The sequence below is a fragment of the Streptopelia decaocto genome (genome assembly GCF_964273445.1).
Source record: "Streptopelia decaocto genome assembly, chromosome: 1".
NCBI lineage: Eukaryota > Metazoa > Chordata > Aves > Columbiformes > Columbidae > Streptopelia > Streptopelia decaocto.
Window position 1 is genome coordinate 121,242,568 of NC_138663.1, and position 72,089 is coordinate 121,314,656.

The 72,089-nt window shown below is 42.2% G+C and overlaps 2 protein-coding genes across 2 annotated transcripts; both read right to left on the minus strand.

The window, feature by feature from the left end:
* Positions 1-11,493: 11,493 nt before the first annotated feature.
* Positions 11,494-59,270, minus strand: MRPS6 (mitochondrial ribosomal protein S6). The gene is made up of 3 exons (XM_082055260.1): positions 59,136-59,270; positions 24,672-24,811; positions 11,494-12,129 (listed from the first exon to the last, which is right to left on the minus strand). The coding sequence occupies exons 1-3, from the start codon at positions 59,178-59,180 to the stop codon at positions 11,949-11,951; spliced, it is 366 nt and encodes a 121-aa protein (XP_081911386.1). The 5' UTR covers positions 59,181-59,270; the 3' UTR covers positions 11,494-11,948.
* On the minus strand, positions 39,806-59,269 carry SLC5A3 (solute carrier family 5 member 3). The gene is made up of 2 exons (XM_082055131.1): positions 59,136-59,269; positions 39,806-45,436 (listed from the first exon to the last, which is right to left on the minus strand). Exon 2 carries the CDS (start codon positions 45,132-45,134, stop codon positions 42,993-42,995), a length of 2,142 nt encoding a protein of 713 aa, XP_081911257.1. The 5' UTR covers positions 45,135-45,436; positions 59,136-59,269; the 3' UTR covers positions 39,806-42,992.
* Positions 59,271-72,089: the final 12,819 nt, after the last annotated feature.

A 72,089-nucleotide genomic window follows, 5' to 3' on the forward strand; every position in this document is an offset into this window, starting at 1 on the left:
GAGGAGGAGACTAAGGGATGACCTTATTAATGTTTATAAATATATAAAAGGTGAGTGTCACGAGCCAGGCTCTTCTCGGTGACAACCAATGGTAGGACAAGGGGGAATGGATTCAAACTGGAACACAAGAGGTTCCACTTAAATTTGAGAAGAAACTTCTTCTCAGTGAGGGTGACAGACACTGGACCAGGCTGCCCAGGGAGGTTGTGGAGTCTCCTTCTCTGGAGACATTCAAAACCCGCCTGGACGCCTTCCTGTGTAGCCTCATCTAGGTGTTCCTGCTCTGGCAGGGGGATTGGACTGGATGATCTTTCAAGGTCCCTTTCAATCTCTAACATTCTGTGATTCTCTGATTCAGGTTCTTGCCATTAGGCCTTGCTCTGTGTTCTTACCTTCTCTAGTCCAGCCTGCAGCAGCCCCACCTGTAGAAGACTGGGATTTTCTTGGCCACACCAGTCTAATACAGACCCAAGGGCTGACAAAGTTCTTTGCTGGCAAACTGGAAGGGGTGGGCCACCCAAGGGCCACCTTAGTCCAGTAGATCTCTCAGCTGTAGCAATAAATATTCATCTCTGGTACCCTTGACTTTGTCCACACTGTCAAAGTGGCTGGCCTGGAGTCCAGACCTGAGCTTGGAGATGTAAGTAGTGAGAACTGGTAGTAACAAAAGTGCTCACTGGAGTAGAGCTTGAGTATAAGCTGGTCCCCTCCTACACCTAACTCATTCCTGCCTAGAGAGCAAACTGCTGCACTCCAGGTAAGGGCCACAGAAAACCAACACAGAGGGAACATGAACAGAGACTTCAGGCTGAAGCGTGAACATAGGGTCTAAAGTAACAGGACAGTAGACATACATTTTCTGTATTTATACCTTTTGATCTCAATTTATGGACAACTTAGGAAATCAAATGTAAAAGTGATGAAGGTCATAACTTGGATCATTTATGTCTATAATTAATTTCTTCCCTCACTTTCTCTTGAAATTTATTCTTCCTGATTAGACCACTTGGGTTTTTTAGTCAAGTGTTTTCTCAATCTACTTCATTATTTTCCTTTGCTTCAAGTCTCCTGCTTTTTTTTACTGAAAAATATCAAGGTTGCCATCCCTCTTTCCCTTACTCCAGGTCTGGTACCTTTTATTTCCCTACATTCTATCCCTTTTTCTGTTGTTAAATGAGATATCTTGCCTCCTACTGATCCTCCAGGGAAAGGCTCTCGGAATGAATAGGCTGGTAATATACACAAAGCTACAAATAAACATAAGAGCTATATAAATACAGATGACTTTTCCTGCAAAGTGTCTCATAAGACTGTTCCTACTAATGGGAAGCTGTATATCAGAGAAATATAGTCATCAGCAGTATAAGACTTAGAAACAAGTCTTCTTACAAACCCAGCTTGACAGAAGCTTCTGAAGCTGACAGGCAGCTGTGCCACCTTTGTTCTGAGCTTACACCTTCCACTTTGTGCTTCTTTCACTCTTACAGCAGTGGAGGATGCAGAGAAGCTTGTCTACCAAAGCAACATCAGAGGTGGCATGAACAGTGGCAAAGACAGTGGGCAGATTTGGAAAAGCCCTACATCTAAAAAGCACTGCCTTAACAATATTTGACATTAAAAGAGATAAGTTGGTTTTATCATGTCATTGTTGGGAGAGTGGAAAACCAGAGATCTCATCCTCCATTTTAATTTTTTTTGAGACAAGGAAAAGATGCATTTCAAAAACTAAATCCATGGATTTCTCCAACACAAAAGTGGGAACCTGCCTCTCTCAAACAGCAAGTTGTAGGACTCCAAGTAGAAACAACATTCGTATTTTACAGTGAGAGCAATTAACCAGTGGAAGAGGCTCTCCAGAGGAGGGACTAAATGAGCTTTCACTTGAAATCTCCATTTGAATTTTGGCTACTTCTTAGAGAGAAAATCTATGCCAAACCAAACTTGTTGTGCCCAACTCAAAACATGGAGTATGGCAATAAGTAGAGTCTGTGGCTGTGGTAGCCAGTAAATTAAACTAAATGATGTAAGGCACCTTCTGGCCCTTAAGGTGTGCATGACTCTATGTAGCCAGGAGGGTGCAGTTCTAAAAAAATGCTTTGAGACTTGTAGTATGCATCACCTGATCTCCTCCATAATCTTTGCAGAGGACATGACAGAAAGTTCCTCAAACTCAGTGGCCACGGACAATCATAGAAGTGTTCAATTAGAAGAACTCAAAAGTGAATAAATTGATTCAGGAATGCATTGAAGAAGAGATGAGAGAAGTATAGAAGAATATGTGAAAATCTAATTATAGAAAGACACATGACACATCTTGAAAGTCAAGTAAGTGCAAGTACCTCTGAATTGTAGGGTTTCCTACTATAGAAAGAGGATTGATATATCCTGTTTGAAATGGTTTGTTTCTGGACAATGAGGCTTACGTTAAAAAATAAAAATGAACTTCCTTATAGTAAAAAGTACTGTAGAAAACCTAGAAGGAACTGGACAAGGGAAAAAAAGAGGATTCAGGCATTTCCATTGAAATTCTGTCCAACCTCCAACGAAGGGACAAAACTTTGAAAGATGTCAGAAACAAATGGCATGTTTATCTGAAGTCAGATAGACTCTTTATCTTTCCCTAAAGATGCCACACAAGGCTGGAGAAGGCAGCAGGCTTTCCATAAACTCCAGGAGGCTCTCAGCTGAACACTACAACGTATCTTCAAATAAAGCACAGACAGAGCAAAGAGGAGAAAACCCCTTGAAGTTAATTGGTCCACCTAGAGAGCCTTGTCTCTGCCAAGAGTTGCTTTTTCTTTTATTTTTTTTTCTCTTTTTAAGAACTCTGTTGTTAGCACTGATCAAAGCCAAAACACTCAAATTCTTAGTAAATCTTCCAAAATTGTTACTTTCACTCAGGTCAAAGGAAAAAAAAGACGTCCGAATCAGGAAATAACCAGTACCTGGGTAACCTGCTAGACTTAATTTTCAGGATTTAAAACAACAACAACAACAACAACAAAACAAAAACAAAAAACCACCCTATTATTTTCAAAGAATGTTTGTTAAAAATATTTTAGGAGAACTCTGCAGAAAGCTCTGGTTTTTGGACCTAGATAACATCAAGCAAGTTGTTGATCCTGTAAATTTTCAGGTATGTGCTTGGCTTTGTGCAAGTAAGCAGCCAGATTGAAATCAACAGGGCAAGCTAAAGTAAATACACATTCTCAGGAGTGTAACAAAGCTGGTGAGGGGTCTGGAGCACAAGTCTGATGAGGAGCAGCTGAGAGAACTGGGGCTGTTCAGCCTGAGAAAAGGAGGCTGAGGGGAAACCTTATCACTGTCTACAACTACCTGAAAGGAGGTTGTAGCATGGAGGGTGTTGGTCTCTTCTCCCACGTAGCAAGTGATAAGACAAGAGAAAATGGCCTCAAGTTGTGCCAGGGGAGGTTCAGATTGGATATTAGGAAACATTTCTTCATGGAAGGTGTTGTCAGGCACTGGAACAGGCTGCCCAGGGAAGTGGTGGAGTCACCATCCCTGAAGGTGTTTAAAATATGTGTAGATGAGGTTCTTAGGGACATGGTTTAGTGCTAGAGTTAGATTATAGTTGGATTCGATGACCTTGAGGGCGTCTTCCAACAAAAAAGACTCTATGATTCTCCACCAGATCCAAGGAGAAATCAGTGACATAGGAATAATACAAAGTATGTGCATTTGTTTCCAGGAATGAGGTACCTTGCTGACCATCTGGACTTCTTAATTTCATCCTTGCAGAAATATCTTAGCAAATACTTTTGGTAAAACCATCTACCATGGACTCCAACTGGCTTCAGTGGGTTTACCACATTTACCATTAAAAGAACCCATAATATTTCTGTGGATTTTCACATGAGGAAGACCACTATTGTACTTTCTTAAATGCCAGCATTTAAGGACCATGTAATTCAAATCATAACAACACTCAGAGGGGGTTCTTGCTCTTCACAGTGCAATTAAGTGATGGTTTTAGACCACAGCTGTTTTTAGAATTCCCATGGGTCAAGAGGAATGTCACGTGCAAGGAGCAATTATAATGCTGTGATTTACAATGCTCTTCACAGTCATCAGCCCCACTTGTCCCTGAGCGATTACTCAGTGTCAGCAGAGGCTGTGGAGAAGCCGGCAGCACAGACCTACAGAAGAAGAAGTGCCGTGCTTCTCAGTAGTGATTCACCCACCGAGCACAAAAAGCCTTCAGAGAAACCTGATGCAGCCTTCTTCAACTGGAAAGATGGGCTGCATCTACTCTGCCTTTTTGACGTGCTGCCCAGCACCCTTTTCATGACCCTCTGTGCTGCCCTGGTCTCAGACTGCCTGCGGGGATGCCGCTGGAGCCCCTCATTTGGTATGACGGGCTGGGAACCTCGTGAGTGGCTTTCCCAGAGCTGCCCAAACCACTTACACACCTGCAGGATGACACAGTGCTGGCCAAACCACCGCACACCCAAACTGCTGCCTGCCCCGCCACACACATCATGTCTCCTCTGAGGTCGCACATCACCCGGTGCACCAGTGCAGGGGGACCACAGCAAGATCTGGCACCAGGGGCAAGTTCCACTTGCTATTGACCATGCCACCAGGCCCCCGGGCTTCCCCGACCCATGCAGAGCCTGGGCAGCACCAGTCAGCACAGCAAGCCTCTCCGGGCACAGCAATGCGTGCATGGGCTTGACACCGTTTTGCCACATGCAAGGTTATCACTCCCCATCCTCCCTGTCTCAGCCAAGTCCCCTCCATTCACCCCAGAACCTAAGCTGCAAAGCCAGGGTACTGCGGAGGGACAAGCCCACCCTGTGCTGTTTCCAACTCAGGCAGGCACCTGTGATGGACTGCACCTTCTGGCACGTAGCAGCAGCAGACAGGAGACCCCAGGCAATGTAGCTCATCCCCTGAGGACAGAGAAGGAGGCGCTTACGAGGATCCATGAAGTGGCTCTGGCCTACCCATTTACCAGCTGTGATACCACTGGTCTCTATCATAGGCCACCTCCCCACACCTCATTCTGGCTTACCACCAGCATTTAAGCCCAGGTCTCCTGAGAAGTTCAGATGGCTGAGCTGGCAATCTCTGGGCAGGGGTAGCAGAGGATGGTGCGGGAGTGCTTCTCAGTTGGTAACTAAGGCAGGAGAGGAGGAGGGAGAAAGACAAGTGCAGGACCAGCACCTGCTGGCCATGTCTCTGTGCACTCTATAATGCCTATGGCACACCCAAGGACCACCAAATGGACATTATGATCAGCTTTGTCAATCACAGGTGACTCCCTGTGGACTGGTGTTCAAAGCACAGCCCGAGACACAGTAACATCTCAGGACAACTGCAAGCATTTAAGTGTACATCAAACAAATACACACTATCTTTTAAAGCAAATCTTGGGCCCATCAGTTGACAATGCACAGCCCTTTCACAGTCCTCTAATCAGAGAATAAAGTTTCCTTCAGATGCATTGCAAATACCTCCCAGCAGCTCTTCCAGTGGATCCAGCCCAGGGAGTGAAACCCTTGACAGCTCTGTCTCTTGATCCACTAAATCACTTTTCAGCAAAGATTAACAAGGATGTCAGTGAAAGCCAGTAGCGATTTCTCAATGCACACGGAGCGTGGAAGAGCCACCATATCGAAGTAGGGGAAATCACTACTGACCTGAAGGTCAGTGTAGGAACCCCAGGGTGAAAGTTCCCATGAATTAATAGCTGACCATAACCGAACATACTAATCGCCCACCTTCAGCTCAGCCTGCATCCTGACAAACAAAACCTTGGGGTCTGGAGTTTCTTGAAAATGACTTTTGCAGCCCAAGATTATGCAGATTTTCCTTCCTGATGATAGTCCTCCTTTCTCTGGCGGGAATCCTAAGCTCTTCTAATGCGGCTCAAATGAATCTGACCAGCATCACGAGTGCACTGGTTGATTTTTTCTTTCATTTATTTTTTCCCTTTGGCTGGGTGCAGTTGTTACGTAATTTTTTTCATCAATATGGGGAGGGCATTATTTATAGGGGATTACAGGGATTACTAAAGCAAACCATTTGCACTTTCCAGTGGCTGGTACAACTTGCAGTATCCTACCCTGCCTCGTAGTTAGCAAATTGGAGGATCAAACAATTTTGGTTTGATTCTCCTCCAGCATGCTGACGCAGCACAAGTCTTGTGTCTACACTTTGAGCATGCTGGGCACAGACCCATACCCATCAGCTGCTTCCAGTACTCCTCTGTGCAAAGATACACGTTGCTTCAGGGCAAGAGGGAGGGATGTGCTTTGTTTTTTCCTCCCCAACATTCTTACATGCCTCTACAGCCTCTGCTTAGTGTGAGTCCCTTCAGCTTCTCCACACAGACCCTTTACTCCTTTGACACCCTTCTCCATCACACTTTTCACCCAGTGTGGTCCATTATAACCATGGCTGCAGCCACTTATTGTTGAACAAGCTGCTCAGCCCCGATCACCCCTCCACCATAGTGCTATGGATCCCAGCACTTCTAAGGTGCCTACCTCCTTGACATTTAAGGAGTGAGTGTATTTCTTCCATGACATTCCCACTCACTGAGCAAGAGAATGGGAATAATGCCCATAAACATCCTGCTCTTTAAATTTTCCTCAGTCATATATCTCCCAGGTAGCAATGCATACAGATGGAACAGATTATATATGACATTTTCATTCTGTCTGTCACATAAAAAAAAATGGTGGTGCACGCAGCCTGCGAGAACACTGACTATGCAACAAGCCTTCTCCACCCTGCCTCACCCCACTGCTGCTTTCAAGGTGAACTGTGAAGGGAAACTCAAAATTGAATCCTTTTTCGCCCTGCATGCAACTTTCACACCAGCCCTCAGCAGAGAACTGAGCTGAACTTACCTCATTACCACAATCAGAAGGTCCACAAGAGCCTGGCATGGGTTAGCCTTTCCTCAAGGTGCATCAACCAGCCTCTGTGTGGAAGCGTCATGTGAATCTTCATCAACAAAAGTTCAGAGGTCTGCTAACCCTGCTAAAGGATGGCCGTTGGGAGAAAGTACATCCTAGTGCTAGGGTACATGTGCTCCTACAGAACTCAGCCAGAAGCCTCTTACTGATTCAGCAGAGCTGCACTATCCCCCCCCAAACCATCCCCAACATAAAATATTGAAGATTTTAATAAGCCAGCTTTTCTGTGTGCCAGCATTCTCCAAACAGGGGTGACCTGGCAGCCTAAGCACAATGAAAAAATAACAGAGATGAAAACCCTCACAGGTTTACAGTGAGCATTAACTGCCATTAAAATGCTTTTAGAAGGCAACCTTGAATACTCCAGAACTGGAATCTGTCAATGCATCACTCCCCCACTTAACCAGCATTCAATAAGCGGTAACTCTCCCACTCCTCCACAGTACTGCACAAATAGCTGTGCAAAGAGGAGCAGCATTAGCCTAAGGTAGTCTACCAGTTGCAGCCTGTGTGTTTTTAAAGGTCTGTTGAAGCAGCACTAAGAAAGCAACACATTACATAGGTCACAGAGAATAACACATTTTTAATCTTCCCTTTGTGCAGCAGTTGGGAAAATGTATGTTTTGGCTTCATATCAATTCCCACTTTCATCCTATCTGAACCTCAGAATTCTAGGAAAGGACACAATAATGATTCTCTTTTAAATTTATCTTTAATCGCAACACTCCCAGCAAATTCTCAAGTATCTCATTTGCTATAGCTCATGTTTTTCTGAGAGCTTCTCAGTCAGATGTTATGTGAAAATCATGCCAGCAACAAAGTTTGAAAAAAGTGAATCATAAAATGTAAAAGGCCGATAAAAAGAACCTCACATTTTAAACAAGAATCACGATTTTTAAGCCCGTGATTACGTGCCACACGTTCAAAGTATCTGGGGGGTTTGCCTTAATGATTCTTAAAGGTTTACACTGGAGACACTGGCAGTGCTGGACAGATCCTAAAAGCTTCTCCGAGCAGAAATACCGTGTGACAGACAGACTGGTCATGTCTTAAGCAACATTTCTATGACTCTAACGGACTGCTTTAAATTTCCAAGTCTTCCTTCATAACAGAGTGTAGCAGCTTACTGAACAGAAACTGATGTCATTAAGCAACAGGTGATGTGTTTCAGTGATCAAAGCCTAGATTCAACAGCAGGAGCCCATGAGTCACGTTGACTGTTGCTGTTCTAACCGCTCCTTGGGTGATTTCCAAAGCAACACATCCTTGTGCGCATGTTGTACCCAGCTCAGCCCTGTAGCTCCAATAGTTTACTCCCGAGTAGAAATCCAGCTGAAAAATTATTTTCAGAATGCCACTAAAACATTTACTGACAGAAATATTCCGCTGACACTGAGGATCCTGAAATTCTTTAAGCTCAGACTATAAACAAATAGCATTCTGATGGACTAGTCTGATGTACGAAGATGCACTCTCGCTCCATGGGAGAAAACCCCTCCACGCACAAGCCTCCTGGGGTCAAGCCAGTGGCCACAGCGAGTGCTTTTCAAGTAATGATGAGTATTTTGACAGTGCAGAGACCTCAGTCTGCTGAAGAAACCTCCAGAGTGCAAGATTAAGCTGAGAGAAAGAGAAAAATCAGGAAATAGGAGTGACTGAAGACATACCTAAGATCTTCACCATAAAACCACTTGTGCTCATTTGTTTGCTGAAGGTTAAGATGGAGAAAACATTCCTGAGCCAGGAAAACTGCCAGATGTTATTTTAATACTTACCCAACTCAGTGTTTGTCCACAATCCACAAACAAGAAAACCAGAGTATCTAGGAGCATAAAACTACTTATTTTATATACTTTGGAACTTAATCTAAGGAAGGGTCGAAGAGCTACACTGTTGGATTCTTCAGTAAACAAAATTTAGAATACTTGTATTCAAACTGCTCAGGCCTTTGGGAATACCAATGCAGTTTGACATTTTAGGTATCTGGCCATGGTTTGGCTCCACAGACTCTTCTGGCTTTCCAGAGACACCACATAGCATCCTGAAATTTTATTCTTGGAGATCACGAGTTGCTTACGACCCAGTGGGACAAACCACCTATCGGCAATCAAAAAGGCAACCGCATCGGAAAGATGTGCCAAGGTTTCCCTTCCTCTGTAGGAAGAATTTATGACCACTCAGGGTACAGTTACTCAGTTTCTTCCATGGCACAACTCAAGACTGTTTGCGCAAACCCAGAATTGATCAAATCTTGTGATAAACTCCAGCGTCTGTTCCTGCATTTACAGCTACTGCGAGAGAAGGCACACACTGTTATGCATTAGTTTCCCAAAATAGCTAACTACCAGTCTGGGTGGCTGACTGGGCTAAACAAATTGCAACCCAAGGCTCCCTCCTTAGCTTCCCCCACCCCACCCCCTATTAAAAAGAAAAATAAAAAATGTTCATATTAGAAACTAACAATTATGAAGAAAATAGTATATCCAGTTGAGAGCCAGCTATTCAGCAGACTTTTTATAAATAAATCCTGCTGCTGAGAAAGCACCAGTGCTTGTGTAACCACGTACCAGGTCCAGCAAGCACAGCTCTGCTTGCGGCCACTGGTTTCAGCGGTCAGTGTTTTGATCCCAAAGGCAAAGACAACTTTCAGTACTTTGGAAGACAGTAACACAGGCCTGGTAACATCTCCTTATGCCTGGTCTTGTGGTCTCCCAGAGACCACTTTCCCTCAGAACCAGCACTGCTGCATTTCAGCTGTGGCCCCGAGAGACACGCTACTGCTGATCAGCTCTTGGGATGAGCTGGGCTCAGGAGCCCAAGTCTTCTGCTCTTGACATCCATCGGTCTTCTGATAAGATCAGAAATGGACCCTGCAGAAAACAAGGGCATGAATGCCTACTGAATGCAGGCATCAACCTAGAAACTGAAACAAATTGAATGCAAAATTTAATACCACACTAAAGGAAATTGAATAAAGACAAACATACAACATTTATATGTGTACAGCCCCTGTTGACAACCTTCTTCATTTTGTGAAGTTGAAAGCTTATATATTTTCCTTTCTACTTAAATAATATCTTGGGCCCAAAGTCCCAGCCAGAAGCAAAGTGACATTAAACTACAGGCTTTCTGTTCACTTTCTATTTGAGAAAAGCTTCTGAGAAAGTTTTAAGACACAGTTTTTGAAGCATTCCATATTTCCCTACTTGTAGTTCACGCTTTCTACACTACAAATCTGAAATTTCAGCAGCCCACCAGAAAGGGCAGCTCAGGGAGTCAAACCCATAACATAGACTTCCAAACCTATAGCTCCTCCTGACTGAGCTCACACCTGCATGAAAGGAAGTTCAGTCCCACAAGCAAAAACTATTGGTAAGAAAAGCTCTGCCAGAAGCAGGCACCAGAGCAGACAGCAACCACACAATTGAAACTGTCAGTAACTACAAAAATAAAAGCACATCTAATATAGATCCCGCTTCACTAAGTGTGTAGTGCATCCCTTCTATTTTTCCAACATTTTTTCCAGGAAAGAAGAGACAAAATGTGGCAGCCCACTTTTAAAAGAAGAGCAGATTTAAAAACAGGAAAACAAACAAACAACCAGACAAACAAACACCAACACAACACAAAAAACACACCACACATTCATTTATGGCTCCTAAACAAAGAGACAGAAAGAAAATTTCCTCTTTCATTTCTCTAATGCACTTTTGCCTTTAAAAAAAGAAGATACTCAGAAGAAACACTGGCTTCTTCTTGCCCCGAAGTTCTGCATCCAAGGAAAAACAAAAAAATAAAAAATCAGCATCTTCCCCCAAAGATGACCCAGCTACCTCTGTGAAAGAGAGGAAAAAAAACCAAAAGAACACCTCGTGATGAAATAACATGCTAGAAAGTAGTCACACCAATGAAAGCTGTCACAGGTCTCTCTGGGAATCTGACCTCGGCCTCCGGACTGGCTCTCCCTTCGGCAACGCACAACGCTGCAGCATCAGAGGAGGCAGCTTCTGGACAAAGCTCCTTCAGGTAAAGAATAACCTCTTTGCAAAATAACATGTCACTGTCAATTTACTTTCTTCTACAGAAATATCTATACACACAGAGTCCTTCAGAAGGAGAAACAGCCAGTGCATTCTTTCAGTAGCACAGGGAGATCCTCTGGGAACTACTGAATTTATATCAGACCAGCAGGAGGTTATACACTACATTAATGTCACCTTTTGTGTGCATGGCTTTTTCTCCCGTTTTCCCAAGAGCAAAAGAGAGACAAAATATACATTAAGACCTTTGTCCTGACGTTTTTCCCAGTTTCAAATGTCCACCTGGGTCTAGCTAAAGGTAAAACAAAGCATCTTTTATTCTTCTGTTCACAAATAAGCATGGTTATTCTCTAACCTGCTACCTGGAAGTTTCTGGCCTTTTCTATAGAGAATAATTTTTTACCTGTACTTTGAACAGAGTTATTACCTTAAAGAAAGTATGACGTGTCTTTTAGCAAAGTTATTTTTTCCTTGTACCTTTTTGGCTTTTAAGAAAATGAGTCAAGTTTTATTTTTAATCATACTTTTATTACCTTTTTCCAAAAACAAGCAAAAAAACCCCTCCAACAAATCACATCCTATACTGCTACATTTACACTGTAGACCTCTTAATCTCTTATGTAAATACACATATTCTGAAATAATCTGTCTTTGGAAAAGAATGCTATTTTTACCATTCTGATGATGGATAAATCTTCATTATCAATGTAATGCTCTGAGAGAAGAGAAAAATCAATTTTCAGAGTTGTCAAATATCAAGATAAGCATACAGATTAAGTCTATTCAAATTATTTTAAACAAAAAGAAACCTCAAATGTTACAATAACTTAAGATAGTGTACTATACCACACACATAACATGGCCAAAACTGATTATTTTTGATGGACACGAGTTATCACAATTGTTTTCGATAGCAGGAAGAAAAAAATTTTTAGAAGGTTTCAAACGTTATTTGGAATATTCACTTCTTCTTGCCCATTAGTTTATCTTCATGGTTGACTGGGATTATGCCACTGCATTCTTCTGTCTTTGATACAGGATGCTTTACAAAAGCACGTCTAATTACATCAATATCACGTCCTAAATGATCCATCATGGCTGATACAATCGAAGGTGGGCCCTCTAAGTCTATCAAAAAATACCTGCAATGAGAAACATACACACAATAAAAAAAAATACCCATACTGCAACAAGATTAATTCAAGTAACTGTTCTGCGGGATTTCTTAAATGAAGCTTTCTAATTTTTTCTTACGTCTTGGTATCAGAACTGTTCGAAATAAAAGCTCAGTATTATCTTGATTTCAAATAAGAAAAGTTCAATTGAAGGAGGCTCAGCCTGAACTTTGTTGCGCAGCACTGCCTACCCAAGGAGATTAAAGAGAGCTCACTCTTGTACCTGTTCTATTCATTTCCACACTTTGATTTGAAGAGCCTTAAAAAAGAAAAAAAAAGGTAGGGTGGCACATTCATTTCAGTTACAACATGCATCCTCCTTCCTCAAATTCATGCCATTGTTTCTTTGGGGACAGATGCCGGTGTGAAACATTTCAAGCTTATATACATACAGGCACATTTCTTCCTTTGAAGTCCTATGTTGGAGTTGAATAGAAATTAAAAAAAAAAAAAAGGCAAGCAAAAGAAACCCAAGGGGATGGACTTCTCCCAAATTAGGCACATCTCTGATGTGAACACACCTTAAATTTTCAGTCCGAGGGTGGGAGCTGAAGCCACATACACACAATGATCAGTTGCGCAGTTGGTACTTGCGTATAATGTCGTGCTGACATTGGCAGGACTGAAGTGTCTTACTTCCACACAATCACAGCACGTCTAAAACACACTGCTCTAGGTAAGCACTTTGTGTCCACCACATAGCTATCTTTGACATCTACAAAGAAAAAGCCGACCGCCTTCCTACAGAATAGGGAACATTGCTCCCCAATAATATCTTGGGTCATCAAGGTTGTTTCTGCAATAAACTTCTTTGCTGAAGAACTGCACCTTCTTCAGGAGCTCAACTATAATTTCGTAAGAGGTTTTTAAAACTCCAGTACACCCAAACAAGCAAAGAAGTGTTCCGCACTTCACGAACCCCATTTCAGACAAGGGACACAACTACACGCTGCACACTAATTTAATCTCAGGTATGCAAATTCAGATCCCATCTCTTAACATTAAATGTACCTTAATTCAGTAGGAACATTATGTCTGCTTTTCCTGCAAGTTATGAGCAATCTGGTGTTAAACATTATACTAGTGACAAAAAAAAAAAAAGTAAGCTATGTCACTGGCCACCCCTCCTCCGTTGGAACGCTGTGAAGGAACCAGCCTTGTCAATGGAGCTGTAACCAGAACACTTTTTAATCGTTTTGCCTGCATTTGGCATGGTACTATCTACAGTACAGTAAAAAGACACTGCAACTGTCTCAGAAATCCTTCTGAAGATAACTAACCACCCACCACATTTCAAAGACTATCAGTAATTTAAAGGCTACATGTACAGCACAGCACTTCGCACCTAGCTATTTCATTTCAATCTTCATGCACCCTCTCACTAAAGCTCCCCTGTCCACCTAGTCCACTCAAGCACACCTCCCCGTGAAGCATCAGTATAACTTGAAAGTGATATCCCTGAGATGAAGTCATTTTACCTGAGCAGGATCAAGCATCCCGGGCTGATTTTAAAACTGTACCTACTAGAGAGGACTTTATCCTGCAAGAGGTCTGGATTCTCACTAAGTCAGCTATAGTGTGAGCATCACACTTCACAGTCCAACTTCATAAAGGTGATCTTGAACAGCAAGTCCACAAGACTAGAAGCTGAACTGGGGAGCGTGGCCAGGAAATACAGGAGATGGGGGCATGAACAATGGACACATTTGTGTTCTTCATGCCACACAGAGTTAAGTTCCATCCAACTAAATGTGTTACGTCAAAAATATTATGCACAGAGTAGACTTGTTGGGCCAGAAATGACTCAAGCAGCGTGTGCTGGATTACAGCACAGGGGTGGAAACCACCCAGGGAAAACACAGTGAAGAAGCTTCTCCTTAGCCAGACATCCTAATTCTGAAAAACTTAATAGCCACAATGCTGCTATGAAGTATTTTTCAAAAAGACCAGACTGAAGCACCGAATTCTCTTATGTGAGGGGTCTTATGACAAAAAGAAGTCTCTCTCTGCAGCCCATACTGAAGCAAAGAGTCCTCCAGAAGAGATGCCCAGCTGGTGTGGGCTGCAGCAGAACGTCACTGAAGCCAAGGGATCAGTGCCAGGTCACGTCAGCGAAGGTGCTGCTCCTCTGACAGCAACAAGGCTGACTGAGAGCTACAGGAACAATGTGCCTCAAGAAGCAACAATAATGTGCAACAAAGCTCTGGTGGGTTTGGTGCTCCTCGCAACTCCTCATAGGCTTCAACTGGGGAACAGGATTCAGCTTAATACATGTGGAAAACAGAACTGCCTAACGTTTTCCTGTATCCAGAAGTAAGAGATGCCACCCAACTAAAAGTTCGGGGACAAAAACAATTTTTAAGCTTGTAAAATTCATTAGAAATAATCCACAGCAACATCTGAAAGATGTACACCCCTTAAAAAGGGAAAGTAGTATTTTCTGTTAAAGACATTGGTAAATTTAACAGATGACTCTTAACTCTTCTCCTTGGGAAGAAGCCTTCCAAATCCTCTCGCAGTTGCACCTAACAGAAAGGAGGATGGGGGAAGAAATTCTAGCTGGTGATGCACCTCCACTTTCAGGCCCCCTTCCCTTGGCAAGACCATTCATCCATATTTCAAATCGTGCTCTTTGCTGCACCATTTTAGTCTCACAATTTCTCAAGAATTTAATCTTGTTTCTGCTTGCAAGACATATGCTGCTTTTCATTATGCTCCTAAAAAGGCAAGTGTGTGTTTTATTTTTTTTTTTCCTCCAAAGGCTGCTTTGCAACTTTGTGCTTTCTCTCACATTAGCAAAGGGTGGAAATTTCCACTGACGCACTGTTGATAACTGAAGGAGAAGGGGGGGATGGGAGGATGAGCTTTTACAGCATATCTTTATGACTCCTCGCAGAATAGGTATTTTATCTGAGGACACAAAACTGCAGTAACTGGGGACAATGTGAGTTTTCAAAAACAACCACCACTCTTCAATGTTATCAAGCAACGATTGCTTTCCTGTACCAAAAAAAGACAGAAGGAAAAGAGGGCCAGCATGAAATATATATCTATTCCTTTATTAAAGAAACAGAAGAAACTAATGGTTGCAAAAGCAATAACCAAACACAATTGACAATGCAATCCTTGAGGAGATCTGAAACCCCTTCCCCACCAAATATAAACATTTAAATCAGGCATCACAAGGCCAGGGTTTTTTTTTAACTCGCTCACTCACAATGCAGCAACCTTAATTTGAGGCAGTGATCTATGACCTAATACGCAGTGCTGTAGCTACTCTTTCTGTAGTAAACAAACACAAATCCCAGAGAGGCTTAAAGATAGGGAAAAATACAGGATTGCAAGAGGGATACCACCTCATTCTTGCAAGCAAAAATGCAAAAGCATTTAGGCTCTCTAGTAGTCGGCCGAGTCACCAGGGGAGAAATGCAGGAAAATTCCACTGATTCACTATGAGACCAGAGTTATTTTTGTCAGCCTGCTCAACTGTAAATAGAAGGATGATTTAAATACAGGAGAGCAGACTGAAACATACTAAAACAATGCATGAACCGGGAAAAAAAAAAATAATCACACAGTCTCAAAGGAGAACATACCTTCGCATATGAAGGGAAAAAAAAAAGCATTTTATCTTTTTTAACATACTCAAGCCAGAAATTGTTTGAGCCTTGAGCCTTAAGGATACTCAAATATTTTGCTTTCAAATGAACAGTCTTGGACTTCGAAAAACCCTGAAAAGCACCTGGATCAAAACTCACGTTTAAACCCTCCTAGAACAGGACTCTGTCAGCTTGGGGACCTGAGAACAGAGCACAGGTATGGAGGACTTGGAAGAGGATGTGTGGTCCCATGGTTGTGCCAAAAAAATGTCTGTACGCTTAAATTTCTCCTCTACACAGTGGCGCTTAGTTTATGTAAGCTTCCTCAGTGGAGAGGTAGAAGATAAAAAGGAAGGAAAACACTGTGACAAACAGGTAGAGGTGAAGCATTGGGCAGGGCAACAGCTTGCCTGGAGGAAAACAAGCTGAGCCACTCGCATGAGAGCAGCTGGACACTCGTTTTCAGAAAGGTAATCCTACATAAATGAAATTGGTTTGCTGCCTCAGTGATCCCTTTATCTTCGGGACCGCTGCCTTGCTCTGAAGAGAGGTAGTTTGCTTTTCTTCTCAACTCTGGTCATCGCTACCCTTCCTTAGCAGAGCAGGCAGGCAAGTTCCTGCTCAGAAGGACTCTAATTTTGTACCTGGAAGGACTAGTATACGTGTTACTTTTAGCTTTTAAAAAAACACATATGGAATAGATGGACGTCCGTTGAAAATGACAAGAACAGCAATGGGGAAGTACAGTTCAAAAGCTGGTACCTTAGTAACTAGACTGTGTCACAGCAACAATGCAAATAATTCGTAACGAGCAAGTACTCTGGGGAAAAAGACATTTTACCATCCAGTCTTCAGGAACTTCATTTGCCAAATGCTATACATAGACACCTGTTATTTAGCTAACTAAATAATGGAAATACATCTTATAGCATATAAGCATATAGCATATAAGCCTAACATATTTGGAGTATTAGAGAAGTTATGTTCACTGGGCAGCATTTGAAAATGTTATGAGTGGGCCTGAAGTTAACACAGCGAATATTCATTCTGCTTGTGCCGCTTCTCTGCTTTCTGTATAATTCACAGCTTAAAAACCACCAAAACGGCGACTGATTGCCATCCCACCAAGCCCACTTTTTAAGAGCAGTCATTGCACTTAACCAACACGCTTGCGCAAGGTCGCTACAGAATATAGCGCATCAGAAAATGATACTGGTGCCTCAACATCACCAAGTATTGCACTGTGCGATTTCTTCTAAAAAGCACCAAAATTGCAAATTGCAATCCAAATAAGAGAAGGTGAGGGGAAATTTTTTTAAAAAAACAAAAAACAACCCACACACCAACATTTCAGTATTCTGACACCTGAGGCACATGCACACTTACATACATGTACATGTGGATTTTAAGGAAAAGTAATGGTTCAATTCATCAATGAAGAAAGCCCCATCTAGTGGAAGAAGACAATCAATTTAGCAGAAAATACTACAAATGTGCACAATACTCAAATATTCAAACTGGTTTTGATCTCATCCAAGTCCATTAGAGACCCAGACCTCCTTTTTGCTGAAAAAGATCAAGATGTTCTAAAATCCGAACAGAAACAAACAGCACAGGTTGTGCATTAGCTATAAATTTAGTTCAGTGGCATTAAGAAAAGAAGTCTTGCAATCCCTTTCATCTGTTTTTCTTTCCTCCTCTTTGGTCTTCAACCACCATGAAGATCTACCTGAGTGAAGCTAAACAGGTCAGTACATTTATCTGCAGGATGCAGTCCTTTCTGCAATAGTTTGTATTTTCCTAGGGGGTGGGGACAAGAAAAGGTTGTTAAAACTTGTAAACACTCCAGAGAACAATTCTGATGAATAACTGTAATTTTACTCTTACAAATAAAACAAATAAAATTTTATCCAGACAGTGGTGGTTATTGGAAGGCACTTCAGCATCTCCTGTCCACACAGAATACCATTCTGCAAGAAGCCGCTTGTTTAAAAATAAGTTGTGTAAGTACAGTTCCTAAGCTCAGATACTTTATGGAAAAGGGAGAAGTTTGAACATGTAACGTAATTTACATGGACACGTTTCCAAAATATTCAAATCTCTTAACATGATGCACAATTACTGAAATACTCCTCTTCATAATTAACTATTTCTAGTGCACTGGGCCACCAAGACACGATGAAATGAGAGTCATGCTCCCTTGCCTGAGCACCTACTTTGGCAAAAAATGTTACGTCATGCACCACATAATGAAGGCAAAACACAAGGTGATGCCAAAGGAGGACCGACTGCTTCAGCCCCTAAACCACCCAGAGCATGTGGGAGTGATTTGTGGGAAGGCCAGGGTGGCCTCCCAGCCTTCCCCACCATAGCAGAGAGGAAGCCAGTACTGAAGTGCTTCTAGCTCCTGGGCAGCAATGGCAGCTCTGCAGGGCCTGGAAGCCAAATTGAGTTAATCATGCTGCGTTCTTGCCTCCTTACCTTGTCGTTTTCATAGAATCATTTAGGTTGGAAGAGACCCTTAAGGTCATTGAGTCTAACCATAACCTAACTCTGGCACTAAACCATGTCCCTAAGAACCTTCTCTACATGCCTTTTAAACACCTCCAGGGATGGTGACTCCACCACTTCCCTGGGCAGCCTGTTCCAATGCTTCAAAACCCTTTCAATGAAGAAATTTTTCCTATCCAATCTGAACCTGCCCTGGTGCAACTTGAGGCCCTTTCCTCTCATCCTAACACTTGCTACTTGGGAAAAGAGACCAACACCCTCCATGCTACAAACTCCTTTCAGGTAGCTGTAGACAGCGATAACGTCTCCCCTCAGCCTCCTTTTCTCCAGGATAAACAGCCCCAGCTCCCTCAGCTGCTCCTCAGACTCATTTTCCCCCATCACACAGACAAGTCCACAGCACAACTAACGTTGCAACCTGGATTTTCTGACTCCTGAATGCATCAGATGCTATCTGTATATACCCTGTGCTCCTCAGTGGGTCCTGGCAACCACCAGGGTCCCTGCACATATCCTTCAGAAAATTCCCCCTGCATGCGTGAAGATAAGCTCCCAAAATACAATTCAGCATGAACAAAAGTAAGACCTGAGTTTGCTATTTCAGAGAACAAGTGGGCTGATGAGATATCTGGGAATGAACAGCCAAACAAAAAGATTAAGAGACAAGCAAGCAAATAACAAAAGAAAATTGCCATTTTTCTAAGTCAGATTTGCAAGGGAAAAAAAAAAAACAAGGCAACGAAAAACTGGCAAATAGAACATGGAAATTGTTATGATAATCAGAATTACACGCGGTTTAGCTGGAGAACTCACAAATAAGCTAAATGAAATAATAAAAACATGGGGAGAAAGGTCTAAAAACATTACTGTATTACAGGTAGATTTAATAGGGGAAAGCACGTACACACACAAAATGAAGGGGAAGGCCACGGTGGTCTATCAGTTTACAAAACCATACTAAATCTGAGCACTGACCAGGCTGTTGCACATAATCTGTTCTACGACGGAGATAACAACAATAAGAATGGAAGCAATGTTGTGGGGCAGGAAGAAGGGAATAAAATCACTAGTGACAAATCTCTAGGGGATAGCAAGATACACACTATCCAAAACCCACTTACACCCCGGGCACTTTCTACTCCTGAAAGCCTCTGTGTCATCACTCCTTCCAGTTTAACCAATTCCTGATCTGCAAAAAGTTTGAGCCAACACCTTCCCAAAGGAGTGTCTGGATCTTATTTTCTTAAAGATCTGTTTTGGAGCCATTCTTGTACCATCTCCCCTGAAGTAAAAATAACCTACATACCAACCACATCCCCCAAACCACCTCCTTTATCTGATGCCCTGAAGCATGAAGTGTCACTAGCATATGATTAAGGGGTAGCCTGGCAAGGCCAAAGAAAACAGGTATGCCACAAAGTGCAAACCCACAGACTGTGCCACGGAGATCTATCATTTTACACGCAGTTGCAGTATTCTCCAGTTTAGCGCTGACCAAATTCACACAATAGCTCTGCAATGGCATCACCCAGCCCCAGTCTGGATGCTTTATTTGAAAGCTTCTGAATCATCTTAAGCAGCAAACAAAATCCATGGTTCAACATTCCTCGAATTCAAATATTGATACACACCTTATTTAAATCAGTTCACTTTTGCTTGTTCCAGAAATAAGCACCTCTGGACAAATGTAATACAGTATTTTAAAAACATACACCATGTTAAAAGCAATTTAAATACAACTCATTAAAAATTATAAACAAGTAGTGGCTAGTAAACAAATACTTGGCACAAATCTATTGCCCATTAGGAGATAACAGCTAGGAATCTTTCTTTACTTTCTTCCACTGTTTATTCTGAGACATGGTGGCCACGGGCAAGTCACTCAGGCTCAATGCCTCAACTAAACTTACATACCTAAACCATACTGGAATCAATGTGCCCTTGTCACATTTTATTCAGTGATAAAGTGAATAGTATTTATTACAATTTTGTGAGATGTTACTTGAATCAAACTCTTAAATACTTTAAAAGAAAAGTTCTACTATGGCAATTAATACCGTAAAGGTCAATTACTAGCTAATTCAACTTTAGTTTAAAATATCAGTAAACTAGTGATGCAAAAGTTTGATTCTTCAGACATATCCACATAGTTCCCAAAACATACTATTTTCATAATTACTTAAATGCAAAAGCTGTCAATACTAAGTCTCTAAAAAAAGTAGGGTGTTTTCTGCCAAAAGAGATGCATTTAAAAAAAAAAATCTAAATTTGTTTTAATATACCCTCTATGCACATACACCACCTGTTCAGTGAATATAATTTCCTGAGAAGAAACAAGTCAATTATGTGTATGATCTGAAGTCTTCAAAGCTGCCTGGGAGAGTAAAACTGCTCATTCCAGTGACAGCTGTGGGCCACAATCCCCTACAGCAGGCTTTGAAAAGAATCTGAGCTTTGCAGATCAATTGCAGTAAAATTCTCTTTCTCTGTGAAGTCTCCTGGATATTCTTAAATTTATAATGTGCCTATATTGCAGTATATCCAGGACAGATGATGCTGAAGCACTACAGAACTCAGAGGGACAAAATGCTTTATTAAGTAGAGAACTATCCTCCCTACTGACCTATGAATATGTATTTTCCAGTTTAATTCATTACTGTTCACTAAAGACACCACCAAAACCTGCCGAAGTCCAGCAGTAGCTTTGCTGTGCACATCACACTTCATGTGTCTTTTCACTGTATATAAAGACTTGAATTGCAGTTTAAAATGGCATTAACTAAATGGGAGAAGGATGACTACCAGGAGCACATCTTGGTTGGCCTGTGAATACCTGGCACCACCTTATCGATGGCCCTCAAGGTAAGAGACACAGCCTGCATGGCTCTGGGAGTTTTACATGGCAGCAAAACCAGGTCCCTGTGCTGGTCAGAAAGGTTGTTTTATTCTTCAGGCAAACACACCACACAGGTGTGGGGATCCCATGCCATTCTGAGTGACAGGAAGATGGCTCATGCAGCCGTCACTAGGACAAGAGCTGTTGCTAAGAGATGCTATTAAGCTGTGACCCGTGCTACGGCTATTGCATTTCACTAATTTTCATATCATTTACCAGCCAGCAGGTCCAAGTAACTAATGCATTCAGCATACATCATAAGTCTCCAACCATCTACATACTATTAGAAAATAAACTAGCTGAAGCTCTGCTAAGAATCACCTTTTTTTTAAAAAAAAAAAAAGGAAAGAAAAAAAAAAAGGCAAACAAATCTCCCCCAAAATTCGAAGCTTTGAAAGATTCAACACTCTCCCCCCAAGAGACATAGTATATTATTTGCAGTCTCACAGAAGCCCTTTCAGTTACTTCAGAAAAAGCCCAGACTAAGGAAAAGGTGACACACTCTGTACTACTTAATACATCACTGTACATCAACTTGATAAGAAAGGGAACATAGAATTAAAAATTGGCTATGAAGGAGAAAAGACCTTAGGATTTCTTAGTAAGGAACAAGTTTAATTCAGCTTAATGAGGTATCTTGAAAAGCCTTTTTTTTTTCTTTTTAACTTTGTCCTGTTAAAAAAAAAATGATTTCTTTTTACAGATGCTGAGAAGTAGAAATGACTGATTTTATAAGGTGGATCAAGAACTGACTTTTCACTTCCTATTCCTAGATTATGTTTAATATCCTGAGTAACTTATTCTCCAGCCCATATAAAATACTGGATGGTATACCAGGAAGGCAGCATACCCTGAACTGCAATCTCCCCAGCAAATTCTACAGAAATACAATTCCCCCACATTACCAGATACTGAAACTGGCTGCTGCTTCCCCTTGTAATATCTCGTTTCTCCTGAATTTGAGTTCTCCAATTAAAAGCACACAAAACAACTATTTCCTGTAGTAGCCTCTTTCAATCACTTCTCCCTTTCAAGAAGCCAAGCAGTTTAGGGGAAGGAACTGTCACATTCAAATAGAGAGAAACCAAATCCAGCGCAAGCAGAACAACTGCTGAGCATTTAGAAACACTTGAACTGGGAGGTGAAGGAGGAACAGCGACAGTGACATAAATCTGATGGCTTCCTGCCCATGTTTCAAGACACAATCGCAATCATTTGCTGCTGAAACCTTGCCTCATTCAGAACACAAAATAGATCTGCTCTGAGGACTATACAGAGAACAGATCCCCTTGTCCTGCTTATTAAGTAGCTAATCTGCTACAGTAAATGAGCTAAGATAGTTTACATGTCTGAAAGATCCCCTGGAGAAACACTTTCTATTCATCTCTGCTACACGGTTCTTGTGATGCTGGTTACTGTCTTATCCTGTCCTGGTTCCCCCATTGAAGAACCCAAGAGCTGATCTGCAGAAGCACTGCCACCCAATCCAAACAAAAACTGTCATGTGAAGTGGTGAAATGTTAGAGCGTGCTATGTACTCTAGAGAAAAAAATCTAGAATCTAAAAGTCTCAACTTCAGCATCCAAAACTAGCGGAACTTTGTTCCTCTGTCTTAGCTACCCACCTGTACAACAAGAGTAGCATCAGCTCCTTGTTCTGCTGAAGCAATTGCACAAGATTTTAAAGTTCATAAAAATGCTTATACTCCAAAAGAAGGACAAGGTAATTAGTAATTCTGTCTTGAGATAAGGCTTTGATTAGCTCCTGTGTGTAGGCAGCAGGACTTCATCATAAAACGCAAAACTGGCAGGATCAAGCCATGGTTTTGTGCTGGTTTTGGCTGGTATAGAGTTAATTTTCTTCATAGTAGCTAGTATGGGGCCATGTTTTAGATCCATGCTGGATACAGTGTTGATAACACAGGGATGCTTTAGTTATCACTGAGCAGCGCTCACACAGAGCCAAAGCCTTTTCTGCTTCTCACACCACCCCACCAGCAAGTGGGCTGGGGGTGCACAACAAGCTGGGAGGGGACACAACTGGGACAGCTGTCCCCAGCTGACCAAAGGGATATTCCACACCATATGACATCATGTTCAGCATATAAAGTTGGGGGAAGGAGGAACATTCACAGTGATGACATTTGTTTTCCCAAGTAACTGTTTCCCATGGTGAAGCCAGGCTTTCCTAGAGATGGCTGAACACCTGCCGGCCCACAGGAAGTGGTAAATGAATCCCTTGTTTTGCTTTGCTTTTGTGTGCACAGAGGGTTTTTTTAACTATTAAACTGTCTTTATCTCAACCCACAAGTTTTCTCACTTTTACTCTTCCAATTATCTCCCCCATCTCACCAGGGGAGAGTGAGCAAGCAGCTGTTTAGGGCTTAGTTGCTGGCTGGGGTTTAACCACAACGGTTTTGAATGACACCATAGAGCAGGAGTGCAAGACAGTGATGGCCACACCACCATTGCTTTCAGTTAAGTAACAGGCACATGGTGGAGATTTCCTCCCCTACCCTTTCTGTCAGCCTGCTGTAACTGGCAGCTGTCACCACTCCCACTTTGCAGGAGAATTAAGAGGTCCTCAAAAGAGGGAGTTAAAGCATGAGTCACCCCCAAGGAAATGATTCAAGAAGGGCTTCATAGAAGTTACACCTCTAGAATCACCTTCCTTTCCCCAGTGCCAAATGCCTCTCAAGGAAGACAGCAGGTAAGCAGGTTGGCCAACCATCCGATTACACACAGTTGCATTACAGGGATTAGGGGGAACGTGTCGCTAATTGTTACTTTGATTACCGCAGGCAGCCCCAGCACAGCGCAGGTTGCTTAGCAACACTTCTCAGCCCTTGTGAGAGCCAGCATCCATTTCGGTGGTAGCCTCGAGGAGCAACACCACACCGGCATCAGCGAGTGGGGGGCGCAACCCACAGCACCTTCCTCCAGCACCGCAGAGGAAGCCTGACATCCAAAATGCCAATTCACAGCTTCATTTACATTTATCATGCTTCCCATAAACCACACGGTCATCTTTAACATCCTTAATAAAAACTGTTATCAGAAACACAAGCAAGTCTTAGAGGGTACACATGGCAATTAACATTTAGTTCAGATGCATTAGAGAAAAAGAATCAATCCTGCCAATTAGCAACCAGCAGATTAAGTACAACTGTTATCAGTAAACTGATTGACTGGCTTGGAAAACGGTTACGTAAAAATGACTGAACAAAATAACATTGTTCATGTTGGGGAAAGTAGTTCTGCAGGCCTGGACTAAGGCTACTCATAACACAACAACTAAACACAAACAAAAAGCCAACACCACACAGAATAAAAGACACAAAACACTTGAAGGAGAACGCACGCATGCACGCATAGCCACACACCACCTCACTGGGATCACAGACATCACAAGTGGGCACAAGGAAGACCAAACAATGAGAGTTACATATGTACATTTATAAAGAAGCACCTAAAGGATTTTAAGTAAAAACTTATCCTACATACCCTCCTCTTCTGTGGCGCTCCTTGTGCTTGGAGATTTTGTAAGGTAGAGACTTTTCTCCCAGGTTTTCTAGGTTCCTCACAACAGCTCCTCTCTCCATAAGAGCCTCAACAGTGCGCTTCAGCACAGCTGCAGTTTCAGGCTTTAAAAGAAAACAAAAATAAAAAAAAAGAGAAAGCAGGCAATGTACACAAATCTGGTTATTCTTATTATGTGATTAGAAGGGAGACCTTTACTTGCACAGCTCAGCACTGGAAGAGATCGCTCTGTAACCCAGGAGGGCAAAGAAGAAGCAGACCTCCTCCTATGGAAGACCATTTTTAAGAACAAACAGCCAGTTCCCCTGTGAATTATGGCAGCAGCAAAGATTTCAAAGTCAGCCCCCAATAACAACAGGAAAAAGGAAATACTCAATGGATTTAACTCACCTGGTATCACTTTGGCTGACCCTTGAACAGGTGTATGTGGCAGAGAGCAATTATGAACTGCAACAGTTTTAAGTTTCCTGGACCATCAAGGCTCATTAATATTGTTAACTGTAATATTTAAAGTGAACAGTGTGGGGGAACACTAATCCATGGCTTGCTACAGAGACAACAAATAGCACCACATTAATTTTATGTGGTCATTTCAACTGCATGTGCTTAATAGATATTTGGACCCTTGGCTACATGATTGCACATCTCATTACTTTTGTACAGCCAACATCCAAGCCCTTTTAAGAGTTAAGGAACTGACACACAGTAATTAGTCTAACACACAGAGATTTCACACCTTAAAAAACAAGTTTGAGGGACAGGCAGCCAAAAAACAGTAGGTAAAACAGATGCAACTGTTCTTGCTCATTGCGTATCAGAGCTCTTTAGAGTGCTGAATCATTTCTGTAACGACGCACAACAATTTCTATGAAAATGTTAATAAAGTTCAAATCAGAATGTTTTGAAAACAACTGCAAACTTGTACACTCTCAGCAACAAGAAGTATTCTAAGAAACAGATCTCCTACAGAAAAAAATAAACTAAATGGATGTCCAAGTGAATACAAACGAGACTGTACAGCTTTATCTCCCAACTCTTGCAACATTTCACAATAAAATATATTCCCAAGTCTACCTGTCCACTGAGACAGCAACAGATGTAAATGGAAAAGTAATGAAAGAGCTGATTTTCAGTTTTATTCAGATTTTATTTTGTTAAATCTGACAACCATAATATTTTCACTGTCTCTTCTGAGCCAGAAGAGAACTTGTGAAATCCATCAAGCACCTTATGTGTGACTGAAAGTTAATTTCTTAATTCTAAGGTAGAGATGAACAACATAGCTAAGAAAATGTCCAGACCCCTAAATGGAAATTGGTGAAAAAGGTGGTACCAGAACTTCACAACATGAAATGCAGCTCATACTCTGGCATGTGAAATTTCTCTTTCATTTTCCTGAGGATACAAGGTGATATGAGAGAGCCTCCAAACGCAGAGCAAATTCAACGTACATTTGGCAACGTTGACTTCTCTTTCAAAGACCTGAAGTACAGATGGCGTGAAACGTTTTCTCGTTTCCACAGGCTAACTGCCCTGTGGCAGTCGAGACTCAGTCACAGGTTCACACTCATTGCTCCTCACTATTAATCAGAAATTTCATCTCCCCCTCTCCAGCAGCATAAACTATTTGGGAAATTTATTTTCAACACAAAGAGCCTAAACAGTTATAAGGTCAGCAAAAATGCCTGGACTCTTTTTTATAAACATATATTTAGACTGTATTGTAAAACAATTATGAGGACCACTGTCAAGGTTTAAAGTTTGTTCACATGTAAAGAAATGTCACTACCTTGACAAAATTCTTCAATGCATTAAAACTATTGTTCCTCACAACAGACAAATATTAAAGGTGTTCTCTTCTCACAATATGAAAAGTTAGGATGAAAGGATTAAGAGAACTTATGGATTATACTGTGTTAATTCAAATAATATTTTAGCTCAAAATCAGGAATAAAAGTATTTTTCGGTTGACTTAGGATGGCTGCCTCCATTATCACTCATTAGATTTTCAAGTAAGCACCTTTTGTGCTTAGGACTGCCTTCCTCAAAATGTTTGCAGAACTGAATTGGTCTCTTTACAGATCTTTTTCACCTCTTGCCACAAAGCACACCATTCCCACAAACGTTACAAGAGTCTGAATTTCTGAGATTTCCAAAATTCCTTTACACTTGCCTGAAACAAAACCAGTGTATTCAAAACTTACAAAGGAGAGACAGACAGATGGTCAGGCACACCATAACTATACAGTGCTCTGCTAGAAAAATAGCATAAAACCAATTCTGTAAAATCATGCAGGCACTCACATGTTGATGCTACACCTGATGATGCTGATGAACTGATGATCCTGACCATGTTAACACTTTAATTTCCCCCTTTAAATCTATCTTGCCTCTCAAATACTTCTGCATACTCTTATAGAATACTTGAATCAAATACTACAGAGTATTCCACCATCACAAGACTGGATTCTTAGTCTTTTCTATAAGCTTATATTCTCCATCGCACCCGTGTGTTGTTTTGCCACAGCAGAAAGCATTTGTTCAAACTTATGCTACTGGAGAAATACCAGCAAGAGCCAGAGAAAGGCAACAGCTCTGCTTTCCTTGACCCAGACCTCCACACATGCCAAAACACGAAGGGTGAGAGAGGAACACAAGCTCTTCTCTAAAGAAAGACTTTTCCCATGAAGAATTTCTACCCAAGCTCCTTATTACTGTTTTGGTTCAACTCACATGGCACAAAGGTGTGAGAAGTTGGCCCAAACTCTAGACAGGTTTTGTGCTGCTTCCATCACCACGCTCAAACCCATCTAAATCAGGAGCTACGGGTGAGACTCCCTGATTTGGTATGAAATAGCAGCTTCACACAGGTGAGCCAAAAGGTAGGGTAACAGAGCTGCTAGTGATATCCATAGTTTAACACTGTAAGAACCATACCAGAAATCTGGGTTCAATAAAAGGGGGACAGGAGGGGACAAAGGTATTTGTGAAGCAGGCACTGAGTTAAGTAATATTATCCAGAAGGTTTTGATTTGAAACAAGAATCTGACACTGACCATTAGGATTTTACTTACCCACATTAATAAGGGAAATAAGCAGTTTTAGAAGAGAAAGGTCAGCTAACCTAACAGTTTAATATATTTATGCACTCAGTACACCTGTAGCGCTTCCAACCCCAGGCTGGAAAATACTTTCTTGGAAAGCAATAGGATCTGCCATTCAGGTCTTCTCCCACTGAGCCTGCTGTGTGTGGTTAAGTTGCAGAAGCCTCCACTGCGCTCAGGCAATTATTGTGGGAGAAATCTGTCAGGTCAGTGAATAAAAATACTGTTAAGTTTACTGTCACTACTTGTCTCCTGCTCCCATAAAAAATGCTGATCCGGAAACAACATCTGTTCAAAAGAGATGTTAATTGTGTGTGACCTTTAGACACACAGCTGTACGTCCACCAGTGGAGTTGTCTGACATACCATTCTTAACCATGCAGATTTAAGTTAAATGTTATTGCATAAGCTGACTCCTTTACATCCCTCATACCCTCAAATGACACATAGGGTTTTTGTCTCCTTTGTGCATGCCAACAGATCAGCACATTCCCCGAGTGGCTGCATGTCCAACATGATCTGCAGTTTCTAAGCACAATGAAGCCTAAGATCAAGTCCCATATATTTAAAAACAAACCAAAATAAAAAGAACAAGAAAAGAAAGCCACAAATTTCTACATTAAAGATTGTAAGATATTACACGTTTTTGCAACCTCCCCACTTGTGGATGTACTTTGAAAACATAAACTAATTGTTGGTTTTGAAAGCTTGTCACTGTAATCCCTCTCATTCCTCCTCTCAAAAAAAGATCATGGTTTACCATAGCTTGCCTAAGGCCATCAACCAAACTATATATAGGCTAGCCTTTGCTAACCATAATATCCACAGACACAGGTTCCTTGGTTTGCCTCAGAGCCAGACCAGTTGAGGACGTAGGAAATGGTATCGCCTGGCTCCCAACCCAGGAGCCACAACATTTTTTCCTGAACAGCCAGCAGTAATTTCAGTACCGCAGATGTGGGAAAGCAAAGATGGGGAAGAGAAAGGGAGAAAATGGAAGGTGGTGCCAGGATATCCGTGCTGGGGAGCAGGGAGCGCTAACAAGAGCATTTAAGCCCTGGTTTGTAATTCTAGCCCTTGTTCCCCACTCCTGTGTGTATAGTCAAGCCAGAGCCCTTTCAAACTGGCTTCACCCTTAGTGAACTTGGTGAACTTTGTTTGTGAACTTGCTTCACTGTCATTCACCCACGAGCAGTTATCTTGTTCTCAGAAACATACAGCCGTTTGGAACCAACCAAGCCATGGAAGGATGAGGAAGGAGGTCACAGCAAATTCTTCAAGGTCTTTCTGTGGAAAACTGCTCCTGGAAGAAGTAATTATTGTCTACAGATTAAAATTCCTCACTCCTCTACTCCCACACTTCTTAAACTTCGAGCTGCCCAGAAGAAATGTAACTAGCGTGTCAACATTGTACCTGGCTGGCAAAACAATCACAAGGGAGGTAAGCTACAAAACATACTGTCTGCATATTGTTGGCTTTCTCCAGCGATGAGGATCACTGCAGCCACATGTACCAGGCAGCTGCACCACCAGGGAGACCCCACGGGAACTACAGACATGAAGATCACCAGGCAGCTTTCCACAAAGAGCTCAGTTCACGTTATTTAAAACTCCGCTATCCCTTTGAAGTTATACATTGGCACAGGTGTCACACAAACCACCTCTGGCTTCTCCCTGTCTCCTCACCAATCTTTCAGCTTAGTGTAAAAGTCACCCGAGTGAGCAGAAAGCTGTTTAATGCACAGACTGCTTCAGCATCTCACCAGACCGTGCAGATGGAAATGGACAGGGGTGCAAAACCCATTACCACCCAGGATCAAAACCGCAAATGCACAGTAATAACCAGCAAGTGCTGGAGCACAGCACCAACAACCTCTTTTTGAGGGGAATCTATTACATACCACCAGTGTGAGTAAAAACCATAGCACAGCTTGTATCGGTCACACAGAATCCACATGGCAACCACCAAGTGTATTCAAAATAATGGAACAGAAAAAAAAAGGGGGGGTAGGGAATACTCTGGCAGCAAATTGTCTTCTGTTCACACAGAATCACACAGAATCACAGAATGTTAGGGATTGGAAGGGACCTCAAAAGATCATCTAGTCCAATCCCCCTGCTGGAGCAGGAACACCTAGATGAGGCTACACAGGAAGGCGTCCAGGCAGGTTTTGAATGTCTCCAGAGTAGCAGACTCCACAACCCCCCTGGGCAGCCTGTTCCAGTGTCTGTCACCCTTGCTGAGAAGAAGTCTCTTCTCAAATTTAAGTGGAACCTTTTGTGTTCCAGTTTGTACCCATTACCCCTTGTCCTATCATTGGTTGTCACCGAGAAGAGCCTGGCTCCATCCTCGTGACACTCACCCTTTATATATATATGTAAGCATTAATGAGGTCACCCCTCAGTCTCCTCCAAGCTAAAGAGACCCAGCTCCCTCAGCCTTTCTTCATAAGGGAGGTGCTCCACTCCCTTAATCATCTTCGTGGCTCTGCACTGGACTCTCTCCAGCAGTTCCCTGTCCTTCTTGAACTGAGGGGCCCAGAACTGGACACAATATTCCAGATGTGGTCTCACCAGGGCAGAGTAGAGGGGAAGGAGAACCTCTCTTGACCTACTAACCACCCCCCTTCTAATCCACCCCAGGATGCCATTGGCCTTCCTGGCCACAAGCGCACAGTGTTGGCTCATGGCCATCCTGTTGTCCAGCAGGACCCCCAGGTCCCATTCCCCCACACTGCTCTCTAATAGGTCGTTCCCCAACTTCTACCAGAGGCCAAACAGTCATGAGCTTGTCAGCCATGAAGCTGCAAAGAGCAGCTTGAAGACAGACCAGAGACATGGCAAGGGCTTGAAATAAAGCTATTGCAATGCTGATGTCTCTTAAAAAACCCATCCAGTTCTAAAAGGAAGGACAATGTTGTGGCTGGAACTAGAGCCATGTGAAAAGAGTCTGCACCACTGCTCAATTTTCCACCTTGTTGGCTGCCCAGAGGGAGTTCCAGAGAGGACAGAAAGTCATAGGGACAGAAAAAACAACACTGGCTAAAAAAGCAGCCTTCTCAAGCCACCAAAGCTCCTCTGAAAAGAGTCAGAGAAAGAAAAGGAAGCAGACACCAAATACTTAGTTTAGGGATAAGACTGTACTCTAGTTCTTCTGGCCACTCATTGATTTTAACAGGAAGCATTTAAAGTCAGTGGGCACATCTCCTTAAATTATAAATTGAAAGTAATCCATCATAATTAGCTTGATTATCCTTTCAATGTATCAATAGCAATTATGTGGTCTTTTGGTTGTTAAACAGCTACAGAAGGTTGTTCTGCAATTATTTACTGAGGTGAAAATCAAAGTATGCAAAATCTTTAGAAGAAAGCTGCAATTCCAAAGCAGCAAAATGGGGGGAAAACCAGCTCGTTACTGTCATTGACTACATAATAAACCACTAGAAACTTATTAGTGAAAATGATTTAAAAAAACCACACATACATTTGTGCACTAGCCAAGATCAACACTGGCGTAAGAATGAAGATGAGCTTTGCAATGAGAAACAAAGTGAAGCTGGAAAGAGTCATTTAATTGTCACACCCTGTTTTAGGACACAGCAAGCAGATGAAATAATAATCAGCAGATTAAGAATAGACTGCAAAGAAAAAAATCAGGGCTAATATTAGTAAAAAGCTAGTGGCAGGGTTGTTCTTTATTTGCTCAGGGAATACACTTGAACACCTGGTGCAAGATGCAATTACTATAAAAGCATGAACAGCACAGAACAGCAGTCCCAACTAGGGTACAACCACTGAAGGATACCCACTATTCAGAAAAGATCAAAATAAAGATAAAAGCGGTAGATTGAGCGCACAGAAGGTGTGGGAGCCATGCTGCACCCCTGCTAAAAACGGCCTGCACAGGACCAATGGGCACAATTGGGATGCATGAAGAACACCAAAATTGTGAGGACCCTGGACACCTGCCTGGCAGTTCAGACCACGATAGGGATAGGGGAGGATCAATCCAAGGAAATCTGTTCATCTGGTAGCACTGTGTAGGGACGGAGGTTTCTGTAACTACAACAGTCAGTTTCTTCAGATAAAGAATAAGAAAGAAATGGGAGAAACCCAAGTGCTCCTGAACGTGGTAACTATTTCATATTTCCATCAAATGGTGACTGAACAAAAAGGTGTGATAGAAATAGATTTGGCAAATAGTGAGAAAGCTGTAGAAGGCAAGTCACCAAAAATAAGTTTAGGGGTGTGATCAAAATTGACTCAGTCTGAATTAAAAATAACACCCCATCCTCAAAACAGATCTTTAATTAGCATTTTGATGTGGGATAAGTCAAGGAGGTAGCAACTTCACCTGATGTGAATATGAAGCCCAGGGACTTTTCACCTGATGTGAATATGAAGCCCAGGGACTTGGATGCAGAGGAAGCAGCAAGTACACGTAAAGCAAGTATCTCTTCTGTTCTAAAATCCACCTTTCTTCAAAGAATCTAAATTCCACAAATTTTTTTTTTAACTCAACATTTAAGATCAAATGAAATTATTAAAGAAACTGAACAAAAAAATCAAGCAACACAAGTACCCTAAAAATACCAAGTCACAGTTAAATTAACACAGCTCAACACCGAACACAGATGAACTTAATTCATGTAGAGAGCTGATACTCTTGATATTCCGTAAGCTTAAATAGGGAAAAGGGAATAGGATGGAGTTATTTTCAACATCTTTCCTCCCTGGCCTTTGAAATGCATGCACACACACTCTCATAAACAATTCCTTTTATTTCCACATTTGTTGCGTTTAAGATTAAAACCAGAAGATATTTCAGTGAAGAAAACAAAAAGATAAAAGCAGGAGCAGAGAAAGGAGAAGGTGAGAGGAGAAGTCTTCTCCAATCTTGTGACACAGAAGCTGGGCCCACAGTCAAGAAGCCAGTGCTTCTTCCACCATCTCCATATTTCTCACTGAGAAACCCCTTCCTGAGTGCATTGCGAGGGACACGTGGCTGCAGTTTGCCAATTCCTCTCCCCAAATCAATGAGCTGCCATGTCTTAGGATACCCTGGAACAACTTCTGACTTCTCAAACTTCCTCTTTTATTCTTCAAGCATTTAGGCTGCAATTGCCTGGCCTTACAGATCCACCTTCAGAAGACTCCAAGTAAAGCAAAATGTAAAGGCAGATTTAACTGTGTAGCCTAATAATCAAAGTCTGCATCAAGTCATCCTTTGACCAGTTTAAAAAAAAAAGAAATCCTGTGCATGACCCTATTTTTAAAAGTATTCAGGGGATTTTAAGCACCACAAAGAACAGAAGTTCTGCTCTTTCTTCCTCCCCATCTTCCAAGGTTACAGCTGTTGCCGTTTACTACTTTCTTGAGAAAGCTTGTTATGCCTCCTCTGGATAAGAGGGCTTGTGGTGCAATTTTACCTAGTAAGATGTTTGATATTACATAATTCCTATGAAAATAGGCTGTGGATGAAAAATATGGCATACAACCCAGAAACAGAATTGTTGGAACTTAAAAGCTTGCAAGCTTACTTTAAAGAATGTCACCTACACCATCAAATTTCTCAAGACAAGAATAACTTTAAAGTAAGAATTTTAATTCTGGATAAAATCTCTATTCTCAAATAGGCTCTGTCTTTCAATGTCTCTCTGTTAACTCAGCCTTGTTTCCATCTCCACACACTCTGTGTATGGCTCCCCTACTATTTTATCTTAGGTTTGTCTATTCACCCACATACATAACACCAGCTTGGAAGACTTACAGATGCTGACAGAACGAGTCCAAAAGCGATGGCTGCTATGCCAAGGTGAGCTGAAGCCCATCATCCCCTTGCCCCAAGTGTTCAGAAGGAAAAAGCTGCCTGATCACAGAGCTAAGGGCTCTTTCAGCTGCCTGGCACCTTCATTCACCAGCTTCTGTGCAAGCTGCCTAAAGGACATAAATCAAACCAGTGTACTGTCTGCTTCCCTGGATGTTTCAGGGACAAAATCAGTGGTATTATCAAGAACGGTTTTGGTGTATTGGCAACAGCACAGAACATGACCAGACCTCACAACCCAAGCAACATCCCTGCCATACTATGCTCATCCTGGTACTTTTCCCCACAGGCAACGGCTCACTCATGGCATAGGCAGCTCCGAGCCCACAGGGGTTCTTCCACTGCAATTCTCTAGGCACATTCAGCACTTTCCAAATCAGCTTTGACACTTCTGTAATTGGGATAAACCTGCACGGCAGCAAAGGAAATAGGCACTGCATGACTTTCAGAAGACAAACACTAGTTTGAGAATCACAGCTGCAAAGGCCAAATACAGTTAATTTTTACATTCTCTGGGTCACAGGCTGCCAGCCTCAGAGCACCAGCAACAGTCCAGTTGAAGAAGAAAACCTACAACCGTCCAAAGCAGTCGAGTGCCAGAATATATTCCAACCAGGTCTCCAACACTCCAGACTTGGGGTGCACCACAAACACCATCCAGACTAGTCTAAGCCACTGAAGAGCTCCCTTCTAAGAAAGAAATCTTTTCAAGGACTAGGACTTCAGATTTAGTTTCTTACATGTAGCTGTTATGCCCATCACTCTCATCCTTAGTGCCACAGATGAACAAACTAACAAAAAAAAACCCCAAACAACAACAACAAAAAGTCATGACTAAGAAAAAGCTAAACATAGTTAGTAAAAAACTTCACAAAGAACACGTAGGGACTATAGCCATGATTTTAAAATCCTCATGCTTTTGCAGATAAGCAACTATCTTCGGCTCTGAACCAGAGTAGCATTTAAGGTGGAAGTCACACTGTTTTGACCAATTGGTGTGCACAAGGCAAAGTGAACCTTGGCAATTTCTTGGCCAAATTCTCCTGTACATTACAGCATTTACAGAGGAATACTCTGTCCTGGTTTTGTTAAAAACAAGTTTCTCTTTCAGTGAATTTGCCTGTCAGCTAAAGCCTTCATATTAACTGCATTTTCCTAGAGAACCAGACACATGTTTTGGTAAACATAGCAATGGAATGCAAACTTATTGATAAGCACGGATGGACATCTCGCGAGAGGGGCGACGAGAAACAAGTGACCAAGAAACTGACCAACTGTGTCTAACATTCCATTCACGTGAATACTTCATATAAAAGTGGGTGATCACGAGGATCTCGTGCCTTTCCCTTTTCCCTTCTGCTTATGGCCGACATTAGGAGAGGACCTTGCGAGTCATCCCTGTGAACTGAGGCCTAGTGAGAGACTGAATCCAGCTCCGGCTGGCTGCAGAGTCCAATCCAGGACTTTGGTGCCGGCTCTGCAGTTGCTGAGACTTTCAAGATTGGTTTTGTATATTTTGTATTATTTTCTCTATTCTTATTAGTAGCATTAGTAAAACATCTTTAATTTTTTCCAACTCTCTTCTCTCTGTCCTTCTTTTCCTCCCGATCGCCTGTCCTTAGTGGGAAGGGGGGAGAGGGAGGGGCAAAAGGGGGAAGTGGGGGGGAGAGGAGGTTAACAGTACATCTGCCAGGGTTTTATTGTCACCCCGCAATCTAAACCCTCGACATACTCAAAGCTGATTTTTAAAACGAGTTTCATTATTCAGCTAAGTATTAAAAGTAGCTGCTGACAAGTTTGAGGGTTATCAGCATCACAACCATAATGACAAATTATCACCTTTTTCCCATCAGTCTATGAACACCTCAAAAAAATGCATTGAAAAAGCAAATCACTAAGTACAACTCAATTAAATGTGCTCGCTGAACAGGCAGGAAGAAGTCACAGAGCTGAAACCTCCTGGCTTGTTCACTTTCCTGGCATGAGAACAAGCACAGGGCAAACAGGGACAGCCACATCCAAAGAGAAGAAGCTCACTTCAGAACAAACAGGCAAAGAGTACTTATTACCACCATCTCCTTGGGTTTTTCCAGTGAACCCTCAAAATAAATGCTGCTGCTGCAGCATTTATTAAGCCTGCCCACAAATTGCCTGGGCCACGACTCCACACCCAAAGAAGTATTAAAGCCTCAGACATCAGTAAACTTGGGATTGACAGGGTCTTTGCCAACACAAATGGAACCAACTCATGACAAAAAGGCTTCCTAAGCCTCTTTTAAAAATCAATGAAATGGAAAGCTGCTCACTGAATAATCACCTAATAAACTAACCAGAAAACCAATTAATTAACTAACAGCTAACTAATAAAAACACAGGAGTCCCACTCCCTCCTAGAAATCACAAGTCCAAACCAAGTCTGCAGGCTGGAAGCTCTGCTTATTTTTTATCCCCAATCCAAGGCTTCTTCTCCAAGTGTGTTTTGTACTTGTTCCTTCAACCAACAGCTTCCACTTTTCTTTTAAAACACAGCAAAAAAGAATACCAAGAATAATGCTGATGAATGCAGCATTTCCTCAGCAGCTGAAAATCTGGCTTTAGTGTCCTTCTCAGTTTTTGTCAACATCTCATCTCCATCCCCAATCCACAGGTGATTAACCACCAGGCCTACCCCTCTCCTTGCTGAACTGTCACCACTGGACAATACAGTAGTCATGATTGACACCACGCTTTCCACAGCTATTATTTCAAATACATCCTTGTGAGGGAGGGACAAGGTGGAGAAGGAAGTGGTATACTCATATTTGGCCTCTTCTTCCAAAACTGTTTTGGCATTTTAATCTTTTTCAAATTTAAAAAAAATAAAAAAAAAATAAAAAAAAAATCATGGTAATGCATCCTTCCTTCCCTAAAGGCAGCTACCTAAGTGCTGACAACCACAAGCTGTAACTGCTTCCTACAAAGGAGAACAGCATCACATACATCATCCTCAGAGCATGATTGCTGGCATGGACTCCTTGGAGGACCCTGGGCACCAGGACCAATTTCTATATTGCAGTCAGAAATAAACACAAGACTGACACCGAGGCAGCCAGGCTAGGGCAGTCCCAGAGGAATACTGAAGCACACTGGAGGTATTTAAGGACACTTCAGAGACAAGTAAGAAGGTGCCTGTCCCACTCAAGAACTGGTTAAGCAATAGCTGAATGGAGCGTTTAAAGGAGGAGAAAAAACACCATGAAATTTTGCGCTATATCCAAGGCTGCTCTTGCTAAAGGAGGGTTCACCTACATTTTGGTTTACACTCAAGCCACTGCTCTACGGGATGCTTCAGAGTGCTCACCTTGACCTGCCACCACCTGGAGCTGCAGGCAAGTCACGGAAAAGATCAGCCAAGCCCCAGTCCCACCTCCCACAACATAAATCACCATTAAGTTGTGCAGCCAAACTCCACAACCAAGTTTTGGATCCTTAAGTTCTTCTTGAAGTCTTTATGGGTTTGTTTTGGAGGAAAAAAACACCTACACCACACCAGTCTTTTTCTACTTCTCTAACCAAATGCCCATACTCCGCTACAAGAGGTCTGCCTTTTAATAATGGGGACAAAACGAGAAGTGTCTTCACATATATACAGGGATGCAATGCTTACTGCAAGTAGGGCTACGTATGATGTAATTATAGACAAGTTCTCCAAAATAGCTTCACAAATATCTATTCTGTTTCAGGGTTTTTTTTTCTCTATTTTTATTGAAACTTTGTACAGAAGTTTTAAACATTTCCATACAATACTTTTAGACAGGACAAAATGCCATGGTAAAGGAATGTAAACTGCAAGAAACACAGTCTGAAGTATCCAAATACTCTCTAATAAGAGTTTTAGTTTGAAGACTAATGCAGTAGGCAAAATAATATGCATACAGTATACAAAGAACAGTATACACAGGGCCAGCAATGCTAACTATGAAAATTTTTCAGATTTACTTCAAAGACTTATAGCAATATGATAATTCTATACACTAGACCAAAATTAATTTATCATACATTGTTTCTATGACAAAAAGCTTGTCATTATGGACAGTAGCAACTTACAATATAATTAAGCTGTATTAATCTCATTAACACTTCTAAATCTATATTCCTACTACAATATTTTTCAGTATATTGTCTTACAAGATCTTAACAGACCTTTAAATAACACTTTACCAAAAGAGACCTGGATCCATTATAGTGATCTTATCTACATGCCCATTTGGCTTATTTCAAAAAAAACAAACAAAAATAAAGGGACAAGGAAAAGGCAGGTTTCAAATGCTATATGATATCATTTGGTTTTGGTCTGAAATGTATTTAATAGTTAAAAAAACAAAAAGGCAGTTCATTAACTGGTATTTTATATAAAATCTGCAGAAAAATACAACAGCAACAAAAACCAAAAATACTTCACAGATATCTAAAAAAACATTATATCAGAGATACAAGGTAAAGCAGCATCACTTTTGACACTGTGCTTTAAAAATAAGACAAATGAAGAGACTGCTCTAGTGATATTAGAAAATTTGCTTTCTTCTTGAAGAAGACTACTAACATTTTGCACAGCAACTATTTTTATAACCACCTCATTTAAAAACGTGTATTCATAGACACAGAGAATTGTCATATCATTACCATTTTTGCTCAAAGTGTCTGACTTTACACAGTGAAACTGATAATGCTAAGTGTCACCAGATGTCACTATACCATGAATTCAATATTAGAACAGAAGTGAAGCAAATGCCTTTAAACCAACACCATAAAAGAAATAATAGAAAGTGTTTTGTAAACAAAACAAACCACTTCGCAAAACAAGAGAGTTCAGAGATCTCACAGTGAAATCAGAAATCCTAATTATATATGTTTACATTCTAGGACTACTCTTTACCTTAGGCCAGTTAAAGCACATTAAACCATTTAATTATATACAAACATTTTCATAAAAAAAATTAAAACATTGCACACAAGTCAGCTTTTTAACATCACATAACAAGGTTAGTTTTATTTTCAAAACAATTACATTTAAGGGCACAGAACATACAGAATACCAAATTAACAGATGAGTATTTTTGCTTCGCTATACATGCTAAATCCAAAGATTTCCTCAAGAAAGCTAGAGCTTAGCAACTCTAACTTCTCCCGCATATCCTGTTCTGTGAAAGGGAGCATCTCCCAACACCTCCTTTATCTTAGGATTTAAAAAAATATATATATATAAAAAAAATAAAGCTGTACGTTTTAAAGTTGTAAGCATCTTCTGCTTTAAGCGTTTGGGCAGAGATCCTGTGATGGCTCTGCCCACTTCTCTGTAACCTCAGGGGAAATCCTTTTCACTCCTCAGTTACAGGACTCTCATGACTTGCATCAGAAGTCTCATGCTGGCCCTTCGGGGATTAGGGTGGGAAGGGGACCACAGAAGCGGAGAAGTAGAAAATACACAAGCGGTATATTGAAGGCCATTTTAATTTCTTACAATCTCTCACCATTTCCTTTCAGCTATTAGTAAAAGCTAACAGGAAAAATAACAAAAACCAACAAACAAAACTTTGTCAGAGAATAGCATCAAATCATTCATTTAAAAAAAAAATTAAATAAGAACAAACTCCCAGAATGTGCTATTAAGCTCTCAAAAAGCCTGTTTGGTTTTGCTTTTTATTAAATAAAAGGCTTCTAACAAATTTCTGGGAGAAAATTCAAATACCCTAACAGAAAAATAAGTTAAGGGAAATAACAACAAAAAGGTGTCATTCCAAAATAAAAATAATTTTTCCAAGACTGTCATTCTAAGCTCAAGGCAATAAATAAACCAATCGCTGCGAGACAGAAGCACGTGTCCTCCTGGATCTAGCCCTGCATGACTAGTCAGCCCCACCGAGGAGGAGGCCAGGAATCAAAATTTATGGAAGTGGTTGTCCATTATGGGAGACACTCTTGTAGTTTTTACTGCACCAAAAAGTTGGTGTTTAAGCCAAAACGTATTAACCTGGGTTAACACCTCCCATGTAGATCATGATCAGAAAATTAGCAAAGGCATGTTTACGCTATAAAAAAAAAACCCTCAAGAAACTTCTTATACTTAGGTCCACAACACAGGGCAAGGTACTCGCTCACCAATAGACAGTTTGCTTGAAGCCTTATAATTTGTTGTGGGTTTTGGTTTTTTTGTTTTGTGTTTTTTTTTTTTTTCAAATAAAGGCCTTTTATTAAGTGGTTGTACACACACCAAAGAACATTAGCAAGTTCTATGACCTCTAAGACATGAAAACAGAATATGACTGAAGAGGCCGGCATTAGGCAGAGAGTAGCATAGAAACACATTTTTAAACAACTTAAGAGGAAAAGCACTGAAGAAATAATCTGTTTAAAATCTCCTTCACAATAACAGGTCTAAAGATGGGGGGATGCAAAGTATTACTTTATTAAGATCCCGACTGACTGCCAGTTACCACAGAGATTTATGTGGCAACTTGTTAGTTTAGTGAAAGTGAAAATACTTTAACTGGGAGAAGGGATTATCTCATATTCAACAGTCAAAGGCTGCACGGTACATTTGCAAAGGATAATGACTCCCTACCACAATCAAAGGATAATTTCACCATGGACCCGACTGCAGTTATGCTGCACAGGACACAGACATGTTGTGTATTAACTCTTTACAGCATTCTCTTTAAATAGTAGATTATTTGGGGAGGAAGAGAGGAGGAATAGCAAGGTGGAAAAAGCTATTCTAAGCGAATCACTCCTCAGGTGGCAATAAAAGCCATGCCTTCAGCTTCATAACCGCATGAGGCGCCCTGGGAAGCAAGCAAGCACAGATGAAGCAATGGCAGCCAAGCACAAGGGTCCCTGAGCTAACCTGGCTTCACAGGTCAAGTGGCAACACATTTGTTAATATCAAGAGTAAAGAGGACTGGTCTGGAAAATCCAAGTACCAGCCCCTGATAGAAAGAGACATGCCACGTTACTAAGGGACACTGCCTGGTACATCAGTCTCTTTTTCCCTGTGCCAAATTAGGCTTACTAGCCAAGTCCCAGCTTTTTCGAGAAGGTATTTCATGGACTGAGACTTGTCCTTACCCTCTACAAGTTGTCACTTTTCAGCCCACTAAGATGAAATTTTGCCCTAGATTACTTTATTCTGCATAGGAACATAAACCATAAGTGTGTCTTATCACGTTGGTATTAACATCAAGACTCCAGTACAACAACTCTCCTCTTCTACATATGTTGCAACACTGCTCCTACACTTATTACTGTATTTCCAGTTTGAGTAGTCTGCTTTCCAGCAGCAACAACTAAAAGTGGAGAAAGGTGGGACACCTCAGCCTCTGTTTAAAAGTCTCAGAATTAATGGGATTCAATTGACTTAAAAAACAGAACACCCAACAAAAATGTAAGTTAATAATTTAATCTGAAAATATTGCATTGTACATACTACTAAAAGCTATATGGATGGCCTGCAGCTCACAGCACCACTGTACTGGGAAGCAAACTCCCAGCAGCAGTCAAAGGCAAGATTAACAGAACTATTTCACCCATCGGGATTGGTTCCTGTTTATGTGCCAAGGAAACATTTCTGGACCCTTGAATCGATGCTGTTGAACTGTCACAGCATGGTCCCTTGCACCATTTTTGGCCTAGCTAGTTCAAGCTCTTCCAAACAAGCCCTGAGACAAGCCTGGGAGCAAAGACAACTGGAGGAATTATTTTCATGGGAAGCCTGGATATGACCACTCTGTCCTGGAGGGTAAGGGAGTTCAATACCACAAGGGCAGCCACATGCTGTCAGCTGGCCTCTGCACCCCAAAACAGGCCCTGACTTGGATTAGCATAAGGGCAAGAGCACCCAGGATGGTGACACATTCTTTATTACCAAGGGTGAAGCAGACCGAGCTCTACAACCTTTTGGACTGCAGAGCTCCATCAACTTGCTGCACAGACATGTCCTCCACACCTGGCAACCATTCATCACTACCTCGGGCATCCATCCTTCCAGAGGAAGAAACCTCGGCATCTCGAGACAGTCTGTGGTTGCCTGGGAAAAGTTTCACTTCTTTTGGAGAATTGTAAGGACAGACCTCAATTGCCAACACAGATTAGGATGGCACGTTCTCCTTCTCTCCTAACACAGAATCCCTTAGGAGTCATTCCTTAAAAAAAAAAAAAGTCTGACAGGGTGAAAGGTGAAGTGGGAGAAGGTGTAAGGCAAAAGGACTCTGGAAAATAAGGACCACTTCCACCTCTTTCCCCCAATTCTCCTTTCTCTTGTCTTCTCACTTTTTCTCCCCTTACAGACTCAGTACGCAGCACTGGTAGGGCTGCAGAGTATTTTCTTCAAGATGTACACAGCAGAGGTAAAAAGATGTTTTTCAGTGTGCTTACCAAACTGAAGGCATGCAAAATCTCACACTTCTCTTCTTCCCGTGTGGTAGAACCTATGTACAGATTTTTCTCTAGAGAGAGGCTAACCCTAATGTCCTAAATGTTTGGGGACCAAAGCAGCTGAATACATATACTCTTCTATCTCAAAATGCTAAAAGACACGAAGAGTATGGGGTTTTTTTTCCCTTTTCCCCTCTCCTCCCTTGCCAGTTTGTCATCTCCAGGTTGGTTTTTATTATTTTCTTTTTTTTCTTTTTAAATAGAGCAACTTTTCAGTAATGGAATTTACAGTGGATACAATCAAAAAGACAAACATTTTCTCAGAGAAATAAGACAGAAAGCTGCTAACAGCTGTCATGTTTTAAGTGCTACAAGATGTGACAAAATATCATCCTGTTGTTGCCATAAGAGAAATGAAAAACAAAAAAAGAGAAGCAGAGAGCAAAATTTAAAAGTGCTAAGTTGGCCAAGGTAATACAGCTATGTTACAAGGAATGACTACAGAATGATGTGCATCGCAGCCTTACACTTAAAAGAAAGTTACCATGTGTTACCATCACTCTAAGGCCGACTGAGTTCTGTAACTGCCTGACTTCAAATGCAGCCACCTGCCTGCCTTTGGTATATTTATACATGTATACATGGAAAAACAAAGGGTTAGTGCTGCAAATGGGGAAAAAAAAAAAAAAAAAAGGACAAAAAGAGAAAAAAGACGACACCACATGACACATTCTGCCTTCAGCAGAGATAGGACAACATGTCTCAAATGGTCTCTAAATAGGCTAAAGTTGAGTTGATCTTACAATTATAGCGTAAACAATGCCTGGTTGCAGTTATGTTATTTGAAAAGAAAAAAAGAAAAACAATAAAACAACAAACAAAGTCTCCAGAGACCTGTATCAACTTCTGTATGTTTAGCCATACCCTTAAAAGTTCACTATTCACTTACAAAGAGAAATAGACAAACATGAATATTCCAAGTGAACAGACACAGACCAGTCCAGTATTTAGTAATAGTTTAACTTTTGGAGTCTCTTCCAGCATTTGTAAACAAACAGTCTCTTCCTCCATCTCCCGAACAGCTCTCTTGCTCATGGTTTTACTCTTAAAGCCACAGAACCAATCTATGAATTTCAAATGTCTCTCTCTGTCATCCGTCTCTTCCTCGTGCTTTTTCTCCCCCATCAAAGCCGCTTGTCCGTTCGAATAACAATCAACTGGTGTCTCGACTTCAGAGTGACTCACAGAAATCACCGGGTTGCTGTCATCTCTGCAAGTAACCAGAAGATTAATATCCTCTGGCTTAATATTTTTAAGATTTTCTTCCGATTTGCCATTTGGAATGATATGGTTAGTGTTTTCATTGCACTTGAGGATGCTCTTTTCTTGCACTTTGTACAGCTCCCCCTTTGCGGCATTCTCTTTTACATTCCTGTTTTTCACGGCCCAGAAAGTGGTTGTCCGAACCTGCTCCTTGGTAGGTGGAGGCGTGAGGAGGCTCACCACAAAGGTCACAATGCCAGTGATCCAGAACAGAGCTGTCGCAACATACATGTAATGGATGTTTTTGATAAAGCTTGGCCTAGTATCCGGCTGGTTACACTCCGGAGCACGATAGATAAACGCCAGTATCAACCGTATCGCTCCAAGAACAAACCCGGCCATTCCGCCATAGAAAGCACCCTGCTCGTTGCAACGCTTCCAAAAGATACCCATAAGAAACAGAGCAGCCACCGGTGGGGTCAAATAGTCCGCTACCTCTTGAATATAAAGGTACATCTGACCACCTTGCATTTCTACAATTATCGGGACCCAGGCAATGCTTATAACTACCATGAACGCAACAAAGACTCTTCCTACAATCATCAGTTCTCTAGACGTCGCGCTCTTCCGAATGAGTTTGTAGACGTCAAGCGTGAAGATGGTGCTGGCACTGTTGAATATCGAGTCCAAGTCACTCATCAGTGCAGCGATCATCACAGCCATCATCAGTCCCCGCAGACCAACCGGCACCAGTTTCATCACCAAACGTGGGTAGGCAATGTTAGAGCATCCAGCTCTGCTCCCGCAGACTTGGAAACAGTGCTCTGGATTAATGCAGGCGATATCATCTGCAAACAGTATTCGTGAAATCATGCCCGGGACAACTATAATAAACATCGGCAGCAACTTTAAAAAGCCTGCCATCAGAGTGGATCCTTTGGCATGAGCAATGTTTTTTGCAGCTAAAACTCTCTGAACTATGACTTGATCGGCACACCAGTACCAGACAGAAGCTGGGGTCTGTCCCAACAGAAATCCAGGCCAAGGAATATCTTCATCTGTTGGCTCACGCAACATTTTAAGAGCATCAGGCTTTGGGTTGACATTGCAGGAATTGGTATTGGAAATGTTGTAGGTTAACAAGATAGCCGTAATATTTGGTGACGCTAACATGTACTTTCTTTTAACTTCTTCAAACCCACCAATCTCCGTAATACTTATGATCATAAGTGTGAGGGCACCAATAATCATAAGCAGAGCTTGAAGGGTGTCTGTGTAGATGACAGCCACAAGACCTCCAGTCACAGTCAACAGCGCAGTCATTCCAATAAGGAGGATAACCGACAAATAGAGGTTCCAACCTAGCGATTCTTGAATAAAAAGTGCCCCTGAATACAAGTCAACTGAGAGTTTCGTGAAGATATAAAGAATTAGAGACAACGCTGCAAAATATATTTGAATTCTATGCCCTCCAAAACGCTTGGACAAGTATTCAGGCATGGTGTATACTCCCGACCGGATGTAGACTGGGACGAAGACCCATCCCAAAAGCTGCAAAAGCATTAAGGCGTTGAATTCCCATGCACCTACTGCAAATCCACTTGCCGCTCCAGATCCTGCGAGCCCAATGAAATGTTCACTTCCAATATTGCTCACAAATAAAGATGCACCAATAGCTACCCAGGTCATAGAACGCCCTGCCAAAAAGTAGCCGCTTACGGTGCTCCGATTGTACTTCCACATGGCAAAAAAACCTATGCACATTACAAGCACGAAGTACAGTGCCACAATGGCAATGTCTGCTGTTTCCAAAGAAGCCCTCATTTTTGTAAACAAAATGACTTCGCACAGCTGCCGTCCACTTCTCGCCCCCCAGCCAACGTCTTTTAAGCAACACGTGAACCAGTTAACATATATCAACACTGTGGATCAAATTCTTTGTCCCTTGGTTTGCTGTCCTGATGCTGGTGGTTGTGGTACATTTACTTTCTCCGCTTCTCAAATGGAAATTTGGAACTTAGCACGCACTTTTAATCCACATTCCACAAGAGCATCAGCCTTAACTCAGTTGATGTAGGAGAAATTCTTAGTTGCAGCTAAGTTTAGTGAGGCCTACTGTACCAACCCTGCAAGGCAGCAAAGACAAAAGACAAAGATTGAATTAGAGAGGAATTTCACGAAGTAATGAGAAAAAATTTGAAGTCTAGTAAAACAATGACTGTACACCACAGATTTTTTCCCCCTTACATTTCCTGCTGTATTTATGCAATCTATAATACACACAATTAAATATTTGTAGAACTAAGTAGTAATGCCTTTTTTCAAGTCAACTTTAATGTTTACAAGTACCTTAAGGGACACAGCAATTCTGGAGTATTAAAATGGTCCAAATTCCCCAAAACAAGGCAAGGAACAGAAATACATTTTATTTTTCTTTACTTCAGAGTCTACTTCTCAAAACACTAATCAGGCCTTCCTCTTTCAAGCAACCTTATGGAGAGAAAAAAAGAAAAGGCAAAAACAACAAATGACCCCTAAGGAGCATTAACCGGGCTAGTCAGTTCCTGTATTGCTCTAGCACTGCACCCCACCAATCTTGACAGGTCCTGGCATCACATGCATGCACTTCAGACACCAGCTGGCTGCTAAAGCTAAAAATCAAAGTGAAATCACAATGCTGTCAAATAACAACATAAATTTAAGATCAGCTGAAGAATCAAGGTTATTCCTTAGGTTCTAGGCAAATTTGCACCTGTCTGGGTGCAATCACAGGGTAACACTTCACTCCAAAAGCTCTTCATACATATCCCATGTAATCTACGTGAAAAAAAAACTTCCATTCAAGCAAGTGATAAAAGCAAAACTACACCTGACATTCAACTTCAGGGTATTTCTGTCTACCATGTGCCTTTATATACCCACACCCATGTGGTTTCAGGATTTTGGGGCACAGGAGGGAGAAACGGGTGGATTTCGGCAGCACTCACAGTTGCTGGTATGCCAGGAAGCACGGTTCCCTGCACTGTCTGTTTGCATCCAAGCATGGAGAGGACCACTAACATCAGAAGTAGAAGGTTTTGAGGCAGAGCACAACCTGCTGCTCTGTTCCCAAATCCCCAGTCACACCCAATTCTATCAAAGCACGTCAGGAAATGGGTAGTCATCTAGGCAAGCAGGACTGAAGTGCTCAAAGTGGACAGAAGGGGATAATAAAAGACTTGCTGGCAGACAACCAGGCAGGTGGGAAAGGAAAGGGCACTGAAGAGCTGCACATCAGTTCCTACCTCTGCCATAGAGACAGGATGCTCCTAGCTTGTATTTATGCATTGGGAGGTATCATTTACCTGTACCTACCCAAAACCAGTTAAGGTGTTTAAAGAGTGCTGGACATAAGATTCTTCTACTTCCTACAACAAATAGGCACAGCAAGGGAAGAGAAGACCACAGCTAATATCCGCTTTAGTTTAAAGATCAAAACACAAATCTTGAGTACTGAAGATTATTGCAGAAGAGTAAGGAACAGGGTCTGACTCCATTCCTTTTTCCCACCCACCAGTAAAGGTAATGCAGGCACAAACAAACGAAAAATCACTGCATTTTTTTCTTCAACTTCAGGCATTCCCCCTTTGACTTCATTTGCCAAAGTGCTTTGGCACAATGCTAAAGCTCACATTTCCCTAGTTCCACCTAAGATTAATGCAAACACCCAGATAACATATTTTAATATTTGGGTGGTTTCTGTTTAGCATCCCTGTAGCATATTCATTTTGTTAATAAAAAAAAAAGTAAATAAGAACATTACAAGTTCTCAGACCCTAATAAAAACTATAATTAAGGTTGAAAATACACACACTCCCCCCTCTGCTCTACTTTGTGCAGCACTAAAGGCAGCAACGGTACTGATAAAAAGAATGTGCGCTTCTCATTAAGGCAGATGTATTTTAAAAATAGCTAACAGCATACCACAACTTCAGCCTTACAGAGAAATTCAAAATCATGTTATTTGTATGAGCTGGCTGTTTTTCAAGAACAGTTCAGAATCAAAAAGATAATAAGGGTTCCCCACCACCACCACAAACTCGCATGAGACTAGATACTCATTCTGCTGGAGTTATAGCCAATAATGAGACTACGGAGACATGGCACAAAATGGACTGATTACAGTAGTGTGCTAAATTTACCATGCTCAAAAGCCTCAAACCACAGATGTATTTTAAATTCTTCCATAGAAGAATTCACATTTATCCCCACCAGCAGATGGGACAGGAGTTAAATGGTATATTAGTTTAATTCAATAGAAAACTATAAACACTTCAGATTATATGACACCACCAGATACAATGATAATGTACCATTCTTAGTTTTAAGAACTTTTGTGTAACACTTCAATGGTGCTGTGTCTTTTACGTCACTCAGCTAAATTTTAAATGCAATTATTTCATAGTGTTTATATCAAAGCTATAAATATTTTCAGGGAAGGGGAAGAAGAGATTTTACCCAGACACAGTGAACAGAAGAAAAACTACTACACAAAAAATCAGATGGGCAAGCTAAACAAATAGCAATAACCAGTATCTTCCCTCTTCTATTATCCTACTCTGTTACTGAAGACAGAGTTGAACTTTGGTTCACTTCCCACCATCTTCCCTGTAGGTTAATCAATGACCTTGCAAAACTATATACAGTAATTTGCATAAATCACAAATATATTTGTTAAACCTGTGGCTATTTGATACAAGAGATACCCAGCTCCTAATACAACTATTACAAGCATGTTCAACCCCTCTGAGAAGCGTACAAGATGCAGCTGCCCTTGAATTATGACATTTCTCAATTAGGATACTTGCCAAACTATAATGGGCTCATTCTAACCAAAATAATATGTGAAGTTTTGTGAGCATTTTCCACTGGAAGGTAGCGCCAGACCATGTATTTGAAATAAACAGTCTACAGAGACCTCAACCATCAACTTCGCCATCAATGCCTGAACTTTGCAGGGTTCAGCTTGCTTGAGAAGGAAGGTGGAAAGTTTTCAGTAGCCGCTACAAATTTGCTCCACTGTCACTAAATTGCTGTACTAAAGTAGCTTCTTGTACCAGTTTCTTATTAGACCTAATTCTAAAATAACCCTGGAACTCTTTTTTCGTTACAAAAATGAGACTCAGCGCTCTGAACTTTCAGCAAGTTATGACCTCAAGTCTTAAGAAGGACTTTTGAGACGCCTCATCCGAGTTTAATCTCAAGTTATTAGAGCAGCGTACATCGTGGCACTGACAGAAGAAAAAGACAGAAAGACAGTCCTGCTGCCAAGGACTGTGAATTTTTTTCCCTAAGGCTGTTTTCTGGTTGGATCATATCAAAGACACAAAACAATGTGCTTCCCTCTTGTCTGAAGACAGAAGGCTACAGCTTTGGTGAAACAATGCATATGTCTCTCCAATGGGCAGCCTGTCCTTTAAGAAAAAAAAAAGTCTCAAGCAATTCCCTGAAGAGATATTAGACAATGCAAAGCAGATTTAGGGTGGGACTTTTAGGAGAAACTTGTATGATTGTTTTAAAGGAAAAACTTTCTCCACAGTGCTTTTCTAATAAGACTGGTCTTTAAATATGCCAGAATCAAACCGCTCCAGCCCTAAAGCAACTATTTGTTTTCTGCTCAGTCTATTGCTCTTCTCAGCAGAAGGGAAGTTTCTCAGTTGACTCCCCTTTTCTCTTGCAATTAAAGAGTCAGTCCCAACAGCCAATGCTTTAAGGGTTAATTTGAGGATGCAGATGCCTATGTATCACACAGGAGTATCCACTGCTATAATTTGTTAGCAAATTATGTACATACTTAGCTTTGTTGCTAGACTTCAAAGTAGTTTGAAGGTTCTTTCTTAGACGCAATGTTTTCCTCCTCTGCTCCCACCTTCTTCAAGCAGGTGTATGTTAATTCAAATCAGCAGCATTTTGCCTGCTGAACAACTCATTTGCATTATAGAAACATACCCAGATTGCCAGGCTCAACACCAATAGGGAGAATCGTGACAATCTCTCTCCCCGACAAAAAAGAACAGTCTCAAGCCCTAAGCAGGCCTGTACAACATCCAACCTCTCGAGTGTTGGCTGGCCTACTCACGCTGCTACGGACACGCAAGCGAGTTCCTACCTGTCCACTGCTCCACAGTAAGCCCAAGGTTTTCTGAGGTAGCCTATCTCAGAAAAAAAAAAGGAAAAAGCTTTGTTCCATTTATTGCAGCACTCTAGAACACAAAAAAAAGGAACACAAATATTCTTTGTGGAATAACTAACACACATCAACTTATCCTTCTGGAGTACATGCCCTTGAGAAGGCAGGGGCTATCCTTGCCAGCTGTTCCACAGAGCCCTAAACATCCAGGTCTGCTGTTTCAGGACTTTGCCTTGAAAACCAGGAGATGGGCAGAGAAGCCGGGCAGGAATCCCACCTGAGGCAAATAGGGTACGTTGCAAGAAGCAGGAAAGCTCGGAGACAGAAGCTGACCTGTAGCATTCTAATAAATAACTTGAGTTAAGGTCTGGACTGGCATTCTCAACAGCTCAACAGGCTGGAATAGAAGAGTACCACATTTACAAGTTACCTGAACCAGCAGCGACCTGACTAACCTGTTTGCCACACGTGCTCTGCTTCCCCAAAGTGGTACAGCATTGACACTTCTGCTGGCCTTGGAGAACACAGGTGCCGCAGAGGCAACTCTACAAATCATCACTGTCATAAAAAAAACAAACAAACAAAAAAAACAAAACAACAACAATTTGAGGTGCAAGGTTCAAGTCAGTCACTCAAAGGAGTTGTTATAAACACATAATGCCTTTTTTTTTTTTGCCTGGGGTTTCATGAATCGCTCCAGTTCTGGTCTTCATTTTATTGCAGCATCAGAAAAGAAGCTTGCTCCGCAATATACTCTTCTTGATTCTTTTCTACAAGACTTCTGAAGGAGACATAAGAAATAAGTAACCTCACAGCATGCAGTTCAGCAGAAGAAACAGGAAACTATGCTGCATTTGCCAGTCAGAAATGTAATGCTACTGTGATTATTACAGAAGTAGTAACTGGAGTACCCTAAGGCCAACAGAAGCTGAAGGGCACTGCAACTGACAGCATTAGAGTAGTAGATCAATTTAGTTGGTTTTAAACATTCTTCCCCACATCCCAAGTGTATATACTTATTTAGGTCTCCCACCAAGGCACAAACTAAGGGGGAAGGAAAAAAAAGGGGGGGGAGAGGAGCAAAAGAGGTTGCAGCTTTATTGTAGTGCTCATTTGGCACTGCGTAAACACAAGTACAGTACTATTGAATTGCAAAGCCAGAGGAAGGTGGCTTGTTTTCTGGAACCTGCACCACTGTCAGTGCCTCAGCAAGTCAATTCACACCACTGCCTGGCCTGTGGCATTCACATTTGGATGGTTTCTTTCCTCATGAGTCAGTCCCCAGCAGTCTGTCAGGAATAGTGAATTATTTGCTTCTTTTTTTGAAAACTCCAAATACATAAGAGGAGGAAGAAGAAGACAGAAGGAGGCAGAAAGTTCTTTTATTTGTTAAAACAGAGATACCAGAAAGAAGGACTGTCTTCTCTATGCCTGGCTAGACATACTTTATTGATCTTACTCAGGCCTTGAGAAAGACTAGTCCACCGGCTTAAGTTGAGTATTAGTTTAAAGAAAATGTGTATGTAGTAATTTCTTTTCCCCTTATCAGTCCAAAGAATTGGCTTATGTATACATGGATGACAGATATTATCTGGGCTCTCCAAAGGGAGCAGAAAGCACAGCTGCTGCTCAGCACCTCTGAGGAACCAGGCCACTCTTCCCTTGCAAACAAAGAAAATCATTCATGCCCCTGCTGTAATTCAAGCAGATAACTACCAGAGGCTCAAATGACCAAAGGCAGGTTGTCACGACAGGCAGCTCCATCCCTCAGCAAGGAAACCGTGCTTTTCTTTGCAACTGCAGACAGGTGACATTACTCCATCTACAGAGGAACTGGAAGCAGAAGAGGAAGGAGGGTACTAAGGAGGCACCAGCAACTAAGTAAAGAGCACAACAGGGCAAAGAAGGATAGCAAGCCATTTTAATGGAGGTAGGACAGGGTTTCTCCTCCAGGAGATGGCAAAAAATAGAAGATTCTGGCATCAAGCAGAATTCTCCTTGCCAGGTAAGTGTGTCAACACATCAGCTGACACACTAAGTTGGAAGCTGCAGAGGGACACTGAGCCTCAAGACTCAAATTGCTTCTTGTCACAACCTAAAGTTCAGAAGCACAAACATTTTTACTGCCACTGGCAAGTACTATTTACCTAAATTAGTTTGATGAAGTACTTAGTCACTAAGAACAGCAGTAAGAGAATGGGTTAAAAAAAAAAAAAGCATCAACATGTACATAATTGATTTCTGTAGAGGATTTGGGACCACACAATCAAGTTTTCTGGAACACACCATCAGATAAGTGCTGTAAAATCTCTACCACTACTGAAGATGACACTTTTCTTTAGCTACAAGGTACAAAGCTGTGATCCAGTTGGTGGTTATCACCATTCATCAGTAACTGATGTAACCGTCATACTGCTAGCCTAGAAAAATATGCTGGTTCACCCCATTTGAAGAGGATCTTGGCTAGGAGAGCATAGATTTCAGAAGTTACTTGGGGAATGAGAAAGGATCAGTGTGTCAGTCATCATGCAACAGGGCAAAATACTAGGAAGGGAAAAAACCCTCACTACAACAGATTCATTAAGCTTATTTAGAACTTCAAGTTCCCATCACATTTATGGCTGCCCACAGTCTTTCCAGTAACATAAAGCATCACAAGTTTTACTGAAAGGGGAGATAGTCTCCAGGGCACACAAACCTAGAATTTAAGTTTGAGGACCTCCTAGCTTCCCAGTCTGCCAGATGCTCTTGTGAGATTTCTGATCCTTTTTAGGGAAAGAAGTCTTAAAGACATCATTGTTATAAACAGCTAGTGCTATTCTACATCAAGCTTTGTGATTACCTGTATTAAATGCTACCAGACATCAACTTTTTCTTTTAATAGCCTCGAACACATCAGTTCCACTGAACACATTCCCTTCTTGTATCCATGCTCTGTACGCACCTTTAACTCCTATTCCTTGGATGTTTGCACAACTGAAGCACAAAGACTGGCTTGCAAGTGGACAAAACAGTAAAAATATGTGAGAAATAGCAGAAAAATAGTTCCTATGTAGTTCTTCACATTCATATTTACAAAGATCATGACCCTTCCTTTACACCATCTTCTTTCCCTCCCTTCATCCCACCAGGAGAAATGCATTTCTGCAGTATCTCATTTCAAGCACCAGTGACCCTATAGTACAGGCCCTTCACTTGCCTTATTTTCCATATTTTTACTTCCCATCTTTCTGTCACACTTCTACGTAACTAGTTAAATTTTGCCCATCTGTCCTCCTTTTTACCTTCTTATCAACCCTTCTGCAAAACGCACACCAGAGATATTCCTGCTGGTCCACTGGGCAGGCAGCTTTGACAAGGAACAACCTGGTGCCTGGTGGTTCCTGCTGCCCCTCAGATAAGCAGCATGGAAGCTGGTATATGCCGCTCTATCAAGCAACTGCTTCTGCATAAGCAACTCCTATAAAACCACAGACTTGTAGCAGAGAGGGTCTGGGCAGCCGTGGCTCAAAGAATTAGCAGCCTGCTCTGGCTGGAGTCTTCCAAAAAACAACATAAGTTACTTCATCAATAATCAACAACCACCAAAACAATTTTGGGGTGGAAACTGCCAGTGTTACAGCTCTGGAACAAGTCAATTGAAGAAATCAGCTTCAGAAAGAACATGCGAAGAAAACAAGAATTTCCATCATTACAATTTGCGGTTTGTATGTATTAGAAGAATATGCAAAGAAAGCAAGAACTTCCATCATTACAAATTATGGTATGATGTATTAGAAAACAACAAATATATACACACATTCATACTTTAATTAATTTAACAGCTTATTCTAAGCGATATAACAGACATCTTTAAAAGAGTCAGTCACTTTTGAGGGTTTTTGCAACAACAGAGAACAATAACACTATTTTATCACAACAGGTCCTCCTTTCTTTTTCAACAGTTAAAGGACAATCTGCTCTCATGCGGATGTTTACAAGCATCTCTCTGTACATATACATGATGCATCCACATGTATATATACACACAGCAAACAAACAAGGAGAGATACACAGCAAGGACAGAAGAGCACATTACTAAGTAGGTAAAGGGTGCAAAGAGGAGAAGTTGTATTTTAAAAGTTAAGCCACAATTCTTGCCCGCTGAAGAGGAGCTAGCCAAATCTCACTGAAGTCTGTCAGACCCAGCATGGACACCAGAGCCTGCCCACAATCCTATGGCTCTATAGCTGAGGGATCCAGAGTAGCCGAGTTAACCAGTTCACCCCATTACATACGCTCACTCAAGCACATCACTCAATACGCTGCAGAAGCCTGTACAAACCAAGAGGCTTTTGAGCCCCTTATTCCAGCCATCAACTTAGTAGTCACTTTGGACAACTTTGCCAAGTTCACCTAGCTAACTGCTATAAAAAGGCTTAAACTGTTTCGTAAAAAATAATATTCTCTACCTCCCACCTTACCCAAGCCAGACACATATCCCACACTTAGTGGAAGCATAGAAGAGGACCACTCTCAAGTCTTAAGACTGAAAAGTGGCAAACATTAGCCAAGAAGGTATCATTCTCAAATGCTATCTGTATCATACATTTCAAAATGCAGTTATTCTTACAGAAATGCTTAAGGCCGAAAACAAAAAGCAGACTCCTACAGGACAGTCAATGTCAGATCCTCTGGTTTTCCAATCTTGTCTTCTAGTTCTAACTCTCTGGTCTTCTTTCCAGCACTATCCTAACACAAAAGTCCTTACCCTGCTGGCATTATAGTGTGAAGTGGAGCCTGTTTCAGCCTGAGAAAGTCAAAGGAAACAGAGGAAAACTTTTGTGTAATTTTAACCTGCTAAGGTGAGAGGGGAGGACAGGGAAGATGTACAATTCAACTGTAAGAACAGGTAGCTTCACCAGAAAGAAAACAAAACCAGTATCTGCCTGCTTATTGCCCTCTGCATTCTCCCCTCCTTCTTCCTAGCAACTAAGATACCAAAAGCCCAATTGCTGCAGCTGCCTACACAGCAATCAAGTGTAATAGTCAAAATGTCAAGCAACACTACTGCCCATTACTTTGGCTTTCCTAAAATAGCTCACAATCTCCACAGCAGGTGGGGAATTTTTGAAATGCAGCAACCCACTCCAAAGGCAACAAACAGATGCTGAAGATAAGATATATTGTGTGAACATGCGAGTCAAACTGAGAGCCCAAATTCAATGTTGTATTAAGAGGTGAGTGGATGAATCTCCTAGTCCAGGTATTTGCTGAAGCAAGGTAACAAGGTGTTAGACTATATCACATATTATGTATTTGTCCCTGTTACACGCGAAGTGAGAGAAGAGCACACCACTAAAAATACTGACAAACTTCCTTATTTTTTAGTGAAATACTCCAATATAAAGTATTTTCAGACTGTCCATTCACTCCAGTTCCAGTTACGAAGTTGTTTTGCTGAAGACGGATGTCCCAGCTCACAAGAGTCGAGCAGCAGCAAGAACAGCATGGGAACACCAACCACCTCCTCTGTCTGTCTGTCCTAGGTCCCCTAGGCTGCCAGTTTTCCTTGGAGGGTGTCTCGCATTGCCGCCCTGTGGTCAGTCTGCAAAACAGCATCAGAGCAACAGGAAGCCATTTCCAGCTCTTCCTTCCCCTTCCCCACCGCCCCCCCCAACTTCCTTCCCCGGGCTCTCAAGGGAGTTTTGGCAGGACCAGGAGGGTAGGAAGAGGAAGCCTCCCTGAAGAGCTCTCCTTTCTCCAGCGAGCAACAGCTCCTGCTAATTCACTAGCGGGTCACTACCCCTTCCTGCCGAAGGTCCTGCTCTGCCACAATCCCGCTGCTGAAAGCCGAAGATGAGTCCCCTGGGAGAAAGTTAGAAATAATTAGAAATTCATCTTTTGCTATAAATAGTAAGTTTAGAGCACAAACAGCTGTGTCTTCATTTTGCACCTCTACCTTCACCACAACTGTAGGCTTTGACTCAAGGCTCTTGAGGGTCGGCAACGTATTGTTTATACACTTCTGTATGGTACTGATAACAGGTCTGCCATCAAACTCCCTGTGCTATTTGTCATTTGCACATTGGAGTGCAGAAAGCCACATACAGGGACAAAATTCATTATTTCCACCTGAAGTTCCAGTCATTTCACTGGCCTCACACCTTTCTTTCCCCAAAGCATCTTCTTCATATACTGACACACAGAGTAACACAATCCAAGTCCCTCACTGCAGCTACTTTTCAAATACAGTGGTACTGCAGAGAAGTACAGGGGGTTTATCATTTTGGGGGTGCTTTTATTGTTTTCCTGTGAGTCACTAACTATGGTCTTGGGTGATCAAGGCATCTGTCCACAAGCAATTTACAAATATAGTATTTCTAGTGCAAGTCAATTACCTGATCATACCCTACCTACAAAACAGGACAGAAAATGGCTGCTCAGCTTTGACTTCAGAATAAAGTCACAAGCTTTTGTGAAAAGTGCATACAGACAACCGGTGACAATGCTAGAGAATAAAAGTTTTCCCCTTTTTACACCCCTCTAAGCTCTTGGGTGTAGCATTTTTATACACAAAAGGAAAGCTGAAGAGGCTCTAAGGAGGTGTGCCAAGAATCAAAGGGACATGGGAGCACTAGGTGGGACTGAGGGGTCATGCTCTCCCTACAATCACATCCAGGCCAGCGGGGTAGGGAGGGGACCAGCTGCACAACAGACTTCATGGTTCACAACAGAAGCCACATGCAAGAAATTAATGAGGAGGAATCCCCAACTTGAACACAAGCAGTGCCAGGGAGCAACAGAGTTTAAAGCAACAAAAATGAATTTGAGGTATTTATTCAGCCCAGATCTACAAAAATGCCAAGGTAACTATTAAAAACAATTGTGGGTGAGGGAAACACCACAGAATCACAAAGTTTGCCTCTGCAGAGAGCTGTGAAAGTCTACTAGATCATAGCTCTGAGAAGGTTTGTGCTTAAGCTGACAGGGAGCTCACAGGAGTTAACATCAGCCCTAAAGCACAAGGAAGCCAGGCAGCAGGGGCTTACTTTTTTTTCTTCTTTTTTTGCAAGGCAGGGGAGCTGTCAGAGATGAGGAAGGATGCCACGGACACCAAGAGAAGAGTCAGCACTTGCTCAAGCCTCAGACTAAAAGTAGGCACCGCAGCACACAGCCACCACACAGAGGAACTGACATGGCAAGACGGTGAACACCTGCCCAAGGTAGCTCCGCAGGATACACTAACGTTAAGAAGTAATGTAATTTATTTCAGACTAGATATGATCTCTCCAGCTTCTACAGGAAGGAGTTTAGTCACTCCATAATTTCAGGCTGTTTTATTAGCCCCATATGCAGGTTTTCATGTTTTGAATAATTTAAATTAGCATTATGGTTGAGATTATGCACTGCTATAGAGGTCATTAGAGCAACCCCTTTGCCAGGATTCAGTAGCATCATGTAAGCATATAACCACTACAATTTTTTATTTTTTTTTTTAATTCAAGTGTTCTCATTATACAAGAAAGGCAGAAGTAGCAAGATACTGGAACACAAAAAAACACCTAGATCTGGTGTATTGTCAACAGCAACAGAAACAAAAAAACCCACCACACTAACAACACAGCATCTAGAGGTGGACTCTCTAAATTTTAGAGTTACAACAAGGTTAGAAACAGCAGTACACCTGAACCAAAACGTGTTTTAACATAATCATAAAGCTGAAAACACCTTAAGATACATCTATCAGTAAAGAATATACTAAAGACTCAAACTTCAAAGAGGAAAAGGTTGCATCGATGCTCATTAGAAGCATCTTACAACTAAAAGCTTATCCCTGCGTCTCTGTGCTCAAATCCTCTGAATCAAAGTCCCGTCCACCAGAACAGCACTCCATGGCACCTTTTCAGAGTAGTCAGTGTATTTGTATCTCAGTATTAAGTCAGATTTGCTATGTTTTCTCTCCTGCTCTGCATTTATAGTGCCTGCACAGCATAATGCATCTCCCACATTAACAGCAGGTATACAAAAAGCACCTTACCATCTCCTTACTTACAGTTTATACACAGGTCGGGGGACAGAGGGGAATTTAAAAAAAAAAAAAAAAACAACCAAACAAAAAACATAACCACACATGTTGACAACCCAAGTCCACCAGAAGCAGCTGTGTTTTGTCAGCATGAATACTGCTCTGTGAGGTGCTGCAGCAGTCACCAAATTTTTTTCCCAGTTGCTCTATTTCTCCACTAGAGGACTCACCTGAGAAGTCTACTACAGCTTCTGCAGTTCAGCCAAGTTAAAAAAAATAAAAAAAGCCAACCCTGACATGTGGATGCTACATGTAAAATGAATGGAAATGTACTAGTATATGTAGCACATGTAATACATGAAGACATGCTCCCATAACTACAAAAGAAACACAGCAATGCTATCTAGCTTCCAGCTATTCTATGACAAATATACATGTTCATTTAAATGAAGGTTAAAATACAACAGCAAGTGTGTCCACACTGGGTCAGATCATAAAGGTTACAGCCTAGCCGAAGTGCCGCTACATTCCAACACCAGCACTGCATATTAAGCTGGAAAGTAGCAGATAAACAAAGGCTATAGAAGGTACTAGAGAAGAGCCAGGATCAGCTATTATTTTCCAAATAAAGGGTCCCATCTATGCAGAGACGTTTCTATTTTATTATTATTTTTAGGCACAAGTACACGCACCACCACCACCGCCCCCCCCCCCCCGCACTGATTCAGCTCTTCTAAAACAGAAAGAGCATCATATAACCTCATGCTCTCGCATCACGGCTTATCATCACACCACCAAAGACAGCGGCAACGGCTAGTAACCCTTCTTGTGGGCAATACGGCCAGCTGTATCAGCAAAGCTCAACTGGTGTTAGCAACGGCAAGGGGAAAAAAAAAAAAAATGACATTCTTAAGACTTCCCTGGTAGAGAAGCGGGCTGGAGAAGCAGGGAGCTTGCAGCCCACCGAGGGGAAGCTTGCCAGAGCAAGTCCTTGCTTTCCCCCGCCAAAGCTCACTGCAAGGCCTCCCAGAGGCAAGGAGACCTGGTGTGGGGCTGCTGAGACCTCGCAAGGTGCCCAGCAAAGACATCACAGGTTCTGGGAAGGAGGGGGGTGGTGAGGGGTAAAGCAGACGGCAATGGAAAGCACTGGTGCTGCAGAGGAAAGGGGGCGACGTGCTGGCACCAACGTATAGGGGCAAGGGAAGGGCTAAGTTCACTTGCACCAGGCAGGGCTGAGGGGGGAGGGTAAGAGAAGGAGAAATTGATCTATTTCGCTAACTGTGGCATCTGCTTACCTGCGGACCAAAGGAGAGGGGGGAGAGAAGGGGACTGCGGCTCTAGGGGAGCAGCTAAGCAAACTCTCTAAAGGTGCAGGGGGAAAGAATGAAAAAAAAAAAAAAAAAAAAGAGGAAGGGGAGAGAAGGAAGAGAAAGACAGCCAGGAGCATGAAGCACGCTGCGCAACTCCGCTTCAGAGCGCGGAGGGGAGGGCGGGAAGGGCAGGGCTGGCCCCGGGGACAGGGGTCGGACGGGCCGCCCCCAGCCCCGCCGGGACGTGCAGCAGCGGTGAGAGGAGGCACAGAGGTGACGCTGGGGGTCTGTCAAGTCCCACCTGGCTCCCTCCCTCCCGTTTCCCCTCCCTCACTCACCCTCTGCATGGCTTTCAGGATCAAAGCCAGTTCATAGCGGGGCATCTTAGAGCTGACTGTGGCGGGAGGAGTGGGGATACGGCAGGGCAGGAGGTGGGGAGGAGGGGGCGGCGGCGATGCCGGAGATGGGGGCGACCGGAGGAGGAAGGCGCGTCCCCGGCAGTGCTGGCGGCGGCTCCTGCCCGCGCGGCTCCCAGGCTGCACAGACACCCGGGCGGGCGGGCGGGCTGCGCGGCTTAAAGGGCGCCGGCAGCTGCGCAGGCTCCGCCGCGCCGCCCCCTGCCCGCGCCAAGCGCCGCCTCCGCCGCGCACACGCCCGCCCGCCGGGGGGCCGCGGCCGCCCGCGGGCTGCCCCGGTCCGGGAGGGGGGAAGACAGGGGGTGGGACGGGGACACCCGCCGCCGGGGAGCGGGCCCGAGCCGGGCGGGCTGAGCCGCGGCGTGGCCACCGCCTCCCCCCGGGGCGGCTCGGGGCCTGTGCCCGCCTTCCTCTTTCCCGCCGCGGCGGCGGCTGCGGCTGCTGCAGGGAGTGGAAATTTCCACTGTGTCCGCCTCCTCGCTGCCCGCCTCCGTGCACACACACACACTCGAGACCGCACATGGCGGGGTTGGGGGGGAAGGACAGTGCTGGCCGCATGGGGGGCCTCTGCGCCTGGCTGCCGGCGCCCACGGCCGCGGGGCCGTTGTCCCCACGCAGCGTGCGGCACGGCAGGGGCAGAAGTGCCCGTGTGCCGGAGGGCGAGGCGGGGGTCCTGGATGTGGGGTGGGGCTGCACACGTTTTGGGCACCCCATGCTCTTCCAGAACCTCGGGGCACCTCAGAGCCCATCACCCACCGAGGCAAGTGCAGGTGGCTGTGACCCACCGCAAGCCACCGAGGGGTTGATGAGATGGAGGTAAAACAGCGCAGCTGGAAGATGGCTGGCCTTAGTGTCTGGGTGCTCCTGGCCAGGGAGCTTCTGGGCAAACATTTCCCAGTTGGTGATGCTCGGTGCGTGCCCTTGGCCTTGTACTCTCAGGCAGCCATCAAGGTCAGTGACACAGATACCTTCTGTCAGCAGCACATCCGACACTGGTGTCCAGCCGTGGCTGTGCTGGAAGCCTACAGCCACCTGCATCCGCCAAGGCAGGGCATTTGGAGAGCATGGGGGTACATCAGCCTTGTTTCAACAGTATTTCTTTCCTCCCCAGCACAGATGCATCCCTTCAGGGGTACCCCCTTCCCTCACAGGTGTACCCTAGAACACCCAACACACAGGCTTGCTTTAAGGAGAACACGCTCACACTGAGTTTCTGCCCATGGTTTTGAAGCCCTCATCAATTGGCCCTGTCTGCTTTTAAAAAAGAGGGAGGGGATGAGAGTGCAGAGCCACCATGTCATGGCTCAGGCGGAAGGGGCAGCAGGGAAGAAGGCAGATCTCAAGATTAAAAAACTTTAATGAAACATCTATCTATGAAATACCAGCTCCAACCCATCAAGAGGGGCCTCAGCATCTCACCCGGGAACCCCAGCCATGCCTTTCCCCACCAACAAGCAGGGTCATGTGCTTTTGCTCTGCTTGCACAAGAGTGATACCATAGTTGGTGAAACAGACCCAAGGCGCAGGTATTTCTAACTGAAAACTTCTCCCGGCACTTTCCATCGTGATTTGCAGCACAGCCAGCACCAGTAGTGCTGTGGGCGTTCCTCGTCCTAAGCAGATGCAAGTTCTAGGTAGTTCCCTACAGGTACTGTGCCTTACACGCGCATCAAAGCCTATGTGGGTGCTGGGAGCTGTTTTGCATCCTGCTACAAGTTACCAGCTGTTGGGGATGAATTGCTTATGCAGAAGTGTTTACACATATTCCCAATCTCCCATCCCCCCTTAGCACTTAGCCAGTAATAGCCATTTTGCCTGACGGGTATCATTTACAGCCTGTTGGTGCTTAACACATACAAGCCCTCCCTGAGTTACTTTACTTGATTTTTTTTTTTAATACAGTGTTGCCTGGCCTGAGCTTCTTCCTTCTTCTGAACAAGTGCTTGGTCAGTTCCAGAGGAAGTCCAGATAGTTTGTACGTGATGGTCCCCAAGGGAGGCGAGAATGCCCAGGTATCCCTCCTGTACACACACGATGGGACAGCCATTCCAACCCTCATGGTACAGACTGCCCGTGGTAGCACAGTCACACAAGCCACACAACACGAAACCCTTATGCCTTGCCACTCTACCAACTCCCTACCTGCTTTAAACACTTCTCTGCAAGAAAAAAAGAGATGCGTTCAGCCCTTGTTCCTGAAGTCTTTCTCACACAGGACTTTATGCAGATCCTCAGGTCTACATACTGAAATATGTATTGCCATTTTCAAATGCCAATATCTGATTCTTAGTTGGATATACAGGTATATTCACCGTTCATACTCACTTTAACTACATTCCACATGCAAGCCCTGCAAATACACGTCTGCCTGTGGCTAGCAAACCCCCCTGCCCTTTTTTGTGAATCTCACCCGCACCCATACTTGAACGCTGCATCTCAAGATCCGCAAACATGAGCCTGAATGTGCCTGGGATTTGTCCACACATGCAGAAACACTTGTGTGTGACATCTAATAAACACTTGCAGGCGGGCATTCCTCTACATATATATATATATATTTGCTGAATGAGATCTGTGTGCCTGAGGGTCTCTCATACATATTAGCAACACAGATACAGTGACTGTCTGATTGTCACTGCACACTTCTGCCATGTCCCATATCTTTATGGGAGTTCCTAGTGCTTTCTGACCTTCTTGCTACTCATGTAGTATGTCCACCAGGTATGAGCTATCTTGAATCTCACAAGTTTGTTTTTCCTTCAAAGCACTAACCACAAGTATCCAAAGACTGTAGGAAACTCTCATTTAATATTTGAAAGCACACTGCAATAGAGGGAGGTCTGAAAAACATTTAGTGGCCATGCCCTAAATACACAGTAAGGGAATATTAACCTCCCTAATACATATATATATATTTTTAAAGTAACAAGTGTAACTTTTGAGAGGGTCAAGTCATGACTCTTTCATGCTGGAGGTTGGGCATGCTACAAAGGCAAGCCATCCTCTCTACATCGTAGTGTTTTTACATCCATCCCTATGACAGAGAGCAGCGCTGAGCATGCTAATGAATAATGTCACTCTTTCTAATAAAGCACAAGATAAAAATATATACTTGTGCATTCTATATGCATATGCAAATGCAGAACCTATTCCACAAAAATGCTTTTGGAAATGTTTTAGGGAATTAAAAAATGTCAAGCAATATCTCATAGACTCCTGACAAAACAGCTTGTCCAGCATGGCAGGATTAAGGGAGAAAATGCAAGAAAAAATACTGCCCTTTTAAAACATCAAAATTACCATTAACAGCCTCTAAACCCAACTATATTGCACTTCTGTCTTATGATGGAATATATCTAGTCTTGAAACAAGTACTCTGCACCACAGAAAAGCCAATTCTCTCCTCTTAATCAAAGCTTCAATTTCTAGCTGTGATACATTTCACAATATCAAACAAAAATCAAAATTTATCACAGGTTTAGGCTTAGGATGTTGGCTATCTTGAACTTCAAATCAGGACAGATTTTTAGAGGTGTCAGTAGGAAACAAGAATAGCCTGTGGAAAGAGTAATTACGCTGCCAAGTGTGTTTTTGTTTGCTTGTACCAGTGTTTATCTATAGACCATGGACACAGATACAGATACACGCCTATTCTCCCTAGTATTTACTCACCACCTTGGTAAGGTTTGTAGCTGAGCTCTACACATTTGAGGTAACAGCAGGTGAAGTACCTAGTACAAAGCCAGCGTGGGAATACCTGCGTGGCAGTGATTGTGGTCCAGACATACTCTAAAGAGGTGACAGGTGGAGCCGGATCAGAACAGTGAAATATCAGAAGTCATCGGGTCCTAAGAGAGCAGATGAGTGAGCAAAGCTGAAGTGAAGGAAATAATATGAATAGATGGGGCTGTTGTAAGTTTGTGTGTAGGGCTCCTGAAGTATCTGGCTGGGAATGCGGCTCTTAGACAAATGGGCAGGGTTGCCTCTGGAGGGAAAATTGAAAGGAAACAGCTGAGAAATAAAAAAGTGAGACTGTGAGGGCCAAAGAGACCACAGCAGGGACAAGTGGGAAGGAATGTGGAGGAGATTGTGATGTGGTGCTCTCAAATTTGGACTAGGATCTAATGAGAGGATGTAAAAGAGAGGGTGAGGGGAAAGAGAGGAGTAAGAGTGGATGGAAGACAACTAGGATGGAGACAGGGCAGTCTTGAAGAAGACTAGGACAGGGAAAGATGAGGTGGTTGGAAGCTGAACGAGCTGTGCTAGGAATAATCATATGTTTCAGAGCTTCTAATAAAACCAAAGATCTCTGGATTCCCTACCCCCACTCACCCCTGCCACCAGTCCTCTTCTGTCAGCAAATACCTGTGAATCCTCCAACAAGGTAGAATTGTCTACTATTCCTCCTGTCCACACACGGATGAAAACTCAGGGCTTTTATCAGTTTCCCTGTTAGCTCAGAGTGGCAGGGAGCTCTGCAGCAAAGCTAAAGGCTTCATCCCTAATGGCATTACAACAATATGATGCTGCATGATGGAAGGAGTTTTGATTTTTATATTTTTTTTTTTACTGTTTGCTTTTTTAAAAGCTAGATAATTGCACACATAAAATGCACTTTAAATGAGGACTAGGTTGCAAAATCAATACTACATAACGAGGAGTGTTATTTTCTCCTTCATCTCCTTTGCATATGCATATGCAAAGTCTATAATTGCGTACTTTTCTTTCCATGGGATCTCTGCCACATTTATTTTTCAGGGTGGAGCTGCTCTGGAGCTGTGTCAGGACTTCATAGTGGAGGAGGCCACAGTCTACAGGAGTTTTTCCATATTTGTTTCAGCAAATGGAAGATATGCAGTAAATGACAGTACAGGATCATGTGAGAAAGGATGAGCTCTTGATGAAAACAGCTGAATTTTGCCATAGGAACGGATTCAGTCCCCCCTTTGTCACATAGTTCTTTTATGATGCTGGATAAGTCAGTTAAACCACACTTCTTGCAGGTGGCCGTGAATTTCATGCTCCTAGTTTCTGGGTATCTGAATTGGCATTTTGTGGTCTAATTTGCAGAAGTGCTGAATGATCCCAGATGAAACAGAATTCAATTGGTGCTAGAGATACAAAGTGTTCTGAATGAAGAACATAACAACTTCTTGAAATGTTCATTTGAAATATTAACTGTCTCAGACTGAGTAACCAGAATCTACAAGCCTTAAATGACAGAGAATTCCAACCCAAGCCCATCCCAAAACCACTGAACCCAAGAGGTAACAAAGTGTATTTATGGCTGGTGATCCTTTTATACGGGAAGGGGTGGAAGAGGCATCCTTCTGACTTTCAGCCTGGTACCCAAGGAGGTATCCCAGCCACCAAAACCCCAAATCAAAGACAGCGCAGTAAGGTTGCTGCCCCTCACCTGGCCCTCTCACAGATACCATCTGCTGATCCTTTTCATGTGTGTTCATGGTTCTGCCAGGCAGGACCATAAGCAAGTCAGATACAGCGGCATGGTCATGGGAGTGACAGTGGAGGGCTCGGGCTCTGACAGTGCCCAGTTCTCCCAGGCAAAGGCACTGAGTCTCTGAAAATTGTTGTGTGGTTGGGAAGGTGGAGTCACGTGGAGGGCTTGGGTGAGTTTTCAAGGTGTGATGACCGCCAATGGGGCCTACAGAAAAAAAAAAAAAAAAAAAAAAAATTTAAAAAGTGGGAAGAGAGGGCTAAACTGTGTAAGAAAGGCTTTAAACTAGGATGTAGGCAGGTCAGTGGCACAAGTCCAAAGGTAATTGAAACAAATGGTAGTTTACGGGCAATACAACATGACAAGGAAACATTTATAAATTCATAAGCATGTAGAGGAAGAGCCTGGAAAGAAAGCTGCAGAGCCACAGCAGCCACACCATCAATTTCTGTGCCCCAGCTTACAGGCAGTAACTTTAAATCTCAGTAAGTGGCTAATTAGCCCTCCAATGTGACCATACACTACAGCAAACTAAGGGCAAGAATAAAAGCATTAAAGGAGTCTGTAAGAATAAAATCAGAAAGTCCAAGGCACAAGAAGTCAATATAATTAGTAAAGGAAATAGAGGGTAACAAGAAAGCACTTCCATGCGTTAGAAGTTAAAGCAAGACAATAGCAAAAAAAAATGACCTACCCTTCCATAAGGATGAAAAGCTAGAAAAAGGTGACACAGAAAAAGCCGAAGTGATTAATGTAGTTTTCCCCTCGCCCCTCAGCAAAAAGAATTAACTGTGACCAGTTGACTAACCCTTAATGTCTAAGGCTTAATGATAGAAAGAATAGACTACTTCAGTAAGTCAGTTATTTTCCAGTCGGCCGGACCTCACAGAAACTGACTGAGAGTACATAGGAAACCAGCTGAAGCAATTCAAGAGCCACGAGTGATCCTTTCTCTCAGCACCTGGGGAATGGAAGACTGGAGACAGGTGATTGCAGTACCCAGGTGTTTGGGGTTTTTTTGTTTTGTTTTGTTTTTAAAAAAAAAAGCTTGAGGAATATAGGCAAACAGCCTAACTTGAATTGCTGGAAATATATTGAAACAAATAACTAAACAAAGTTTTCTTTTGTGTATGGGAAATAATAAAATGATAAGTAGAGGCCAAGAAATATTTGCCAGGAACAAATCATGCCGAACCAAGCTAATTTCCTTCTCTGACAAGTAGCAGGTCATATGGAAAATAGATATTACATATCTTGACTTGAACAAGGCTTTCAAAACAGTCTCTTGTGATTTCTTGTAAGCGAGCTAAAATGGAAGTGTTGCAAGGTAAACTCATAGCTGCTTGAAAAAAAAAAAAAGTACCAGAAGAGGAATCATCGTCAGTTCATTGTTGAAGTGGAAGTATTTTGGAAAGCAGTTCCACAGATGCCCTTCCTGGGACTCAGACCACTCACATTTTCATTGTGTTTTGGAAGATAGCATATCGAATATGGCTACCCAATTTGTAGAGAAAGTTCTACAAGCACCTTGGCAGGATTAGCATCTTGATAAATTGAAGAAATGGTCTGAAAACAATAAGATTCAGTGCAATAAGGACAGGTGTCAACTATTACACTTAGGTAGGAATAAACCCCCAAATGGAGAGCAGCCAGCAAGGCAAAAGACCTGCAGAAAAATCCCTTGGGGATTTTGAAAGAGTTCAAGCTAAAAATTAACAATGCCGTACTGGTGTGGAAAAACAAGTATTGTGCTAAAGTGTATAAACTGACTAGATATATGAAACAACTTCTCCATTCCTATTACAGCACAGGTGAGGTCTCATACTGGAAAATGAACTGATTCACTTTGGTCACTGAACTCAAGAGAGGAATGGGCAATCCAGGAAAGTCCTGAGAGCATCAAGAAATACTGAAAGTCTTAAAAAACTGACCCTGGAGGGAAATCTCAAAGAGCTAGATTTGTTTAGTCTAGAGAAAACAGGACTGAGAAGAAACATGATAACAGTCTTCAAATATGTAAAAGGTGGCTGCTCAGTGGAAGGCAGTGGGTAACTCTCAATGCTTAGAGAGAAGCAGGGAGCTTAAATAGTATTTGGAGTTACAATTTCTGCTATGTATAAGGGAAAATTTCCTAGCTGGGAGGCTAAGAAAGCTTTGGTGCCAGTGAAGGTCGTTGAGTCTTTAGCGCTGATGGGTTTAAACACAGCTGGAAAAGGCATCATTTAGGTATTGTTGAGTGTGTTTGGGAAGGGAGGTACAAGACCCAAGGGCAACAGCTTGTGAGGCAAGCGCACATAATAACTTGCAGACACATATTTGAAAGGCGTACGTAGCATCTGGAGCTGGGAGTCATGGCGTCATGAGATTGTCGTCATTGGATAAAACGTCTCTCAGCTCCCAGTAGGTTCTTTCCAGCGCATGTAACGTCAAAGCAGGGAAAAAAGAAATCAGATCTAATATGCAAACTTTGGAAGTTTTCTGACCCCTAGATAATTCTTGAGGTCTCTTCCTACTTTCTACAGCTGTAAATAGACACAGGCTGTGCCAGAATGGCCAAATTGCTGCTGCAGTAGTTTCCTGTTTACAGGTGAAAGAAACAGATACTAAGCCTTCATTGGTAACTTATGCAAAAAAAAAAAAAAAATAAAAATCTAGCTACATCATGTGCATTTCTGGCAAAAAGGAGCTTGAAATCCCATCACCTGGGAGACAACCAAGTACTAGCATTTTTCCTTTATGAGAGGACTGAAAGGTTTTGTCATGAACCTGGAAGACTGTTTTTGTTGCGTTGCTTTGCAAATATTTGGGAGGCAACAGTCCTTGTTCGTGTCCTGGCGCCCTGCTGTTCTGAATAGCCAAGCCAAGAAAATGGTGTGAGAAGTAGCAAAGGTACAAAGAGGGGGAAATAACATGCATCAGGCGGCACAAAACGTGTGTGATGTGAGTGGGAGTAAAACCCAGGTCTTTCTGGTGCTTACACCAGAACCATCCATCTTCTTACACTGCTGTCATACTGTAACAGTACTGGTTTCAACAGTTAGGTTTCCTATACAGAGAACTCATGCAAAGGTTGCATTTTATGTTGGCAATGCCCACAGACTGTGTATATTGCTGAGGCATCTTTCTAGTGCTATGAAAGTGATAAAGTAATTCTATGCAATTAAAATGACGCCTCCTCCCTGCGTAATGCCTCTCTCCAGCTTTACAGCTGTTTGCCATGTTCTCTGTGAGGGCATTTGCCGATAATAAATTGTGTTGTGGAAATACAATAATGTGAACAAGGAAATCTAAACTGATCCAATTGTTTAATCTAGTTTAAACCTACATTTGCTCAGAGGAATCCCTAACCCAGATTAATTTAGAGAAGAGGTGAGGTTTGATTTCATCACTCTTACAAAGCACACATGCAAACCCCCTGCTGTTATGTTGCTATTAATAGTGGTGACATGTATATGTATGCTCATAATCTTGTAAAAATATGAAAAAAGCAAAAAAATAAATCAGTAAATACAATCCTCCCTTTTTTCAGTGGAGCCCACTTGTCTTCTGCTTCCCAAGGGAAGCTCTGCATCATGGCTTCAGATTATCCTGTTCCCAAATTCTAGTTTATTAAAGCAAAGAATGTTCAGGCAGCCTTTGTCTCTGCTTTTCTTAGGGAGACAGTAACTTCTGTGCCATGTTACCATATATTCAGGTTTCACCAGGCATTTATTCTTTCTCCATTAAAAAGTTGTGTCTGGGCAGAGAAAGCAGATTTTATAAATTTCTTCAGAATTTTCAGCTGTCAGACAGTCTGACTGGAATGGTGACTTTAAGCATGGTTGATAGATGTCTGACTATCATTGATGCACCTATTTCACACCTGCAGATGCTTCATATACAGTGAGGCTGATGCTTCTAAGAAGTGTGAGAGCTATCATGCTTATATTACTACCTGTGCAGGACTTCAGATGCAATAGGAATGTTTTGGTTTTACTATGCATTTGCAGACCAATGATGCCACCTTGCAGAGCAAGTCTAATGATTTCAAAAGCCTCAGATTTGGTGCACACGTGTTATCCAGAACATGCACAAGTATTTTAGTCTGAGAAATCACCATGAAAAAAATAGCCTCTGAAGGGCTCTATGGAGGTATTAGAAATACTCAATAAACAAGAAATAGTTAAGGCTAAAACCTAACTCACACTATGCTTTTCCAAAGATACAGGGGAAAGAGCAGGCGAGAATCTTTTGAGGAGAGAGGGAGGAATATTTGGGAGAAGCGGTAAGCTTATGCCAAGCATGCTTAGCAGGTGAGGAGGCAAATCTACCCCTCCCAGGCTGCCTGCCTGGCAAGTATGCCAGTTGTGACACGCTTTACGCCCACTTTGAAAAGTGTTAGATATCCCACATCATTCATTCCACAAGATTAAGGAATTCTCTCTTGGCATGACATAAAGAGGATTCATCAGGCACCTTCTCTGTTCCCCTCTCATGCTGCCAGCCAGAGAAAGATTGTTGTGGGGAAAAAAGGCCTTGTTATAGGTCTTGGTTTCTTCATTATGGAGTGACAATTTGTAATTGCCCATAACAAACAGGATCCCATGTTTTTCCTGGTATTAACTTCAGTGAACAGAGCTCACTGGAGTTATACTACAAAGGAATTTAGTCCTAGCAGTATTATATTAAGAAAGCCATTCAGTGCAATGTGAATTAGTTCAATTAGAGAATTTTAAATCTTTCGGATAATACAGTTACCTATGCTTGTGCAACCTGCAGTAAATGCCTATACTGTTACAACCGGAAGCTTCGAGTTCAGTTTTTACAGATGACTAATGCAGTTGTTACTCAATTTCTACAATTAATATTTGTGCAAATGTAATGTCTTTTACAAAGGTCAGACTGCTTACAGGTGTTTAATGTTACTGACATCATCTACCTGAGAAATGAGATCACCTGGGGATCATGTATGTTTTAAGAATTTAATAGGAAGGGTTTGTGCTTGTTTGACTGAAAACTAGTTAATTTTCCTTCATGCAGTTAGAAACCTTTCTTTTTTGTAGCCAGCATGGTCATTGTTTGGACTTAGTTTGAGAACAAGAAGATAAAATGCCAGCACAGAGCTAATGTTTTTAATTGCTCTGGTCTGGGAGCCAAGGATTCTGAGCTCTTCCCACAGATGTGAGGTAGTAAGGGGGACATAGATGGGGCAGAGCTTGACTGACATCCAGACTGAACAATAAGAATATTCCATGCCATTAGTGTCATGCTTCTTATTTAAGAAGAGTCAGGATCTTCCAGTTAGTTCTTTTCCTCATTCAGTTGCAGCCAGGACAGAGACCTGTTGGGGGGAGTTCTGGTAGGGAATTTCTATAGTTCAGCCTTTTCCCATCCTGCCATTCTGCAGAGGCCTCTGGGCCTTTCTGCCTTTTTCTCACTTCCCTCCCCAGGATCGGCTGTTGGGACCAGTTGCTGCTGTCTGGGATTGGCTGTTTGGTACGGATGGAGCTCATGAGGAATTGCATTAAGTATCTTTTGTTTTATATTGAATCTTATATATGTGTGTATATATATATACACACTCATAGTGTATTAGTATTTTGTTATTGTATTAAACTGTGTTTATCTCAATCCAAGTTTCTCCCTTCCCTTTTGATTCTCTTCCCTGTTCGGGTGTGGGAGGGGGGTAGTGAGCAACCGGCTGCCGTGGTTATATTGCTAGCTTGGGTTAAACTAAAACACAGTTTTTCTAAAACTATTATGAAATTTCTGGTAATTTGTATTTCTGTCTGGATGGGAATTCAGTAGCAAAATGTCTTTTTGATAGCGCTTCAAAACCCCACACAACGACAAGACTTCCAAACTGAATGTAAAAGCCAGAACATTTGTCTGAACTCCCACAAGATCTGGAAGATTTGGAGGTTTGGAATAAAATTATAGTTATAATGTCTGAGTCTACCTTTATTTTTCACAAGAGAAAAACCCAAGTCTTGGAAGAGTTATGAGACAGCCTGATATACACTGCACTGGAATTACTTTGAGAATCACTTGGATCTTCTCAACAAACACAGTCAATTTTGTCGCAGAAAAATGATAGATTGCTTATAGAAGGTTAGCAGTGGGCTAAGGAAGCATTGGGCAGCTCAGTCTGATAACAGGCAGTACCAATCAGTCGTGGTGGGACAGGAAAACCGTTGTAAGAAGCTGGCAAGCACACCAGCTTCAGTCACTGTTTAGAGCACTGCTGCTTAATTTAGCAAGGAAGTATGAAAGAATCACTCGAGATTCCACAAAGTGCAAGAAATGCTTTCTCCAAGCTTCAGCTCAAAAACCATTCCACTTCCTCCTAATGTAAATATGAACTTTTTGACTCACCCACTTACCTCTGCATCGTTAGAGCAATCTCACCTAGCAGAATCAAGAGCAGAAAGTGGGGCTGCATCCTTGTCTAACTTTGATCTTTCTACACTCCTCAAGTTGCACAAGAAAAAAGTATAACCTTGGTAAAAACACTTAGCTGAAGATCATCTCCAACACAAAGGTATTTCTGGGTATAAAACTAGTGTTTCATCCTAAGGTCTTGCAGTCGTAGGTGCCTAATAAAACGTGCAAACCACAGGGATGCTATCTGGTGGTAGACCAGGATCATCCATTACCTTTAAGAAATAAGACTCCCAGCAGTTTTCTAAACCACTTGCTCTTCCCTTCTCCTCCTTGCAGATTCAGCTCTGCCAAGACAACTCACACAGATCTTACAAAACCAAAATTGTTCAGGTTTTTGTTTTCATCCGTCACATTAATCAAGAAGAGAAAACATTGCAAATGACCTAGGAAAAAACGTGCCAATGGAAAAAAATGATCACCAGAAATTAAAGTATTAAAAGTGCTAAATCATCTCAGTGGATTTGGGGGAAAACCACATTGGGGAAATCCACAGTATGGAATATCTTCACAATACAAAAGTACTGATACAAAAAAGGAGAGTAAGCCAATGTTATTTCTGCTGCTGGCATAGATTGATTTGGAATGGCCTGTCCTGCTCACAGAGATCCATTTCTTTATTTAAAAAAAATAAAAAATAAAAAAATAAATTTCATAGTAAATCACCCCAATGAAACTTTCTAGCTAATCAATGAGTATATAACCCAATGATAGTACCTCTGGTTTTGTTATCACTTTGGTTTTACCTGTCCAATCAACTACAAGTTCTCTTAATACAAAATGCGTGGTAAATATAATCAGCTATATATCTAATTCGCAGCAAATAAAATCAGTGCATGGATCTAGTGTATTTACATGATGGGTATATTCAAATCAATCTACACTAAGTACTTAGTGGCTTTTGAAAAGATAATGAAGCTTGTAACAAATCTTCAGCATAATATACTGCAAGTTCCTTAGTGAATGAAGTGGCAGAACAGTAAAAGTCTGTCTTAGTG

What these genes read in the sequence shown, in the direction of transcription:
- MRPS6 (XM_082055260.1), bottom strand. Translation starts at nt 59,180, where the DNA reads ATGCCCCGCTATGAACTGGCTTTGATCCTGAAAGCCATGCAGAGG. An exon ending in TCCTGAAAGCCATGCAGAGG is followed by an intron (nt 24,812 to 59,135) that starts GTGAGTGAGGGA and finishes TTTCTTTTAAAG; the next exon opens with CCTGAAACTGCAGCTGTGCT. An exon ending in GAGCGCCACAGAAGAGGAGG is followed by an intron (nt 12,130 to 24,671) that starts GTATGTAGGATA and finishes TTCTCATTGCAG; the next exon opens with GTATTTTTTGATAGACTTAG.
- SLC5A3 (XM_082055131.1), bottom strand. Translation starts at nt 45,134, where the DNA reads ATGAGGGCTTCTTTGGAAACAGCAGACATTGCCATTGTGGCACTGTAC.